The sequence below is a fragment of the Nycticebus coucang genome, chromosome 10, assembly GCF_027406575.1.
Source record: "Nycticebus coucang isolate mNycCou1 chromosome 10, mNycCou1.pri, whole genome shotgun sequence".
Classification (NCBI taxonomy): Eukaryota; Metazoa; Chordata; class Mammalia; order Primates; family Lorisidae; genus Nycticebus; species Nycticebus coucang.
In genome coordinates, this window is record NC_069789.1 from 110,099,921 (window position 1) to 110,169,646 (window position 69,726).

Sequence of the window (69,726 nt, forward strand, 5' to 3'; positions counted from 1 at the left end):
GGGGGTCACTGGACAGTGACAACAGGTATGGGGAGGGACTGTGTGAGCCATAGCACCTGTAAGTCCCCCTGTGGGCTGAGGTCATGGGACTCCTAGATCATTCAGCCTGGAACTGCCCAGCTCTGGACTTTGATCTGACATGTAGGGGGAGGTAGGCTGCCCACTCCTTGATCAGAAGGAAAGTGTCTATCTGGCTCTGTGACTACCATAGCAGGGTCACATTTTCTCCTGAGGCCACTCTAGAACCCATTTGTACTGATATGGAGGGTCTACTGGGGAGCTGTCCTAGAGAGAGGAAGGAGGGTGGGGGTGGCTCCCACTTTATTCTCAGCTGACACCTTCCCAGGGCACTTCTCTGATGACCCTCTGCTGGAGTTCCACCCTAGGGGCGAGGTTGTTTAGACCTGTGGCTCTCACTGTGGTCAACTGAAGAAATATAAGGTTAGAAATGATGAGAAGGAAAGAGACAAGATGCACAGAATAGAATTTTCAAAGGTGAGAGCACAGAGGACCACTGCCCATTTGTGGGGTTCTGACAGTGGTCCTGAGTGTCAGTTCCACTCAGCTTTTATTGAAGGCTATTTGCTCATTAGCCCAGAGGGTAAGTTGAGGAAGGGAACAAAGATATCAGCAGTTTCTCTGAGTAAGCATATCAGCTTCTATCATTTCTATAATCACTAACTTTAAGGGTCTGAGCAGTCTTGAGAAATTCCGAACCTGAGCCTTGTGTGGGGGCAGCCTCCTACTTGTGGGCACACACACAGATTCCTAGGGGAGTGGTAATACCCACTAGTTTACTGTGGAGTAAAATGCCACTGATGTCAATCTCCTCTGAAGAATTGGTGGGAAAGAGGAATTTTCCTCTCATCACCACCACAGAGGATCTTCCTCTGTGATAAGGGATGTAAGCCCTGCTACCCATATTTCAGGGCTCAAGGTGTCCCCATGATCTCTGCCTCAGCCAAATACAATTCTCCACAATGGGTATTCGATTTGACTATTAACTGGACAGGATGTGGCCTAGTTAATGTTTGTTGCTAGCCCTTGCATACACCTTCCTCTGTGGCCATTATTCCTTCAGAGTGCTTACAGACTCAGCAGGGGTGTTAGTAAGCTGTATCTCTATAGGTCAGGCTTCTAGGAAAAACAAGAAACTTACTCAGATAAGAAACTTAGCAATGGCTGGTTTAAAGGTAAACTAGGTGACTTTCCTTTATTCTGCCTTACTTAGCTTAGTCCCCCTTTTCTAGGGGTGTTTTCCTAAGCCAAGAATGGGTTCTTCAGTCCCCATTCTGCCTGCATCCTCAGTGTCCCTGTCTCTGAGTTTCTGAGTCTCCCCCTCTCCACGCATCCCTGTGTCTCCCTGTCCCTCTCCCTCCCTAAGATCCCCACCCCGCCTCCCAGCCATCACCCCCTGACCCCTTCTCCCTGTCAAGACCTATGCAGAATCTTGGTCCCTGACTAAACCCCTGGGCTCCTCACCTGAGATCAAGATGTCCAGAGAGTCACTGGGGGCTGACCACTTGGAGGAGTGGCTGTATCCACCATAGCATCGGTACTGTCCCTCATGGGAACCCCTCACAGGGCCCAGGGGCAAATCAGCCTAAGAGAGCCCAGCCTGAGGCTGCCAGCCAGGGAGCTGGGTGAGGATCTATCCCTCAATCTGGAATAGAGTGAATCTGTCATAGCCAACATCAAAGTGACACTGGAGCATCAGGCTCTGTTCAGGGGCTAGGATAGGGTCCTGTGTGGTGAGGAGGGAGGGCTTCTTAGACACACCTGGGGTGGGGGTGGGGGGTGGAGGACAGGTGGTGGACTGCAGGAGCTGGTTCCTGCCAACTCCTCAGTGTCATGTTCTGACTCTGCAGGTTTCACTGTCTCTCACTCTCAGGCTCCCAGAGCCCTTGTTCCCTCACCCCACCCTCCCAACTTGGGCTTCCTGGAAGCAAGGCTCACAATGTGACATTTTGGGGATCTCAAATAATGGTAAGATGAAACCTCCTCACCTGAGACCAGGAACTCCAGGGGATAACTGGGATCAGATCACACCTGGGAGCTGTTCCTGTGATAGTCATAGCATTTGAATGTCTACCTGTGGCCAGGGGTCACAAGGCCCACAGGGAAAAGGGCCTGGGACTGCAGATAAAAGGGAAGCTGTGAGTCCAGTGTCCAGAAGAGTTTTTTTCTCCTTCCCTTATCAGAGTGAACTTGTCAAATATCAGCCATGATTCCAGCCATGAGTTATATTAGAGGGTCACATTCCCTCCTGAGGCCACCACAGGGCGTGGCAGGGCTGAGAGGATGGGTTCTGTAGAATCCTAGGTAGAAGGAGGCAGCCATGTGAAATGGGGCTTACATCTCCCACATCACCCCCAGGGCTGAGCTGTGAGAGGAAGACACCCCTGAGAGCAGACCCCTTTCTTGAGGGAAGAGCCTTGGGCTAGGACTCCTAAGTGTCCTGTCACCTGTCACCATCAGCTTCAGGGGGTCATTGGGATCTGACCAGTCAGCAGCACTGTAATATTGACATTGATGTTGCCCTGCATAGTGCTTTGTCATAAATGGAATGTTGAACTTGGCCTTGTTCCCAGGTTCCAGTTGTTTTTGTCTGCCCAGAAGCTTTGCTTTATATACATATCATACTCCTGGGTATACAGGGTCCTCTGACATCAGACGGTCACAAGGCTTCCCCAGGTTATCACAGAGTCTGGTTCAGCCTGGAGGGTAGGTCTGGAGAGGGTTCCTGGAAAGAAATAAGAGGCTGGGTCCCAAGATACCTCCCTCTCCGATCCCCCCTCTCACCCTAAGACCCTCCAGATGTTCCCCTCAGTCAGCCCAGAGCTACTGTTTCCCATCCTCAGCTGTCCAGGGATCTCCCCTTGTCTTCAGTCAGGAGGAGGGGGCTGTGGGAATTGGGGACAGACTCACCTGCCTGTACATGGGTCCTGGGGGCCCAGACTCAGCCCTGGAAGAGAGATCCTTGTGAGAGATTTGTTGCCTGAAGACTGAACATGTCTCCACCTTCCTGGGATCCTCCAGAACCCTTAGGGTCTCCTGATAGAGCAGGGTCTGGCTGTGGAGTGAGTCCCTCTCAGACCAGGGTCTCCCCTGCCCCTCCTCACGTCTCAGTGAGGCAGAGCAGGGCTGTGAGGATGGGGGTCATGGTGCACAGATGGAGGAGACCACGATGCCTTCAGGACAGACAGATTCGGAGTTTGGGTTCTTCCCATCATGGGTTGTCCCATCAACAGCCCCATGGAAAGAGGAACTTTCTAAGAGCCTGTTTCTGGTTTTCCCAGGGCTAGGGTGTGCACCAGGTACCTGGAGACATTTCAGACAGAAATGGGCTTTCCTTTGATCTTTGGCCACTGTTACCCTAGTCTTAACTCCTTCACACCCAAACATCAACTCATTTATGGAGTTTTGCCATGTTCCTGGCCATGGAAATATATCCCTGACCAAATAAAGAGAAACCCTGAGTTTCAGAGCTCAGATTATCATAAAGGAGGTACCCTTTGAACATCCCCTCTTCTAGCTATTTGAAAAATACAATGAATTATTGTGAACTATAGTCACCCTACTTTGCTTTATAACACTAGGATTTATTCCTTCTGCCTGGCTGTAATTTTATACCCCGCACCAACCTTTAGCTGTCCTCCCATCACCCTCTTTCCTTCCTCAACTGTCATAACCACAAATCTGCCCTTGACTTCTAGGATATAAACCTTTTAGATTTTGCATGTGAGGGGGAGGTCATGTGAGTAGCTTATCTCATTTGCATAAGTCCTCCAGGCTCCTTCATGTTGCCATGAATGACAATATTTCATTCTTTTTATGACTGAATAGTATTCGACTGTGTATACTGCTTTCATTTACTTAGGTGGATTCCATAAAAAGGCTGTCATGAATAATTCTGCATTAAACACAAAAAGCAGTTAGTTATCCCTTCAACATACTGATTTCCTATCCTTTGGGTATATATACTCAGTAATGGGATCGCTGGATTATATGATACTTCTATGTTTACCTGTACAGGAAACTTTACATTGTTTTGTGCAAAGGCCATACTGACTTACATTCCCACCAACAGCACATGAGAGTTCTTTTTTTTTTTCCACTTTTTTTTTGTCTTTTCAGTAACAGTCATTCTAACTGCAGTTAGGTGATATTTCATTGTCTTTTTTTTTATTTCATTGTTGTCTTGATTTGCACTTCTGTGGTAATTAGTGATGTTGAGAATTTCTTTATAAACTTGTTGGCCACTTGCATGTTTTCATTTGAGAAATTTTTATTCTGATCATTTGCCAATTATTTACATTGGAGGGTTGCTGTTGAGTTATTTGAGTTCTTTGTATATTCTGGATATTAATCTCTTACATGAAAAGTTTGTGAATATTTTCTCTGCTTATGTATGTTGTCTTTTCACTCTGTTGCTTGTTTCCCTTGCTGTACAGAGCTTCTTAGTTTAATATACTTCCATGTGTCTGTTTTGCTTTTGTTGCTGTGCTTTTGAGGTCTTCTCCATAAAATCTTCTCCTTGACTTGTACCAAGAAAAGTTTCTGCTAGGCTTTCTTCAAGTGTTTTTACAGTTTTGGACCTCACATTTAATCCTTTAACCCATTTTGAGTTGACATTTTGTATATGGTGACAAATAGGGGTCTAGTTTTATTAATCAGCATATAAATGTCTACTTACCCTCCCCCCCTGCCATTTATTGAAGAAACTGTCCTCCCCCAATGTATGTTCTTCAAACCTTTGTAAAAAAAAAATCAGCGGGCTATGAATTTTTGGATTTATTTCTTAGTTCTCAATTTTTCTGAAGTCATTTATAAGTTCTTATATATTTTTGTGGATTCTTGAGTTTTTCTAAATACGAGCAGTTCTTGGATTATGGATATCCTCAGTTACTGCCTTCAGTACTCACAAATGAGCTCCCAAGATTCCTCATGAGGATAATTTATAATTATACAATTAAATTAATAATTCAGGAACTAGTTTCTTCCTTGCATGTAAACAAGTCTGCATGGCACAAGGAGCTCACTGGCACAGCATCTTTATGCTGGTGGCTAGTATTCTTGTTTATACAGTTGCTTGATCACTGCATTACATTCATCGTAAGAGAGAATACAACATTCTCTATGACCAAGCCAAGAGTTCTTCCATTTTATATTTCTCTCTGCCTACCCTGGTGCAGAGAAGAAAAAATATTACCCTACCAAGATGTCAATATTCCATCTTCTACTACATATCTGGACCCCATGTACATCTTGAGCTTTCCTGCCTCCTGCTAAATGATGGATTCAACTCTGGATGTTATCAACATGCCTGGACTTGTATCTAGACACTCTTCCTATTTCCCCTATTAGCACCCAGCCTCAGGAGAGAGGCTTTTGTAGATGCTGTCCACAGCACTGACCTACAGGTCGCCAGGCAGCTCTGGTTTCAGCGCCATGGCCAGAGCCAGAGAGGCAACCCCTATTTCTTCTCATCATTTTCTGGTCTCTTAGTTGATAGGTTTGCATAAGCTAAGCTCCCATTTTAGGACTCTTAAATAGAGTCTCCTTGAAGAAGTTTAATGAACATTATTATTTATTTCATACGGTTAGGATAAATTGGAAAAAGGAAAGAGGATGTTGGTGATTAATTCAAACTCCTCTCACACTCCATGGATTCTGAATAGGAATAGAATTCAGAAGCTCAGGATGTTTGCCTCAAAAAATAAACACACAGGACAAACATGGCCCATGGTGTCATCTAGAGCTGATTCTCCCCCATTTATCTTAGGAACTATCTTCTCAGTTCAAGTTCAAAATACCAGCTTTTTGTGTATTGGCCAAAAGAAAAAATATTACCCTATCAAGATGGCAACATTCCAGCAGGATTGGAATCACGCCAGACTGCTTTCAAAACCTGGATCTGGACCAGGTGCTGTGGCTCAGACCTGTAATCATAGCACTCTGTAAGGCTGAGTCAGGTGGATTACCTGAGCTCAGGAGTTCGAGATCAGCCTGAGGAAGAGTGAGATTCCATCCCTACTAAAAGTGGAAAAAAGGCTTGGCATCCATAGCTCAGTGGTTAGGGTGCTGGCCATGTACACCAGGGCTGTTAGGTGCAAATCCAGCCTGGGCCTGCTAAACAAAGAACAACAACAATAATAGCTGGGTGTTGTGGAGAGAGCCAATAGTCCCAGCTACTAGGGAGGCTTAGGGAAGATAATTGCTTGAGCCCAAAAGTCTGAGGTTGCTGTGAGCTATTGTTGTGCCCAAGTCACGGGATCCCCCACATAAATCACCCAGAGACCAAGTCAGATGCAAAAGCAAGAGGTTGTTTATTTAGAAGCTGGAGCCTGGGCTCCCTGGTCCTGGCACAGCAGGAGGACAGAGAAGCCCTGATCTCAAAAAGGAGGGAGGTTTTTAAGGGTACAGAAAGAAAAAAATGGGAGGGGGTGAGGTGAGCCACTGGAGTGAGTTGATAGTGGGGGTCTAGGGGACTGAGCACTTGTCCTTGGCTGTCTGGGAGAGTGTTGTTATCACTCGGAGCAGATGTTGTGCAAGGGCACAGATCATGGGGCAAGGATGGGGGGCAGGGGAGGCAGCAGGTTGCCTAATGCCTTTGGTATGCAGCTGCAAAATGAAGACTGAGGGACAAGATGAAGTTAGTTTTAACAAAATGGAGTTAACTTGGTCCTTACATTCCCCCCATTCTTGTGCCTAGAGGATCCAATCATGGGTCTTCAGTGCGTTTTACGAGCCTTAGCTCTATGCCATTGCTGGTGCATTCAGTGCTGAGGTGGGTATACTGTGCCGTAAGACCATTAATTGAACAGTATTAATTCTAGCTTGGATGAAAGCCAGTAATTTATTAATTATGCAGGGGCTGAAAGTTAATAGTAGTAATAGGATTGGGCCTGCTATGGTTGAAATTAAAGTTGTGAGCCAGGGTGACTTGCTGAACAAAGATTCATACCAGCTCTGAGACTGTTCCTGCTTGAGCTTTCTTTTGCAGAAACCTTCTCTCACTAACTCCATGGATTGTTTGATTACTTTTGAGTGGTCAGTATAAAAACAGCATTCTTCTCCTAGGGCTATGTATAATCCACCTTGTTGAAGGAACAGTAAGTCTAGTCCCTGCCTATTTTGGAGTGCTACTTTAGAGAGGGAAGTTAGGGACTCTTGAAGGTGGGAAATGGAGTTTTCTATTCTTTCTATGTCTAAGTCTATTGCAGCGTGCAGACCTCTGTAGTTCTTGTCTTGTAGGACTAAGGAGGAGATTCCTGTGCCTGCCCTTGCTATGAGCATGGCTAGAGTTATTGCTGTGACTGGTTCTCTCTTGGTTCTTGTAAGTGTGCCTGCAGCTGATTCATATTCCTGATATAAGTCTTTTTCTGAGTGATAGATCAGCTGGGGGATGAGCTGCACTAAGACACAAAAGCCCTGGCTTCCCCATGTAGACATGGGGTGAGCCCTGTTGAGCAAGCCCACCAGGAATTGTTAGTGGGAATTATATAACCAGTCCTATTCCAGGTGAGAATTTGATTACATAGATGTTGGTATTGGAGGGATGTCTGACCTATACAGGTTCCTTGTCCTATAGTGGACTGTAGGGAGACTCGGGGCTTAGACTGTTGCCAATGGCAGTCGCTAGCCTGGGAGCTGATCTTAGGTTTGCTTATTAGGGCAATTCCCTCATAGTATGGGGGTCTTGCTTCTATACATAACCAACAGGACTTAGTAAGATCTGGTCTGGAAGTATTTAAGACTTGGTATGTAGCAATGACCAATTTCCAAAGTGAATCGGGATCTGTGATAGGCACAGGTGTGGGGTTTAGAATCAAACTGGGTACTGAATGCTTGGTCCGGGGAGTCAGGGGAGTCACGGACCTTAGGGGTGACTACAGGGGGAGGCTTAAGCACTATATTAGGGCCCACTGCAGCAGGCTTATTATTATTTTTTTTTCTTTTTTATTGTTGGGGATTCATTGAGGGTACAATAAGCCAGGTTACACTGATTGCAATTGTTAGGTAAAGTCCCTCTTGCAATCATGTCTTGCCCCCATAAAGTGTAACACACACCAACGCCCCACCCACTTCCCTCCTTCCCTTCTTCCCTCCTTCTTCCCCCCCCATAACCATAATTGTCATTAATTGTCCTCATATCAAAATTGAGTACATAGGATTCATGCTTCTCCATTCTTGTGATGCTTTACTAAGAATAATGTCTTCCACGTCCATCCAGGTTAATACAAAGGATGTAAAGTCTCCATTTTTTTTAATGGCTGAATAGTATTACATGGTATACATATACCACAGCTTGTTAATCCATTCCTGGGTTGGTGGGCATTTAGGCTGTTTCCACATTTTGGCGATTGTAAATTGAGCTGCAATAAACAGTCTAGTACAAGTGTCCTTATGATAAAAGGATTTCTTTCCTTCTGGGTAGATGCCCAGTAATGGGATTGCAGGATCAAATGGGAGGTCTAGCTTGGGTGCTTTGAGGTTTCTCCATACTTCCTTCCAGAAAGGTTGTACTAGTTTGCAGTCCCACCAGCAGTGTAAAAGTGTTCCCTTCTCTCCACATCCACGCCAGCATCTGCAGTTTTGAGATTTTGTGATGTAAGCCATTCTCACTGGGGTTAGATGATATCTCAGGGTTGTTTTGATTTGCATTTCTCTAATATATAGAGATGATGAACATTTTTTCATGTGTTTGTTAGCCATTCGTCTGTCGTCTTTAGAGAAAGTTCTATTCATGTCTCTTGCCCATTGATATAAGGGATTGTTGCCTTTTTTCATGTGGATTAATTTGAGTTCTCCATAGATCCTAGTTATCAAGCTTTTGTCTGATTGAAAATATGCAAATATCCTTTCCCATTGTGTAGGTTGTGTCTTTGCTTTGGTTATTGTCTCCTTAGCTGTACAGAAGCATTTCAGTTTAGTGAAGTCCCATTTGTTTATTTTTGTTGTTGCTGCAATTGCCATGGCAGTCTTCTTCATGAAGTCTTTCCCCAGGCCAATATCTTCCAGTGTTTTGCCTATGTTTTCTTTGAGGATTTTTATTGTTTCATGCCTTAAGTTTAAGTCCTTTATCCATCTTGAATCAATTTTTGTGAGTGGGGAAAGGTGTGGGTCCAGTTTCAGTCTTTTACATGTAGACATCCAGTTCTCCCAACACCATTTATTGAATAGGGAGTCTTTCCCCGAAGGTATGTTCTTGTTTGGTTTATCAAAGATTAGGTGGTTGTAAAATGTTAGTTTCATTTCTTGGTTTTCAATTCGATTCCAAGTGTCTATGTCTCTGTTTTTGTGCCAGTATCATGCTGTCTTGAGCACTATGGCTTTGTAGTACAGACTAAAATCTGGTATGCTGATGCCCCCAGCTTTATTTTTGTTACAGAGAACTGCCTTGGCTATACGGGTTTTTTTCCGGTTCCATACAAAACGCAGAATCATTTTTTCCAAATCTTGAAAGTACGATGTAGGTACTTTGATAGGAATGGCATTGAATAGGTAGATTACTTTGGGAAGTATAGACATTTTAACAATGTTGATTCTTCCCATCCATGAGCATGGTATGTTCTTCCATTTGTTAATATCCTCTGCTATTTCCTTTCTGAGGATTTCATAGTTTTCTTTATAGAGATCCTTCACCTCCTTCGTTAGGTATATTCCTAGGTATTTCATTTTCTTTGAGACTATGGTGAAGGGAGTTGTGTCCTTAATTAGCTTCTCATCTTGACCGTTATTGGTGTACACAAAGGCTACTGACTTGTGGACATTGATTTTATATCCTGAAACATTACTGTATTTTTTGATGACTTCTAGGAGTCTTGTGGTTGAGTCTTTGGGGTTCTCTAAGTATAAGATCATGTCGTCAGCAAAGAGGGAGAGTTTGACCTCCTCTGCTCCCATTTGGATTCCCTTTATTTCCTTGTCTTGCCTCATTGTATTGGCTAGAACTTCCAGCACTACGTTGAATAGTAAAGGTGACAGAGGACAACCTTGTCTGGTTCCAGTTCTAAGAGGAAAAGCTTTCAGTTATACTCCATTCAGTAAAATATTGGCTGTAGGTTTGTCATAGATAGCTTCAATCAGTTTTAGAAATGTGCCACCTATGCCTATACTCTTCAGTGTTCTCATTAGAAAAGGATGCTGGATTTTATCAAATGCTTTTTCTGCATCTATTGAGAGGATCATGTGATCTTTATTTTTGCCTCTATTAATATGGTGGATAACGTTTATAGACATGCATATGTTAAACCAGCCTTGCATCCCTGGGATGAAGCCTACTTGATCATGATGAATGACTTTTTTGATGATAAGCTGTAATCTATTGGCTAGGATTTTGTTGAGAATTTTTCCATCTATATTCATGAGTGAGATTGGTCTGAAATTCTCCTTTTTGTTTGGGTCTTTTCCTGGTTTTGGTATCAGGGTGATGTTTGCTTCATAGAATGTGTTGGGGAAGATTCCTTCTTCCTCAGTTTTTTGGAATAATTTCTGCAGTACAGGAATAAGGTCTTCCTTGAAGGTTTGATAGAATTCTGGAGTGAAGCCATCTGGACCAGGGCATTTTTTGGTTGGAAGATTTTTTATTGTTTCTTTGATCTCAGTGCTTGAAATTGGTCTGTTCAGGAGCTCTATTTCTTCCTGGCTGAGTCTAGGGAGAGGGTGTGATATTGATCCATTTCTTTCACATTGTCAAATTTCTGGGCATAGAGTTTCTGGTAGTATTCAGAGATGATCTCTTGTATCTCTGTGGGATCAGTTGTTATTTCCCCTTTATCATTTCTGATTGAGGTTACTAGAGATTTTACTTTTCTATTCCTCGTTAGTCTGGCCAATGGTTTATCTATTTTATTTATTTTTTCAAAAAACCAACTCCTTGTTTCATTAATTTTCTGAATGATTCTTTTGTTTTCAATTTCATTGATCTCTGATTTGATTTTGGATATTTCTTTTCTTCTACTGAGTTTAGGCTTAGATTGTTCTTCTTTTTCCAATTCCATAAGATCTCTTGTGAGATTGTTGATGTGCTCTCTTTCTGTTTTTCGAATGTAGGCATCTAAAGCGATGAATTTTCCTCTCAAAACTGCTTTTGCAGTATCCCACAGGTTTTGGTAGCTTGTGTCTTCATTGTTGTTATGCTCAAGGAAGTTAATGATTTCTTGTTTTATTTCTTCCTTCACCCATCTGTTATTCAACAGAAGATTGTTTAGTTTCCATGCCTTTGGGTGGAGTCGAGCATTTTTGTTAGAGTTGAGTTCCACCTTTAGTGCCTTATGGTCTGAGAAGATACAAGGTAAAATTTCAATGCTTTTGACTCTGTTGATATTTGTTTTGTGTCCCAGGATATGATCAATTTTGGAGAATGTTCCATGGGGTGATGAGAAGAATGTATATTCTTTATGTTTGGGATGGAGTGTTCTATATGTCTCTATCAAGCACAGTTGTTCTAGGGTCTCATTTAAATCTCTTATATCCTTGTTTAATTTCTGTTTAGAGGATCTGTGCAGCTCTGTAAGAGGAGTGTTAAGGTCCCCTCTGATGGTATTATCAGATATCATATTGCTCAGACTGAGTAAGGTCTGTTTCAAGAATCTGGGAGCATTTAAATTGGGTGCATAAATATTTAGAATTGAAATGTCTTCTTGTTGTATTTTTCCCTTGACCAATATAAAGTGACCATCTTTGTCTTTTTTGACTTTAGTTTCTTTAAATCCACATGTATCTGAAAATAAGATTGCAACTCTTCTTTTCTTCTGAATTCCATTTGCCTGAAAAACTATCTTCCAACCCTTGACTCGGAGCTTTAATTTGTCTTTTGAAGCCAGGTGTGTTTCTTGCAGACAGCAAATGGATGGCTTGTGTTTTTTAATCCAGTCAGCCAATCTATGTCTCTTCAGTGGGGAATTCAAGCCATTAACATTTATTGAGATAATTGATAAGTGTGGTAGTATTCTATTCATCTTATTTTGTGAGAGTCCATTGCTTAGTTTTATCTTTTGCATCGGTATGGAGGTTTGGGTCTGTCCTTTAATTTCTGAGTTCTTACTTTGATGCTGATCCATTGTGGTGGTCAGTGTGCCGAACAGGTTGAAGTATTTCCTGTAGAGCTGGTCTTGTTGTGGCGAATTTCCTCAATGTTTGTATATCCGTAAATGTTTTGATTTCTCTGTCAATTTTGAAGCTTAGCTTAGCAGGTTACAGGATTCTAGGCTGAAAATTGTTCTGTTTAAGTAGATTAAAGGTAGATGACCATTGTCTTCTTGCTTGAAAAGTTTCATTAGAGAAGTCTGCGGTCAATCTGATGGATTTGCCCCTGTAGGTCAACTGGCGCTTACTCCTGGCAGCCTGCAGAATCTTTTCTTTTGTCTGGACTTTGGACTGGTTCATCACAATGTGTCTTGGAGAAGCTCGGTTAGAGTTGAGGCGACCTGGGTTCCGATATCCCTCTGAAAGCAGTGTGTCAGAATCTTTGGTGATATTTGGGAAATTTTCTTTTATAATATTCTCTAGTATGGCTTCCATTCCTCTGGGGCATTCTTCTTCCCCTTCTGGAATTCCTATAACTCGTATGTTAGAACGCTTCATAAAGTCCCATAATTCTGACAGTGAACGTTCTGCTTTCTCTCTCTTCTTTTCTGCCTCTTTTACTATCTGAGTTATCTCAAAAACTTTGTCTTCTACCTCTGAAATTCTTTCTTCTGCATGGTCTAACCTGTTCCTGATACTTTCCATTGCATCTTTAAGTTCCCTGATTGACTGTTTCATTTCCTTCAGCTCTGCTATATCCTTTTTATATTCTTCATATCGTTCATCTCTGATTTGATTCTGTTTTTGGATTTCCTTTTGGTTATTTTCCACTTTATTAGCAGTTTCCTTCATTGTTTCCATCATTTCTTTCATTGTTTTCAACATGTGTATTCTAAACACCCTTTCTGTCATTCCTAACATTTCTGTATAGGTGGAATCCTCTGCAGTAGCTACCTCATGGTCCCTTGGCGGGGTTGTTCTGGACTGGCTCTTCATGTTGCCTGGAGTTTTCTGCTGATTCTTCCTCATGAGTGATTTCTTTTATCTGTTTCGTTGCCCTAATTTTCCTTTGACTTCCTCTTGCTCTTTAAGTTCTTGTGCCTGTGGGCTAAGGGTTACAGGACCAGAAGGGTGAGAAGGTTGAATAACAAAAAAAGGATGAAAGAAAGGAGGACCGAGTGATAAGGAAAAAAAAAAAGAAAAATAGAGAAAGGAGAGTGGGTGGGTAAAAGGAATATTGACAAAAAGAAGAGAGGCACAGAAAGAGGGAGACAGAGCAATATAGGTGTACAGTAGGGTACTTTGATGCAACCTTAAAAAAATCCCACCTTCTGGGGGTGCCCAGTTGGGTGGTTCCCTTGAGGTCAGCAGCTCTTTGCTAACCTGATCAGACACAGTAACCCACCTCCACCAAGTAGAGAGGAAAGACAAAAATGCTATAAATCAAACCAATACAAGCATACAGAAAACTTTACGGGATAAAATTGGCTGGAAAAACCAAATAATAGCGGTAGAAACACTAACAAAAATGAAGTTCTAATTAGTGAAATAGGTAGCAATGGGAAATTATAATTAAACTAGAAAAATTGAGAAAGGAAAAGGATCTGTATGGAAAAGGTTGAACTTAAAAAACAAAACAACAATCCACAACATCAAAATAAACAAAAAAAACAGCCAAACCAAAAAAAAAAAAAAAACACAACCAAAAACAAAGCAGTATGTATATGTTATTGATATTGTCTGGGCAACACGTGGTCTTCTGGGGTATGAGATGTTAATCACAGTTCTGATACAACTGGAGGCTGCTAGTTTCTCAAACCCCAGCAGGTAGACACCCTAAATCTCTCTTCAGCCCACTTAAAAGGCACTTTGAACTTGTTCACTTACTGAGCAGAAGCTTTCTCAGGGAAGTGCTTGTCGCTGGAATCACTGCTGAAGTGGCTATCCACTTACCCTGTGTGTCAAAACTGGTCTCCCTCTGCCCCCGAGGGTTAGGGCTGCAAGGCGGCTCAGACCCCACCCTTGGGCTACTTGGTCGCTGGGTTACCAGCTCCCACCCAATTCCAGCTCTGCGACCCTGAGGGCGGAGCTTGCCGGGGCAGATCACTCACAATGTCTGCCTGTGACCCAGAGCCAAACACTATTAGCTCCGTCTGGCTCAGCGGCTCAGACTGGGGCCCTAGACAAAGGCCAAAGTTCTCCACACTCCCGCTCAGGCTCTCCCCAAGGCAGTTCAGCTGAGTGCCAAGTCCAAAGACACCAAAACAGTTCACAGGTAAGGCCTTTCTGGTTTGCAGTCTCGCTGCTACTGAACTTACAGTTGCAGGCGGGTTTAGACGGATTGAACACACGCGACCACTTGCCGGTTTTCCACTGTTTTAGTCCTCCTCTTGGGGTCCAGAAGTCTCTCGCTGACTCCCTGTATCTTCTCAGGGGTGATGATAGGCAGATCCCACCAGGTAGAGATGCCTGGAGTCCTATATCCCCAGACTCACGGTGCCCAGATGCAAGGAAGCTGTTACTCGGCTGCCATCCGCACTGGAATCTAGAACTCTCTGACTGGCCACTCCATGGCTGCGGTGACCGGCTCGGCTGAGCAGCAGGCTTATTATTAACAGGGGTGCATAAGATTTTGAGTTGGAAAACATTACCCAGGTCTGCGCCGTGCGCGTTGTACAGTCTTGCACCCCACCATTTGCTGAGTTCCCAATCTAGCATTCGCTTTCCTTTCTCTGTAAAGATGATACTGACAGTGTCAGGTTTGGGGCCTCCTGCACAGGAGTGCCCTCTCCAAACACCCTTCCTCTTTACTTGGATCAAGTCTCTTTGTCTCAGGGGGTTCCACCATAATTGCCCAGTGGAAACGCAGTTCCATGAGTACAGAAATATGAACTTGCTCCGCCACACTTATAAGGAAGGTGACTGGGGCAGACATAAGAGTACTTGATTAGAGTATTTCTGGACCAATATGACTGCCACCCTGAGAGGCAGGGTCTAATCCCTACCAGATTATGTAGGTTGACTAAGAGCTCCGGGAACCAAGTACCCTTAGGGTGAATCCAGAGGTCTGGTGGAGCACCGTCCCTGTGCTAGCATCAGTGACTAGCCATGTTATCTTAACGGGGTGATGAGGGTTAGTGGTAAGGGGTATAATCAGCAAGGCAGAGTAAGTCAGTAAGTGGTACACATACGGTGGCATCAGGGATCTTGGCATTTCTGCAGTTTGAGCTTCAGTGGGTTATCAGGATCCCATCAGAGTTTCCACTGGGGGGTGGAGTCTTCTTTGATGGCAAATGGGTTGGCTAGGCGAACGTGCATGTGATGTATCCAGGAGGTGATGCCATCAACCTTGAGTGTGGTGGGAGTAACAAGTATCACGGTGCATGGGCCCTTCCACCAGGGCTCCAGTGTTTCTTGTCGGTGACGTTTCACGTACACTCAGTCTCCAGGCAGGAAAGCGTGTGGTTCAGGGACAAGTCCTGAGCTGTAGAGGGCTATAAGTTTCTCCCGATCAGCTCGTTGTGCCTTTTGATAGAAATGTAAAGTTACTGCGTAATCTTTCCAAGCTTTAAGATCTGGGCCCTTTGAAGTGAGGGCATTGTAATGCAACTTAGGGACTATAGGGGGTTGCCTTTCAAAGAGAATTTCATAGGGAGTTTTTCCTATAAGGTAGGGTGAGTTTTGCACTCTGTACAGGGCAAAGGGGAGGAGAGACACCCAGTCACCACGTCTCCATGATTAATTTAGTCAGGGTTTGTTTTAGAGTGCAGTTCATCCGCTCTACCTGCCCTGAACTTTGGGGTTGATAGGCACAACGCAATTTCCAATTAGTCCCCAAGATTTCCGCTAGACTCTGCACTAACTAAGAAGTAAAGGCTGGGCCATTATCTGATCCTATCTGATTAGGAATTCCAAACCTAGGCGTTATATTTTCCAGTATTTTCTTTGCTACTACCTGCGCAGTTTCATTTCTGATCAGAAATGCTTCTACCCATCCTGAGAATGTATCTACAAAAACAAGGAGATATTTGTATCTATATTTACCTGGCTTAACTTCAGTAAAGTCCACTTCCCAGTATGTACCTGGCTCCATCCCATGCTCTCTGGACTCCGGATCGTGGGAGCTAGATACACTGTTAGTCACAATACATACTTTGCATGAAGCTACGACTTCGTTGATTTCAGTATTCTGGTTTTGTATTTTGATTTTGGCGTGGCTCAGTAAGTCTTTCATTTTGCGTGACCCTAGGTGAGTGGATGAATGGATTTTATGGAGGATTTCCTGTCCTAGTTTTGCTGGCACAAGTGCTTTGCCATCACAGGTGACGTACCACCCGTTGTACTTCTCAGGGGAATGGGCTTGTGGGATCTGTTTTATCCATTTTAGGTCCTCCAGAGTATACTCCGGGGATTGTGGAAGTGTTGGGGGTCCAGAGTCTGGCAATGTAGTAATAGGAAGCTCTTGGATAGCTGAAGTGGCTATAGTCCTGGCGACCTGGTCGGCCTGCCAGTTGCCTCTGGCTACAGGGGAGTCACTCCGCTGATGGCCAGGGCAATGAATGATGGCTAGTTTCTGGGGAAGCCATAAGGCTTTTAAGAGGTTGAGTACTTCATTTTTATTTCTGATAGTCTTTCCCTCTGCCGTAAGGAGTCCTCTCTCCTGGTAAATTGCCCCGTGTATGTGGGCAGTGGCAAAGGCATATTGGCTATCGGTATAGATGTTAAGTCTTAGTCCTTTCCCCAGGGTCATGGCTCGTGTTAGAGCTATGAGCTCAGACTTTTGAGCTGACGTCCCAGCTGGGAGGGGCTCTGCCCATACAGTCTCAGTTTCAGACACCACTGCCACTCCCATGTACCTGCATCCATCTTGTATGAAGCTGCTCCCATCTGCGTACCAGGTGGTCTCCAAGTCAGGGAGGGGCTGGTCTGTAAGGTGCTGGCGTACGCTGTGAACCTGGGCTAGGATGTCAACACAGTCATGGAGGGGGGCGTTTAGGTCCAGATTCAGTAGCAGGGTTGCCAGATTGAGAGAGGTCTTTGGTAGGAACTGGATTCATGGGGGGGTTAGCAGAAGACCCTGGTAGTGGGCGAGTCGGGCATTGCTAATCCACTGATCTGGTGGCTGTTGAGGACTCCCTCAATGGCATGAGGGGTCGTGATCAACAGTTCTTGTCCTAAAGTTAATTTATCTGCATCTTTAACTAGCAATGCAGTAGTTGCAATGATGCATAGGCATGGGAGCCAGCCTGCCGCTACAAGGTCTAGTTTCTTTGACAGGTAGGAGACCGGCTGGGTCCAGGGACCAAGCAATTGAGCAAGCACCCCTTTTGCTATGCCTTTGTTCTCATCTACATACAGATGAAAGGGCTTGGTAATATCTGGGAGTCCTAGGGCCTGGGCTAAGAGCAAGGCTCATTTCAGGGCCTGGAAGGCTCTTTCTTGTTCTGCGCTGCACTGGAAAGGCAGGCTGTCCCTGGTGGCTTTATAAAGGGGCTTTGCTATCTCCGCAAACCCCAGAATCCACAGATGGCAGAACCCGGCTGACCCAAGGAACTCCTGCACTCTTCTCTGTGTGGTCGGTGGGGGGTGGGGGGCGGATTTTCAGTACTGTTTCTTTTCTTGCCTGGGACAGCCAGCCACTGCTGCCCATCTTTAAGGATGTACCCCAGATAACTCACAGTTTATTGACAAATCTGAGCCTTCTTGGCAGAGGCCCGGTACCCCAGAACTCCTAGTGCAGTCAGCAAGTCCTGGGTGCCTTGGTGGCATTCTGCTTCTATCCTGGCTGTGATCAGAATGTCATCTACATACTGTAAAAGAGTCAGGTGAGGATGCTGCTGCCGGTACTCATTCAGGTCCTCATGTAGGGCTTCATTGAAGATGGTGGGGGAGTTCTTAAACCCTTGCAGCAGCCAGGTCCAGGTAAGTTGACCATGGATCCCTTGCTCTTCATTGTTCCATTCAAAGGCGAACATTGACTGGCTCTGGGGGATAGGGGAAGGCTGAAGAAGGCATCTTTTAAGTCGAGAACGGTGTACCATACTCAATCATGGGTAAGAGCACTTAATAGTGTATAAGGGTTTGGGATGGTGGGGTGGATGTCTAGTACCCACTTATTGACCTCTCTTAGGTCCTGGACTGGTCTATAGTCATTAGTCAGTGGCTTTTTTACAGGCAACAGGGGAGTGTTTCATGCAGATTGACAGGGCACTAGTATCCTGCTCTTAAAAAGTCTCTGGATGTGAGGCGTGATGCCCCGCCGGGCCTCTTGAGACATGGGATACTGCCGTACTTGTATGGGTTCAGCCATTGGCTTGAGCTCTACGATGACTGGTGGTCGGTGGGCAGCTAGCCCCACTCCTCCAGTCTCAGCTCAGGCAAGTGGGTAGGTTTTCAGCCATACAGTGACATCTGTCGGATCATGGCCCTCAGGCTGCTGCTGGTGTAGTCTGTACTCATCTTCAAGTTATAGGGTGAGTATTTGTATAGGACTCCCATATTAGTCTGTGATAAGGGGTTTTTTGCCTTTGAAAATGATATGAGCCCCTACCTTAGTTAGGAGGTCTCGCCCAAGAAGAGGGTAGGGGCAGTCTGGGATAACCATGAACACGTGGGATGCCCGGCCCATGCCTAAGTCCACGGTTCTTCGGGTAGTCCATGCATATTGTTTGATGCCCGTGGCCCCCTGGACCCATGATCTCCTGGCATCCATAGGGCCGTGGTCTTGTGTCAGAACTGAATGCTGCGCTCCGGTATTTACCAGGAAATTAATTGGGGTCCCCTCCACTCTGAGAGTTACCCGGAGCTCTGGGAGGGGAGGCAAGCTCTGACCCCCCTACCCTTTGAGCCCACTCAGTTCTAAGACTGGCACTGAGGGGGGACATGAAGGTCTGGGAGGTGGTTTCTGGGGGCACTCCCAGGCCCATGTTCCTTACAATAGGCACACTGGTCTTTCTGGAGGTGGAGCCTTTCCCTACCTGGGGAGCCCTTCTTACCTCCTGCCACCAGTTGGCACAGCCGCCTGTTTCTTTTGTCTCAGATTGCCACCATGGAGGTCAGGAGGATCCTGGCAAATTCCTGGGTCTGTCTTTTAGTCGCCTTTGTTTGCTTTTCTTCAGGGGTCTCACGGTTGTTGTAGACTCTTTTAGCAACTTCTAGGAGATCCTGCAAAGACTTCTCGCCCAGTCTATCTATTCTGTGCAGCTTGTGCTTAATGTCTGGAGCTGACTGATTAACAAAGAACATGACAACTGCTGCTCTATTCTCCTCAGCTTCAGGGTTTAGGGGTGTGTGCATGTGGAATGCCTCCATAATTCTTTCTAAGAAAGCTGCTGGGGATTCTGTCTTTTCCTGCTGTACATTACCTACCTTGGCCAAATTAGTTGGCTTTCTAGTCGCTTTACGGAGACCCCTCATTAGAGTCTGGCGGTAGACTTGGAGTCTTACCTGACCTGTTCCCATATTAAAGTCTCAATTGGGGCGAGTAAGAGAAAAAGTGGCATCCATGAGAGCCTGGTTGGTGGTGGGGCTTCCATCTGCATCCTCGACAGCCTTCCTGGCCTCAGCCAAGATGCGGTTCCATTCCTCAGTGGTGAAAAGAACCTGTAACAGTTGGTGACAATCGTCCGAGGTAGTCTGGTGGGTAAAAACAATTGAGTCTAAGAAGTCAATCAAGGCAGTAGGTTTTTCGGAGAACTTAGGGTTCTGCATTTTCCAGTTATAGAGATCACTTGTGGTGAAGGACCAATAGTGGTACAGCTGATTTGGGGAATTCGCTCCATCAGGGGAGCCCACCGCAGGGAGAGACAACACTGTGGAGTCTGCCATCAGATCGCGCAGAGCTGTATGGCGGGTGTGATGTGGGCTCTGGTGGCTACCCTCTGGACCTGGGACTGGAGTGGCCTCGCTGCCTGGCAGACTCTGAGGAACAGGTGCTTCCCAAGGTGAGGGTTGATAGGGAGGGGGGAAGAGCACTTTGGACCAGTTCCTCCTTGGAGGACTGGGGGAGCGGCAGTGGGTTCAGGGGACTTCTTTTTCTCCTTCAAGGCTAGGAGTTTAGCTACTTCCTTGCCTGACAGAGGAAGGAGGGGTTTTAAGCATGATGGCGGGTTCTCCATGAGGTCCTGCCAAGCAGTCATATATGGGATTTGGTCCAGGTGCCCGGTCCCAGATGGATAGACTGTATCTTTGACCTGAAAGATAATGGGGAGATGAAAAGTGCCCTCTGGTGGTCATCCGATGTGATACACCGGCAATTCATTCCTGCAAAAAACCACAAGTCTACCTCTGGACACATTAAAGCCGTACCCTTGGGCTTTGTCTTTGAAGTCCTTGAAATGAGTCAAAGTTAGGGAGAGGGGGGTCATCTGCGTCTGTCCCATGTCGTCCTCCAAATATAATAAAATACAGACAAAACAAATAACACCCAAGATTCCTCCAGAAGACAGAAGCCTGCCCTTGCGGGTTTTTAGGCAAAACTGAAAATGAGACGACGATGTAACCCCATCTGGTGGTTTCGACCCACCTTGTCTCTCAAGCAGAAAGATCACCTCTCCATGGTCTTCTTGACCAGGGACTGGGAAATCCATGTCCCAGCCCCCCATCCACGGAGTGTCCCCTCTTCTACTCTGTCAGGGATTCCACGTCCCAGCTACAGATTCAACAAACAGAACCAACACGGAACAGGACAAGACAAATGCGAGCACACAGACACTCACCTCCAGAGCAGGTACTCTGTGATTTTGGGGGATTCTCCTGGACGAGCCCCCAAATGTTGTGCCCAAATCATGGGATCCCCCACATAAATCACCGGGAGACCAAGTCCAATGCAAAAGCAAGAGGTTGTTTATTTAGAAGCTTGAGCCTGGGCTCCCTGGTTCTGGCACAGCAGGAGGGCAGAGAAGCCCTGATCTCAAAAAGGAGGGAGGTTTTTAAGAATACAGAAAGAAAAAAATGGGAGGGGGTGAGGTGAGCTGCTGGGGCGAATTGATGGGGCGGGGTTAGGGGACTAAGCACTTGTCCTTGGCTGTCTGATAGAGTGTTGCTATTGCTTGGAGCAGACGTTGTCCAAGGGCATGGATCATGGGGCAAGGACAGGGGGTGGGAGAGAGAGCAGGTTGCCTAATGCCTTTGGTATGCAGCTGCAAAATGAAGACTGGGGGAGAAGATGAAGTTAGTTTTAACAAAATGGAGTTAACTTGGTCCTTACACTATGACAACAGAGCACTCTACAGAGGGTGAAAAAGTGAGACTCTCTCTCAAAAAGAAAAAAAAATAAAAGATAAAAATAAAAATAGAAAAAACTACCCAGAATTGTGGTGGGCACCTATAGTTATAGCTATTTGGGAGGAGGCAAGAGAATCTCTTCAGCCCAGGAGTTTGAGTTTGCTGTGAGCTACAACATGGCATTATAGCCTGGAGCAACAGAGTGAGACTCTGTCACAAACAAACAAACAAACCTGAATCTGCCTCTTGCTATCTCCTATTCTTTTTTTTTTTTTTTTTTTATTGTTGGGGATTCATTGAGGGTACAATAAGCCAGTTACACTGATTACAATTGTTAGGTAAAGTCCCTCTTGCAATCATGTCTTGCCCCCATAAAGTGTGACACACACTAAGGCCCCACCCCCCTCCCTCCATCCCTCTTTCTGCTTCCCCCCCCCATAACCTTAATTGTCATTAATTGTCCTCATATCAAGATTGAGTACATAGGATTCATGCTTCTCCATTCTTGTGATGCTTTACTAAGAATAATGTCTTCCACTTCCATCCAGGTTAATACGAAGGATGTAAAGTCTCCATTTTTTTTAATGGCTGAATAGTATTCCATGGTATACATATACCACAGCTTGTTAATCCATTCCTGGGTTGGTGGGCATTTAGGCTGTTTCCACATTTTGGCGATTGTAAATTGAGCTGCAATAAACAGTCTAGTACAAGTATCCTTATGATAAAAGGATTTTTTTCCTTCTGGGTAGATGCCCAGTAATGGGATTGCAGGATCGAATGGGAGGTCTAGGTTGAGTGCTTTGAGGTTTCTCCATACTTCCTTCCAGAAGGGTTGTACTAGTTTGCAGTCCCACCAGCAGTGTAAAAGTGTTCCCTTCTCTCCACATCCACGCCAGCATCTGCAGTTTTGAGATTTTGTGATGTGGGCCATTCTCACTGGGGTTAGATGATATCTCAGGGATGTTTTGATTTGCATTTCTCTAATATATAGAGATGATGAACATTTTTTCATGTGTTTGTTAGCCATTCGTCTGTCATCTTTAGAGAAAGTTCTATTCCTGTCTCTTGCCCATTGATATATGGGATTGTTGGCTTTTTTCATGTGGATTAATTTGAGTTCTCTATAGATCCTAGTTATCAAGCTTTTGTCTGATTGAAAATATGCAAATATCCTTTCCCATTGTGTAGGTTGTCTCTTTGCTTTGGTTATTGTCTCCTTAGCTGTACAGAAGCTTTTCAGTTTAATGAAGTCCCATTTGTTTATTTTTGTTGTTGTTGCAATTGCCATGGCAGTCTTCTTCATGAAGTCTTCCCCCAGGCCAATATCTTCCAGTGTTTTTCCAATGCTTTCTTTGAGCATTTTTATTGTTTCATGCCTTAAATTTAAGTCCTTTATCCATCTTGAGTCAATTTTTGTGAGTGGGGAAAGGTGTGGGTCCAGTTTCAGTCTTTTACATGTAGACATCCAGTTCTCCCAACACCATTTATTGAATAGGGAGTCTTTCCCCCAAGGTAAGTTCTTGTTTGGTTTATCAAAGATTAGGTGGTTGTAAGATGTTAGTTTCATTTCTTGGTGTTCAATTCGATTCCAAGTGTCTATGTCTCTGTTTTTGTGCCAGTACCATGCTGTCTTGAGCACTATGGCTTTGTAGTACAGACTAAAATCTGGTATGCTGATGCTCCCAGCTTTATTTTTGTTACTAAGCACTGCCTTAGCTATGCGGGGTTTTTTCCGGTTCCATACAAAATGCAGAATCATTTTTTCCAAATCTTGAAAGTACAATGTAGGTACTTTGATAGGAATGGCATTGAATAGGTAGATTGCTTTGGGAAGTATAGACATTTTAACAATGTTGATTCTTCCCATCCATGAGCATGGTATGTTCTTCCATTTGTTAATATCCTCTGCTATTTCCTTTCTGAGGAGTTCATAGTTTTCTTCATAGAGGTCCTTCACCTCCTTCGTTAGGTATATTCCTAGGTATTTCATTTTCTTTGAGACTATGGTGAAGGGAGTTGTGTCCTTAATTAGCTTCTCATCTTGACTGTTATTGGTGTACACAAAGACTACTGACTTGTGGACATTGATTTTATATCCTGAAACATTACTGTATTTTTTGATGACTTCTAGGAGTCTTGTGGTTGAGTCTTTGGGGTTCTCTAAGTATAAGATCATGTCGTCAGCAAAGAGGGAGAGTTTGACCTCCTCTGCTCCCATTTGGATTCCCTTTATTTCCTTGTCTTGCCTAATTGTATTGGCTAGAATTTCCAGCACTATGTTGAATAGTAAAGGTGACAGAGGACAACCTTGTCTGGTTCCAGTACTAAGAGGAAAAGCTTTCAGTTTTACTCCATTCAGTAAAATATTGGCTGTGGGTTTGTCATAGATAGCTTCAATCAGTTTTAGAAATGTGCCACCTGTGCCTATACTCTTCAGTGTTCTCATTAGGAAAGGATGCTGGATTTTATCAAATGCTTTTTCTGCATCTATTGAGAGGATCATGTGATCTTTATTTTTGCCTCTGTTAATACGGTGGATAACGTTTATGGACTTGCGTATGTTAAACCAGCCTTGCATCCCTGGGATGAAGCCTACTTGATCATGATGAATGACTTTTTTGATGATAAGCTGTAATCTATTGGCTAGGATTTTGTTGAGAATTTTTCCATCTATATTCATGAGTGAGATTGGTCTGAAATTCTCCTTTTTGTTTGGGTCTTTTCCTGGTTTTGGTATCAGGGTGATGTTTGCTTCATAGAATGTGTTGGGGAAGATTCCTTCTTCCTCAGTTTTTTGGAATAATTTCTGCAGTACAGGAATAAGCTCTTCCTTGAAGGTTTGATAGAATTCTGGAGTGAAGCCATCTGGACCAGGGCATTTTTTGGTTGGAAGCTTTTTTATTGTTTCTTTGATCTCAGTGCTTGAAATTGGTCTGTTCGGGAGCTCTATTTCTTCCTGACTAAGTCTAGGAAGAGGGTGTGATTCTAAGTATTGATCCATTTCCTTCACATTGTCAAATTTCTGGGCATAGAGTTTCTGGTAGTATTCAGAGATGATCTCTTGTATCTCTGTGGGATCAGTTGTTATTTCCCCTTTATCGTTTCTAATTGAGGTTACTAGAGATTTTACTTTTCTATTTCTAGTTAGTCTGGCCAATGGTTTATCTATTTTATTTATTTTTTCAAAAAACCAACTCCTTGTTTCATTAATTTTTTGAATGATTCTTTTGTTTTCAATTTCATTGATCTCTTATTTGATTTTGTATATTTCTTTTCTTCTACTGAGTTTAGGCTTAGATTGTTCTTCTTTTTCCAATTCCATAAGAGCTCTTGTGAGATTGTTGATGTGTTCTCTTTCTGTTTTTCGAATGTAGGCATCTAAAGCAATGAATTTTCCTCTCAAAACTGCTTTTGCAGTATCCCACAGGTTTTGGTAGCTTGTGTCTTCATTGTTGTTATGCTCAAGGAAGTTAATGATTTCCTGTTTTATTTCTTCCTGCACCCATCTGTTATTCAACAGAAGATTGTTTAATTTCCATGCCTTTGGGTGGGGTCGAGCATTTTGTTAGAGTTGAGTTCCACCTTTAGTGCCTTATGGTCTGAAAAGATACGAGGTAAAATTTCAATTCTTTTGACTCTGTTGATATTTGTTTTGTGTCCCAGGATATGATCAATTTTGGAGAATGTTCCATGGGGTGATGAGAAGAATGTATATTCTTTGTCTTTGGGGTGGAGTGTTCTATATGCGTCTATCAAGCATAGTTGTTCTAGGGTCTCATTTAAATCTCTTATATCTTTGTTTAATTTCTATTTAGAGGATCTGTCCAGCTCTGTAAGAGGTGTGTTAAAGTCCCCTGTTATGATGGTATTATCAGATATCATATTGCTCAGACTTAGTAAGGTCTGCTTCAAGAATCTGGGAGCATTTAAATTGGGTGCATAAATATTTAGAATTGAAATGTCTTCTTGTTGTAGTTTTCCCTTGACCAATATAAAGTGACCATCTTTGTCTTTTTTGACTTTAGTTGCTTTAAATCCACATGTATCTGAAAATAAGATTGCAACTCCTCTTTTCTTCTGAATTCCATTTGCCTGAAAAATTGTCTTCCAACCCTTGACTCGGAGCTTTAATTTGTCTTTTGAAGCCAGGTGTGTTTCTTGCAGACAGCAAATGGATGGCTTGTGTTTTTTAATCCAGTCAGCCAATCTATGTCTCTTCAGTGGGGAATTCAAGCCATTAACATTTATTGAGATAATTGATAAGTGTGGTAGTATTCTATTCGTCTTATTTGGTGAGAGTCCATTGCTTAGTTTTATCTTTTGCATCAGTGTGGAGGTTAGGTTCTGTCCTTTGATTTCTGAGTTCTTACTTTGCTGCTGATCCATTGTGGTGGTCAGTGTGCAGAACAGGTTGAAGTATTTCCTGTAGAGCTGGTCTTGTTGTGGCGAATTTCCTCAATGTTTGTATATCCGTAAATGATTTGATTTCTCCGTCAATTTTAAGCTTAACTTAGCAGGGTACAGAATTCTGGGCTGAAAATTGTTCTGTTTAAGTAGATTAAAGGTAGATGACCATTGTCTTCTTGCTTGGAAAGTTTCATTAGAGAAGTCTGCGGTCACTCTGATGGATTTGCCCCTGTAGGTCAACTGGCGCTTACTCCTGGCAGCTTGCAGAATCTTTTCTTTTGTCTTGACTTTGGACAGCTTCATCACAATGTGTCTTGGAGAAGCTCGGTTAGAGTTGAGGCGACCTGGGGTCCGATATCCCTCTAAAAGCAGTGTGTCAGAATCTTTGGTGATGTTTGGGAAATTTTCTTTTATAATATTCTCTAGTATGGCTTCCATTCCTCTGGGGCATTCTTCTTCCCCTTCTGGAATTCCTATAACTCGTATGTTGGAACGCTTCATAAAGTCACATAATTCTGACAGTGAACGTTCTGCTTTCTCTCTCTTCTTTTCTGCCTCTTTTACTATCTGAGTTATCTCAAAAACTTTGTCTTCTACCTCTGAAATTCTTTCTTCTGCATGGTCTAACCTGTTGCTGATACTTTCCATTGCATCTTTAAGTTCCCTGATTGACTGTTTCATTTCCTTCAGCTCTGCTATATCCTTTTTATATTCTTCATATCGTTCATCTGATTTGATTCTGTTTTTGGATTTCCTTTTGGTTATTTTCCACTTTATTAGCAGTTTCCTTCATTGTTTCCATCATTTCTTTCATTGTTTTCAACATGTGTATTCTAAATTCCCTTTCTGTCATTCCTAACATTTCTGTACAGGTGGAATCCTCTGCAGTAGCTACCTCATGGTCCCTTTGCAGGGTTGTTCTGGACTGGTTCTTCATGTTGCCTGGAGTTTTCTGCTGATTCTTCCTCATGAGTGATTTCTTTCATCTGTTTCCTTGCCCTAATTTTCCTTTCACTTCCTCTTGCTCTTTAAGTTCTTGTGCCTGTGGACTAAGGGTTACAGGACCAGAAGGGTGAGAAGGTTGAGGAGCAAAAAGGGATGAAAGAAAGGAGGACCAAGTGATAAGAAAAAAAAGAAAGATAGAGAAAGGAGAGGGGGTGGGTATAAGGAATATTGACAAAAAGAAGAGAGGTACAGAAAGAGGGAGACAGGGCAATATAGGTGTACAGTAGGGTACTTTGACACAACCTTAAAAAACCCCACCTTCTGGGGGTGCCCAGTTGGGTGGTTCCCTTGAGTTCAGCAGCTCTTTGCTAACCTGATCAGACACAGTACCCCACCTCCACCAAGTAGAGAGGAAAGACAAAAATGCTATAAATCAAACCAAAACAAGCAAACAGAAAACTTTACGGGGATACAATTGGGTGAAAAACCAAATGATAGGGGTAGAAACACTAGCAAAAATGAAGTTGTAGTTATTAAAAAAGGCAGCAATGGGAAATTATAATTGAACTAGAAAAATTGAGAAAGAAAAAGGGATCTGTATGGAAAAGATTGAAATTAAAAAACAAAAGAACATCAACAACGTCAAAATAAGCAAACAAAAAAAAAAAACAACCAAACAAAAAAAGAGAAAAAAATACACAACCAAAAACAAAGCAGTTTGTATATGTTATTGAATATTGTCTGGGCAACACGTGGTCTTCTGGGGTATGAGATGTTAGTCACAGTTCTGATACGACTGGAGGCTGCTGATTTCTCAAACCCCAGCTGGTAGACTCCCTAAATCTCTCTTCAGCCCACTTAAAAGGCACTTTGAACTTGTAAACTTGCTAAGCAGAAGCTTTCCCAGCTTTCTCGCTGGAATCACTGCTGAAGTGGCTATCCACTTACCCAGTGTGCCAAAACTGGTCTCACTCTGCCCCTGAGGGTTAGGGCTGCAAGGCGGCTCAGACCCCACCCTTAGGCTACTTGGTTGCTGGGTTACAAGCTCCCACCCGTTTCTAGCTCTGCGACCCTGAGGGTGGAGCTTGCCGGGGCAGATCACTGGCAATGGTTCCGTGTGACCCACCACTATTAGCTCCGTCTGGCTCAGCGGCTCAGACTGGGGCCCTAGACAATGGCCAAAGTTCTCCGCACTCCCGCTCAGGCCTTCCCCAGGGCAGTTCAACTCAGTGCCAAGTCCAAGGACATCAAAACAGTTCACGGGTAAGGCCTTTCTGGTTTGCAGTCTCGCTGCTACTGAACTTACAGTTGTGGGCGGGTTTAGACGGATTGAACACTCATGACCACTTGCCAGTTTTCCACTGTTTTAGTCCTCCTCTTGGGATCCAGAAGTCTCTCACTGACTCCCTGTATCCTCATAGGAGTGACACTAGGCAGTTCCCACCAGCCAGAGATGCCTGGAGTCCTATCTCCCCAGATTCACGGTGCCCAGATGCAAGGAAGCTGTTACTCGGCTGCCATCTTGCTCCGCCTCCGCTATCTCCTATTCTTAAGGAAATCCCTGCACCTCTCTGAGGCTAGCTTGCCTTTTGTAGAAAATGGATATCATGATGTCTACTTCATAAGGGTGTTTGGAGAACTGATAATCTCCAAATACAAAGATGACTATATTCTTTTGCTCATAGAAAGCAAGAGATTTAGCTAAAAGAGAAGGTTTTACAATGAGGCAATCTAGTATTTTATTATAGTTCTGCTTCTACTAACTATTTGGCTTAGGGAGAGTTATTCACACAACCATCTCTTGTCATCTTTGATGTGATGACGCTATTATGTGCTTCACAGGATTATGTGAGGGACTGCATTGTTAATACATGTGATGCATAAAACGAAATTATAACATGTTTTAGGGTTAATTACATAATGCAGGATAATATTACTATTATTATTATTGTCACTGTGTGTGCAGACAGTGTTAAACATTTTTCAGTAATAATAGGATTGCATTTGAAAATCCTTAGACATCTGACATATTCTTTTATTTACTTTTCAAAGTTCTAGCCTCCTGATTTCAGGGTTAGGGAATCTATATCAGCATTGAATAATAAATGCATTTATTCATATATTTATTCAAAAAACATCTCCTGGGACTCGGTATGTGACATCCTATACAACAAAACCCCTTGATGTAGAAACAAGCTGGACTCAAGTTCACTACCCTTGACAGGTTTTGACACAGAAAATCACAGCATAATGGTAGGACTATGCTACAAGAAGTTTAGGTGCTACAGAAACAAAAACAAGGCACCAATTTTCCCCTAAGGAGTGAGGGAAAGATTCTTCTTTGAAAAAATGCAGAATGCTACAGGTGTGCACCTGTTTGGGTTACATAATATTCTTTTGAGCATTTTAAGTCAAAGTTATAAGTGTGCCCTTCTCCCCCAAAGTGTGCATTATACCAGTTAGGTGTAAATTCACCCAACCCCTCATCCACCCTCCCACTTACTTGATTTCCACTGAGTTTTACTTCTGAATGTACACATGAGTGTTGATTAACTTGTTCTAATTTAGTATTGAGTACATGTGGTGTTTGATTTTCCATTTTTGTAATACTTCACTTAGAAGAATGGTCTCTGGTTCTATCTAGATTGTTACAAAAAATACTAGATTATCATTTTTTTATGGCTGAATAGTACACCATGTTATACACATAGCACATTTCATTCATCCACTCATGTATTGATGAGCACTAGGTTTGTTTCCATGTCTCTGTGATTGTAAATTGTGTGGCTATAAACATTGGAGTGCAAGTGTCTTTTTTATAAAATATGTTTTTTTCCATTCAATAAATACCTGGCAATGGGACTGCTGGATCAAGTATTAGGTCTACTTATAGTTCTTTGTGATATCTCCCTAATACTTTCCATTGAGGTTGTACTAGTTTGCAGTCCTACCAACAGTGTACCAGGCTTCCTTTTTCTCCATTTTCAAGCCAGTACTTGTTTTGAGACTTGTTAATAAGTGTCATTCTCACTGGAGTGAGGTGATATCTCATTGTGAGTTTGATTTGCATTTCTATAATGATTAGAGATGTTGAAGATTTTTTAAATGTGTTTGTTTAGCCATGAGACTATCTTCATTTGAAAAGTTTCTACCCATGTCTTTTGCACTTTTTAAGGGGATTGTTTGATCCTTTCCTGCTGAGTTGCATGAGTTCTTTGTACATTCTGGTTATTAACCCATTATGGGATGTATAACATGCATATATTTTCATCCATTCTGTAGGTTGCCCATTTACTTTATTGATTGTGGTCTTAGCTGTGAGTTTTGCAGAAACTTTTTAATTTGGTTAGGTCCCTTTTGTTTATTTTTGGTTTTGCTGTGATCGTTTTTGGAATCTTCTTCATAAATTCTTTGCCTAGCCCCATATCCATAAGAGTTTTTTCTCAATTTACAACTGCCAAAATGTGGAAACAAGCTAAATGCCCACTAAACCAAGAATGGATTAACAAGCTGTGGTATATGTATATCATGGAACACTTGGTAAACATGTAAAGATGGAGACTTTACATCTTTTGTATTAACCTGGATGGAGTTGAAACACATTCTTCTTAGTAAAGCGTCACAAGAATGGAGAAGCAAGAATCCAATGTACTCTATTCTAATATGAAGGCACTAAATGAGCTAATACCAGGGGGAGTAGGTGAAAGAGCAAGGGGGGAGAGGGGAGGAGGCAGGGGGATAGGGGTCACGGTGTGTGGCACACCTCTTGGGGGGTGGGACACAATTATAAGAGGGACTTTATCTAACAAATGCAATCAGTGTAACCTAATTCTTTGTACCCTCAATGAATCCCAAACAACAACAACAAAAAGAATGGAGAAGCAAGAATCCACTGTACTCAATTCTAATATGAAGGCAGTAGATGATCTAATACAAGGAGGAGGGAGCAGATAGAGGGGAGATGGGAGGAGGATGGGGTCGCAGTGTATGTCACACCTGTTGGGGTCAGAACAGATTCTGATAACTCATGTCCCCATTATCATTTAGTTTGTAGAATCTTTTGATTCCCATTATTGTCTCCTCATTGACCTAAATCATTCAGCAATAGGTTGTTTCATTTTCATGACTTTATGGAGGGCTGAGTGTTTTTGTTGGAATTGATTTCTAATTTTATTCCACTGTGGTCCTAGGAGATACATGGTATAATTTCTACGTTATTAAATTTGTTGAGAGATGTCTTGTGGCCTAGAATGTGATGTATCTTAGAGATTGTTCCATGAGCTGATGAGAAGAATGCATATTCAGTAGTTTGGGGGCAGAATGTTCTGCAAATATCCATTAGACCCATTTGTTCTAGTTCTGTTTAAGTCCCTTGCTTATTTGCTTATTTTCTGTTCAGAAGCTCTGTCCTATTATTGAAGTCTCCAGAGATCACAGTGCTATGTTGGTGTTTATCATTTTGTTTACAATGAGTAAAACTTGTTTCATGAATATGGGTGTTCCTGTGTGAGGTAAACACATTTAGGATCATTGTCTTGTGAATGGTTTCCTTCACCCTTATATAGTAACTATCTTTGTCTTTTTTTACTTCCATTGATTTGAAGTCTATGTTATCTGATATGAGAATGGCTACATGAGTTTACTTTTGGTTTCCATTTGCATGGAATATTGTTTTCCATCCTTTCATGTTGAGTCTAAATAAGTCCTTGTGGGTTAGATGTTTCCTGGAGACAGCAGATACTCTGCTTGTATTTTTTTTTTTTTTATCCATTCAGTCACCATATGTCCCTTCAATGGGCAGTTCAAGGCATTCACATTTGTTGAAAGTAACATGATGTCTAGTGGATTTCTGTTTATCTTGTTGGATAGACAGACCTATAGGCAGAAAGCCTATAAATAAGGCTTTAAATGGTTCCATTTTGTGAAGGCAAGTTTGAAGTCTTTTGTGAGTTAGAAAGGAAAAAAGCCTGGATAGAACTCTATAAGTGGCTAAAAGCCTGGTCATGTAGAAGTGATTAAAGGCCTGACTTCATGGGGGCAGACCTACAGACAGGTACCTGTATACCTTAGGAATTTCCAGACTACTCCCTAAAGATGAATGACTGCCTCCAGATGGTCTGTTAAAGGTCAAGCATTCAAGCAGCTTATTCTCCCAGAACCTTGTTTTGTGGTTTTGTTTTTGATTACTTAGCATAAGAATAACTTTAGATAATGCTAGTGAAGTGGTTATTGGTTAATCCATAGACCCATTGGCGCCAGGTAGTGAGAAGCCTGGGGCTAAGGTTTGAGTTATATGTTTATTGATTGTGTGTTCATGTAGTATTACCTATATAAACTTGGGTGGAAGAAATAAAGTTGCTGCATGCCATGAGAGAGCTACAGCCTTCCTTATTTGCCATACAATTTCATTGCAGGTCTTAATCTCTGCGGCACTACACCATGCAACTTTCGCACAACATACACCCTTATTGCTTTGTTTACCTCTTGAGCCATGGTGGTTTCTCAGGTATGAATTTTAGCTTTTAGATGGTTTTACACTGGTAGGTGGGTGTCAATTATGCTGGTCAGTGTATAATGGAGGCCTGAGTGCTTCCTGCACAGCAGGTGTGGTCTTCCCAAATTCTGTTAGCAACTGCTTGGCTGAGAAAGTCTTTGTTTCTCCCTTATGTAAGGAGCTTAGTTTTGCAGGGTACAAAATTCTAGGCTTGCCATTATTCTCCTTTAGAAGACTAAGGATTGGTCCCCAATCCCTTCTGGCTTGTAAGGTTTCAGTTAAGAAGTCTGCAGTTAGTCTGATAAGTTTCTCATTGTAAGTTAGGTGCTATTTTTGCCTTACTGTATAAGAGTTTCTGTTTTATGTTTACTTTGGCTAGTCTAGTGATTATGTGTCATGCTGACTGCCTCTGTGATGAGTCTTCCAGGAGTCCTGTGAGCTTCTTGTACCTGGATATCTAGATTTCTAGAAGGCCAAGGAAATTTTCTTCACTTATTCCTCAAATAAATTATCCAACCCTTGTGGTATATCTTCTTCTTTGGCCTCAGGGATGCCTATGATGCTTATGTTTTACTTCTTTATATAGACCCACATTTCTTGTAGATTTTGTTAATTTAAATTATTTCTTTGTTCTTTGTCTTTGACTGACTTTCTTAGCACTGAGACCTTATCCTCAAGTTCTGAGATTCTTTCCTCTGCCTAATCAAGACTATTCTTAAAACTTTTGTAATTTCTTGAGTGAATTATCATTACCAGAAGTTCTATTTGTTTTTTCTTTAATATTTTGAGTTCACTGGAGAGTTTAAAAAAAAAAATTTCCTGTACTGTCTTTGTGTCTTCTTTGTGTTGGGTTTCTATTTTCTCTTGCATTTCATTGAGCTTTCTTACAATCCATGTTCAAAATTCTTCCTCTATAATTTTAGTTGTTTCATTTTAGGCTGGTATCCACTAATAAGGAGTTACTCTCTTTCGAGGGTGACCTCTGACTTTGATTTTTCATATTTTCAGAGTTTTTATTTTAAATGGTTCCTTCTCCTCTGCCCTCTCAATCAACAGCTGAGAGTGTTGGGCTGGCTTATGTATCTGTCTCAAAGACCCTGAAGATTAGGGCCTGCCCTTTTCAGGGAGAAGTGTGCTGGTTCTGAGTTGCTCTTGGGATGCTCTAGCAGGTTTGATGAACCTCTCAAGTTACCTCTGACCTATTGTCTTTTCCTCCTTTCACCAGTGGGTGGTGAGTTAATGTCTGAGATGGTGGGTGGAATCTGTGAATTTGAATCCTCTTCTCCCTGTTTTCTTGAGTTGGAAGACACTATATTTAGCAATGGGGTTGTTTCCCCTGTCTTTGAATGCAGTTTGTGTGGAAGAGCCAGCTACCAAGGAGTTGTTTCCTGCCCATGGCAAGCTCTGGTCTCCTCCCTGCCATGGGGCATGTGATGCCACAAGTTTTAGTGGAATCTTGTACCCTCAAGGGAGTTGCTTGATTTCTAATCACCCTGAGGAGGGGTGGTGTAGGGCAGATCAAAACTGAGTTGCTAGAACCTGGGAGGATTTTATTGAGCCTCAGCAGTACTCAAAATTTACTTGTCCATCCACAAGGGGGAGCCACTGATACAGAGTTCAGGACAATCTCTCCAGACCCTGAACCTGGAGAGCCCCTCTGGAGTGGCACCTGCTGTATGCCCTGCCCTGTTCTGAATAGCTCTCATGTATTCTGTCTTTCAGTCCTCACTTCCATCTGTGAGGTAGGTGCTGTTGTCATCTCCATTGAGCAGATGAGGAAACTGAGTCATCAAGGCAGTCCCTGTATCAAAGTCCACAGAGGGTGTAAGTACAGTGACTAATGCTCTGAGCTGTGTGTGAGTTTTTCCCCAGGAGCTCAAGGATACCTGAGGAGGAGTCCCACAGTGGGTGTAAACCCCTGGTTGAGGGTAGGATTTCCAATAACCAAAAGGATTTTGTGAGAGTCCCAAAAATATTTGGAGGAAGAAGAGAGAAATCCAGAAAGGAGGGAGAGATGTGGAGAGAGGCAGAAGAGAAGGAGATAGGCCATCTTTGTGGGAGGAGCCCAGAAACACATGGCAGCCAGTCTGCACACTTACAGGACAGCTGAGCTCTGCATGTGTGTGCAGTTCTCTCTGTGAAGAGTCCAGGTTCCTTCCTCCTTTCAACCCAGTTGTCTCCCAACTTAAGCTTGGACCATCTGTAGTCCCACCCCCACTCCACATCCCAGTTCCATTAGGAAAAGTTCATGGGAGTCTAATTTAGATTTTGTGAAGAAAAGCAGTATCTTGGTGGCAACTGGAAAAGCAGAGGGAGTAGGCAAGAGTAATTGCTTCCAACTCTGGTCAGAGTGCAATGGGCTGTGGCTTTCTCCCTGTGGATGGCAGAGGAGATTCCTAAGGTCCTGCTGGGGGATTGTGGCAAGAACCCAGGTGTTAATGTTAAGCTGACTTGGCTTTGAGTCCCAGCTTCACCAACTCTTGTCTGTGATCCCAGGGAAGTCACTTTTCTTCTCTCGGCTTTAGGTTCCTCATCTGTAAAATGGAGATATAATAATACCAACTTCTTATAAATTTCTTGTAAGGTTTAAATGAGATAAAGTACTGTAGGCACCTAGCTATCACAATTAAAGGATGTGATAGCTTCTCCAAAGGATGTGCTGACTTCCCCTCTCTCCTCCTCCCCTCTTCTCCCTTCTTGTCTCTCTCTCTCCCCCTACTCCCTGGATTTCTCTTCTCTTCCTCCAGACTTACGTAGGGCTCTCACAAAGTCCTTTTGGTTATTGGAAATTCTATTCCCCCAGCCCCTCTTCATGTACCCTGAAGGACTCCTCCTCATGTACCCTGAAGGACATCCCATAGCCTCATGCATTAGTCACTGCACAGTTACAGCCTCTGACTCTCTGTGGACATTGATATAGGACCTGCCTTGATGATTCAGTTACCTCATCTACTCAATGGAGATAATACTACATAATATAACCTACCTCATAGATAGCTATGAGGAATAAAAGAGATAGTGAGAATTGTTCTAAACAGGGTGTGGCATATAGCAGGTGCTCTATAGATGTTGCCTTCCTCCACTGCGATCTGGCTGCCTTCTGCCCAGAGAGCCCCCTTGGATAGGTTCTCACTCAGTGGTCTCCAGGCTGTTACTAAATCTAGTGGACTCCTTTAAAAAAAAAATTTTTTTTTTTTTAAATCATACTTGGCCTGCTTTTGGGGCATCCTCCCCAGGCTCTGACACAAACCTCTCTCTTCCTCCTTCTCTTTCCCTGGTTGCTGCCAGAACCTTGTCCAGAGTTCTTTCTCTCTTATCTCTCCATTGTTGCTATTCTCACATGATTTATCCCAGACCTCTGACCTTCCTGCACTTCATTCCAGAACTGGCTACGTAATTGATGGGGTCCAGTGCAAATGACAATGTTGTACCCCATGTTCAAAATGATGAAGAATTTCAATGGTGACAGCTGAGCATTGCAAAGCATGTGGGGTTCTTCTGAACATGAAGCCATCAGCAACCCACAATGCTTATCTCGCTTTGACCCTCATCATCCCCCCCAGGGCCTGAACATAGGTCACTGCAGATGCAATTCAGGTGATGCATTTACATTACAGAGATTATCCAGTGTGCTGGTCAGTTTTATGTGTCCATTTGACTCACCTTTAGTCCCCACTGCTTTCATTAAACACCAGTCTTTGTGCTGCTGTGGAGGCATTTTTGCTGATGTGGTTAATACCTGTAATCTGTTGGCTCTAAGTGAAAATGATGACCCCTGACAACTTGTGTGGTTTCCACTGAGAACCCTTAAGAGAAAAGGGAAGGTTCCCCCAAGGAAGAAGAAATTCTGCCTCCAGAAGCGTAGGCCCCTGCTTCAGTTTCCAACTGGCCCCACAGATTCTAGGCTTGACAGCCTCTTTATTTTGTAACATGTATTAACAATCTATATGTGTATACAGCATGGACATATACTGAATTGAAAGAGGCCAAATATTCCAGGCTGCCCTATGTATGATTGCATGTATATGAAATGCCCCAAACAGGTAAAGCTGTAGAATAAAAAAACTCAGAGTAATGGTTTCCAGGGGCTGGAGAGTGGGGAAAATGGAAGGACTACATTATAAGCTTTTCTTCTGGAGTGATGAAAAAATTTTGGAAACAGAATTGATAACTGCACAATGATATGAATGCACCAGATGTTACCAAACTGTACATTTGAGATGTTCAATTTTATGTAATGTGAATTTTACGTAATGTGAATTGTACGTAATGTGAATTTTACATCAGTAAAAATACTTAATAAAAATCAGTAATTTAGATAGATTATTTTTCTAGATTACTGAGTTTTTGGTGACTGCTTGCCACCCCTTTAAATTGTGCTGTGGAAGATGAGTCCAAGCCTGCTCCAGTCCCTCCCCCACATGGATCCCAGGGAACTTTCTCATACCTGGATCTGACTTTGTTGTTTCCCTGTAGGTGCCCCATGCCTCCAGAACAATGTCTTAAGTTCCCAGTGACTTTCAAGCTGGCCTCTCCAGGTAAACCCAGCGCCACCGGGTGTCTGAGTGCCCTCTGGCCCTCCCAGCTTCCCCACCTAGCTCCAATGTCCTTCCTCCTCTCCTGGGCTCAATAAACTCCCATTCTTCCCTCAATACCCAATACAAGGACACTTCCTTGTTATCACTTAAATTGACTCTGTTCTCTCTCCCCACAATCCAGCCCTAGCTAGAGGTAGAACCTCCACCTCCCTTTCCCAGACCCAGCCCCCACCTTGACCCCCAACTCCCTTTCCCTAGCCTAGCACCCACCTGGGCCTCCACCTCCCTCCCATTGAGCCTACCCATCAGGCCCTGCCTTGCAATGGCCCAGGAAGAACCTTCCTGTCACCCAAATCTAACTCTCTTTTGTCTCCAACAAACACAGGTCCTGAGAGTAAATATGACCTTTCTACGGAGTACTATGAAGAGTGGCTTCAGGTAGGGACATCCGTCCAGGAAACTTCTCAAAGCAGGGCCCAGTTGCCTCTTTCAGACCACCTCTATCCAATGGCTGGGCTCACTCTCCGACCTTGTCTCTCTCTCTCTCTCTCTCTCTCCCCCTCTCTCTCCTTTCCTCCCACTACCCCAACAGCTGCAATCTGGAAGAAATTACTCTTCCAAACAACCGGACTTCCCCATTTTCAGGAAATTCCAAGCTGGGCAAGGGGAGGGGCCTGGCTGGGGGCGGCCCTGTCCATCCCCCACCCCTCTGTCGGCTCCAGTCCGGCCTCCTCCACCCACACTCAGCCCAGTGGGGCCTGGGGTGTTTCCACCGCAGCTTTCTAGGGCTTTAAATCCCAGCGGCAAACTTCTGGGGAATAAGGAGGGTTGGAAGGGGCCTGTGCCTTCTCTACTTGGGGACTGAGCTGGACCTGGTGGTGATTCGGAAGCTGCTTGGGCTCTTACCATGGCCCCCGAGAGGGGCTGATACTGTAGTTCCCGGTGCAGGTAAAGAAGGGACCCTAAGTCAAGGCCTACCGGGACTGAAGCTTAAGGGTCTCAGGACTGAGGGAGGGGGCTGGGGACTTGGGACTCCTGAGTCTGGAGGAGGGGGCTGGGGACCCGACTAGTGGAACTGAAGGAGGGGTTGGGAGTCTGGACCCCTTGGTCTGAAGGAGTAGGGGCTAGTGGGCCCCCTCGGTCTGAGGGAGGAGAGGCTAGGGGGACCCTTGGGTTTGAGGGAGGGGGGCTGCGGGGACCCCTGGGTCTGACAGGGCCTAAGAGAGCTAGGAGCTCAGACTCCAGGGACCTGAGAGGCAAAGAGGCGGCCTGAGGAGGTGGCACTGCAGGCCCAGATGCCTGGGTCCTAATCCCCTCCGGGTTCCGCATGGCATTTCTTTGCCAGGTGAGGTCCCGCCCCAAGGAAGAAGGAAGAAGGCACGGGCAGGGGACCAGGAGGCGGAGGAGGCCTCTAAGCTGGGGACGGAGGGGGTCCCAGTGGAAGCCCGAGTCGAGGCAGTGGACCTGGCCGGCTCAGGAAGGACCGCGAGGTAAGGGGCAGTGGAGGGAAGGTCCTGTCGTAGGGGGATCAACTGAAGGGCAAGAAGTCGGCGGCCGCCTGATTCCCGGCCGCAGCCACGTGGCCTCAGGAAGCGCGCGATGCAGCCCGAACTGGTCGTGGGGAGACTGGGAGAGGGGTGGGAGGGTACGGTGGTCGCCCAGTCCTGGGTCCCTGGGCCCCGCCTCGGCCCCACCCACCCCCCTGCCTGTCGCTTGGGTCTGAGAACCAGTCGGGCGGGATCCGGAGCGGGTTGTTATTTCCGTCCTGGCGGGGCTGGCTCTGAGAGAGGACAGAGGCAAACCAGCTGTACCCCTACATCCCTGCAGCTGGAGCGGTGGCCCTGCGGGGGCAGGAAAAAGAGGGTGGGTGGAGGCGGACAGGGCGTCCCGGGGTCCCATCCTTGTGCCGGGATTTCTGGCTGCTTCGCGTTGATCACAAACAACAGCCCCTCTGTACCGTGAGCCTGGGCCCGTGAGGAACTTTTTCCAGGCATGACACCACTACATCAAGCTCCACAACCCGACTAGAGGGACAGCCTTCTATTTAAGAGGACACTCAGCCCCAGAGAAGTGAACAGACTTACCCAAGGTCACAAAGTTATTCAGGAGAAGAGGTGGCATTTGAAAATGAGCTCTACCTCTTTGTTCTTGTGTAGAATGAAAAAGAGAAAAGGGGTGGAGGGAGAGCCACCGTGTAGGGAAGCCCCTGGCCTTTATATCAAATCAAATACTATTTTTCCCCCATGGGGCTGCACACCCACCCTCTCCTACGGAGGGCTCTGAGCAATATAATATCATTCTTAGACTCCGGAGTTTGTTTGGATTCCAAATCCAGCCCCCAGCCTTTGCTGTTCTGTGACCCAGAGCAAGTTACTTAGCCCTCTCTGTGTCTCGGTCATCACATATCTGTAAAACGACATTATAATCATAATTTCCCCCCTCATTGGGTTGTTCTGAAGATTAAATGGATTCGTTCATCCTTGTGAAGCACTTATGCCAGTGCCTGACCCAGAATAAGTGTTTCAGAAATAAAATGTCAGCATCATGAGTATACTATTTGGTGTGTTGTAACAGACAAGAATTCTGACTCCTGTTTTTCAGAGGAATAAACTGAGGCTTAGGTTGAGAAAGATAGCTTGGGCTGGGCATGGTGGCTCATGTCTGTAATCCTAGCACCCTGGGAGGTGGAGGTGGGAGGATCCCTTGAGATGGGGAGTTCAAGACCAGCCTGAGCAAGAGTAAGACCCTGTCTCTATTAAAAATAGAAAAATTAACTGGGCATGGTGATGCACCCCTGTAGTTCCAGCTACTCAGGAGGCTGAGGCAAGAGGATCACTACAGCCCAAAAGTTTGAGGTTGCTTTGAGCTGTGACACCATGGCACTCTAGCCTGGCAACAGAGATTGATTCCGTCTCAAAAGAGAGAGAGAGAGAAGGATAGCTTGAGGTCCCACAAAAAGGAAATGGCAAAATTGTCAGGAACTGGGACCCTAATATGTTGCCAAGTGCTGGCAAAGGATGGTGACTTTTAGGGCGGTGGAAGGGTGGAACAAGGGACCCAGCTGGGAGCTGGGCTTTGAGAAATAGTAGCTGACAGCTGTCAGGGAGGGGTGTGATCAAGAGGTAGCAGACAGTACTAGGCTCTAGAGTCCCATGAAAATGGCTTTGTGATCTTGGGCAAGTCCCATACTCTCCCTGAGCATTTGCTTCCTTCTCTAGGCCATGGTTTGAACGCTCCCAGGTGAGACTCCACCGAGCATTTATTTATTGAATATTGACTATGTGTCAGTTACATGGGCCTTATTTCGCCAATCCTTGCAGAAGGGCTATGAAGCATGATATTAGTATGATTTCATTTCCAGATGAGGATACAAGGTCATAAAGGTTAAGTAACTTACCCAAAGCCACACACCAATCAGGTACCACCCAGATCCAAATGTGAGCAGTTGGGTTTCTGGATTCAACTCCTTTTACCTCTCACTCACTGCAGAACAAATGCTGAGACAATAGGCTCTGCCAGCACCTAGAAAGAATTTTTATTTTAAACTGTGGATTCAGATTCTTTAAGGAGCTGAGTTCAACATTTTAAAATAAAACAGATCAGAATAGAAAACGTCATAGTGTCTATTCTAAGAAGTCTTGTTTCATAACATTTTTGTTGCCATTAAGGGAAAAGAGGGAGGGAGTGAGTAGTGATCATGTGCTAGGTTACGATAAAATAGATATTTATTTATCTAAGTTGAGGTCAGAGATATTTGATATGCACTGTAGAGGTGGTAAACCAAGACTGGTTTCCTCAGAGAAATAAATATAAAGAGAGTGGGGAGGGGGCAGGTGGAGGGAAATCTTCAGAATACAGCCATCAACAATTATTTTAAATCCTTTTGGCTTTAATTTTTCAACAACATTGTTATCAGTACTTCCCAGGGTGCCTGTTACTATAAAACCAATGCTGGCTGATTTTTCTTCCTCATAGTGTTTTATCAAATCTAATTTTTGTTTCACATTATTGTTTAGGGACACATTTCTTCCCCCGGTATAAGCACTACCAATTGGTTTGGACTACACATATTACAAATATAGTTTTCTTTGCTTGAGTTTTATTATGTGCCCTGCAAGGAAGTTAGTGTTATTTTATCTATTTTACAGAGAGATAGACAGGGAGATAAAGTAATTTATCCTAATTCATATGGCTGCCAAAGGGTGGGGCTCTGATTGAAATAGAAAGAATTTTTTATTATAATAACAGTGACTGTTAAAACAAAAGTACAAGGTCATCGAAGTCCCTCCCAGAAGTTCCTCAGAAAACAGCCAAGTTCCAGGATATGGACAGTGGGTGGCTCCATTTCTGTTTACCGTTGGATTGGGGTTAGCCATGAGCACAAGAGCTCTTCGTTTACAGTTCACAAGCTGCCAGCTTTAAGTTTATGCCAATCTTGTGATTTTTTTTTTTTTAACTCAGGGGAATTTGTTTTATTATTATGTTACAAAATATGAGACATCATATTATTAGGCCATGGTCTTTCAAAATCAGGTACAGTTGCTCCTTAGTAGTTATGGGGGCTGGGGTGGTGTGGGGATGAGAGTGATTGGTTTCAGCAATCCCATGGATACCAAAATCCAAGGATGTTTAAGTCTCATATATAAAATGGACTAGTATTTGCATATAACCTATGCACAGCCTCCTATATACTTTGAATAACCTCTAGAATACTTATATTAGCAAATACAATTATGTAAGTAGAAGTTATAATGCTTTGATTTGTTTTTCTAAATTTTTCCCCCAACACTTTCTTTTTTTTTTTTTACAGAGTCTCATTTTGTTGCCCTCAGTAGAGTGCTTTGGTGTCATAGCTCACAGCAACCTCAAACTCTTGGGTTCAAGCAACCCCCCTGACTCAGTCTCTTGAGTAGCTGGGACTACACGTCGTGCCCACCACAATAACTGGCTATATATTTTTTTTATAACTAAGGTTTTACTTTGCTCAGGCTGGTCTCAAATTCCTAAGCTCTAGCAGTCTACCCACCTTGGCCTCATAGAGTGCTAGGATTTCCCCCCCATTTTTTTTTTCAAACAGTTTCACTCGTTGCCCTCTGTAGAGTGCCGTAGCGTCACAGCACATAGCAACCTCCAGCTCTTGGGTTTAGGCGATTCTCTTGCCTCAGCCTCCCAGTAGCTGGGACTACAGGCGCCCGCCACAACGTCGGCTATTTTTTGTTGCAGTTTGGCCGGGGTTGGGTTTGAACCCGCCACCCTTAGTATATGGGGCCGGCGCCCTACTCACTGAGCCACAGGTGCTGCCCTTCCCCTTTTGATTCCGGTTGTTTGAATCTGCTTATTCAGATTGTAACTTGTAATTCAAGTTATAGAATGCGGTTGCCAATAACAGATCCCTAGGGCCACCGTAAGAATTAGTATCTTCAGGCAGGTTTGCATTATGACTTTTGTGCACTCTGGGCAGAGCCTTCGTGGGCCTCTTCTGCCATGAATGGTGGTCCTGAGCTCTAGGCATTGTGCCTGCTTTGCCTAATGTCAGCCTTGTGTTCAGGAGAGGGGCCTGGGGTTTCCCTTTTTGACAAGCCGAAGTTTTCTATCAGTCAGTTTGGGAAGTGCTTGCAAGGGTTTGTGAAGTAGTTTTGTTGTTATTTGATCTATAGGAAGGCTCTAATACTAGGTTTTAAGAGGATCGGCATAGCGCGGTGACCATGTGCCTTTTGGAGTTAGGCAAACCTAGATCTGAATCTGAGATTTTAGTCCAGCAGCTGTGTGCATTGGACCTCTCAGAGCTTCATTTTCTCCACCTGTAAAATGGGGACAATACCACCATCATCTTGTTCTTATCAACAGCATCCTTTGAGATAACCGCATGGCTGGCTGGGCCCTGGGCTGGGGACGCAGAATCGGGAACTCCCGGGGTGGAGGAAGCGCTGACTCCCCTATGCCCCTCACAGATGCCGGTGCTGAAGCAGCTGGGCCCCACGCAGCCCAAGAAGCGGCCAGATCGAGGCGCCCTGTCCATCTCGGCGCCACTAGGCGACTTTCGACACACGTTGCACGTGGGGCGCGGGGGCGACGCCTTCGGGGATACCTCCTTCCTGAGCCTCCATGGCGGCGGGCCGCCCCCCGAGCCCCGGGCGTCACCTGCAGGCGCCCCTCGCACAGCAGCGCCGCCCGCCGTCCCGCAGCCCACAGCGCCCGTCCTCAGCGCACCGGCGCCCGCTGACCCTCTGTTGTCCTTCCATCTGGATTTGGGCCCCTCCATGCTAGATGCGGTACTAGGCGTCATGGACGCAGCGCGTCCAGTGGCTGCAGCCGCCAAGCCCGATGTGGCCCCCCACTCCGGGACGCGGCACCCCAGGGCCCGCTGCTGCCCCAACGCGGACCTCGAGTTGGACGACGTCATCGGCCTTTAAGCGCCCCGAATCCTTGCACCCTCCTCTCCCCGCATCCCAGTTCTGTATACATAAATGGCTAAGATTTGTACCCGGGGCACTGACTGCACACTTCGCACTGGGGGGCTGGGTAACGGGGAGGGTAATATTAAGTCCCGACTCCTTAGAGACGCAGATGTGTCACCTGAAGTTAGGTCCAGGTTGGATGATTGCCTTAGAGTGGGTTGCGTCTCCTTTAAGAGAGTCTACAGGCGTGGCCATCTGTTGCTCCACCCAGAGAGCGAGCTCAAGACTTGGCCGCTGCCTTGGGCTCTTTCACTCTTACTGAGCACCGTAGGCCTGCTGCTAGGCGTGGTACTCCCTGCCGCATCACCTCCAACGGGGCGAGGCAGAGCCGGCTGAGGGCTGTGGCCCGGCGAGCTTCAGCCTCCTGGTCCTTCGCATCTTAGGAGGACATCGCCTTTTACTACTGGAAGAACGGCAGAAGGAAGTGGCTGGGAACACTTTCAGATCCTCAAGGGTGGTGACCCCCTTGGGGTATTCGCGTCTTGTACCCCAAAAGTGTGTCGGCCGGAGGGAGGGAGGGAAGAGACCCCATCCCAAGTCTGGACTACTAAATTCAGTCTGCGCGCCTAAGTGTCCAGGCTCTTTAAGGCTTCCGGAGGGTCAGGGCCACAGATGTAAATTACTTGGCCTGGAGGCGGGGTCCTATTAAGATCCCCCACAGGGGAGGAAGCACCCTAGGACATCTTTTGGTATAGGGGAGGGGCCAGACTTCCTCGCAGTTCGGGCGACAAGGACGGCCGCACAGGGGATGGAGATGCGGCGTTGATTCCTGGCACCGTAGGAGGGCGCTGCCGGGAGGTCCGGGGCGGAGGTGTCAGGCCCTCCACCTGAGTCAGGCAGGACAGTCCTCTCGAGTACCGGAGGGTGGGGGCTCAGGAGCGCGGGTCGCTGACCACAACGTCGGGTTAAGACGTTGTCCCGGCAAGGCTGCCCTCGACGCAGGTGGCCTCATCTGCGCAGCCACGGCGGCGACTATAGAGCCAGAGCTGCCACTGGAAGCCTCAGCCCTGGAGCCCACGTCCCCTCCGACCTGCTGTTGCTTCCGCGAGGGCCACAGCCACTTTTGCACCCACTGCCGCCAACCCTCCGGGCGCAAGCGCCGTTTAGCCGCGGGTAGCAGGCTCAGGCCAGGGTCAAACAGCCGCAGCAGGCACCCGCGCCTCGACCCCGCCTTCTCGATGGGCCAATAAGGCCGCTTCTTGGACGTCTACGAGTCGCCTTTCAATGCCTTCAGCTACAAGCTGCCCACCCAGCCACAGCACCACGCGCAGCCGCACCTCACTCCCACCTGCCTTCAGCTCAGGTTTGGCAACCGAGCACCAGCCTGCATGCGTTGAATGGAGGAGCACGGAGTCAAAGGCATGAGAGGGCCTGGGCTGCTCCTGAGAATGGAGCAGAAAAAGCTGGTCTGGCTAAGCCGCAAGGGGGCCGGGCTAGCTGCCAGTTTGGTAACACCAGCCCCTAAGAGGGCACTTCACAAGAGAAAGGACGAGACACTAAAGCCAACAGTGGCTGTCAACACCACGAAGCTGCTGGGCAGGCAGCAGCGGGGTGGGGTTCTGGACCTGAGCAGAGCACGAAGGGCCATTCGGGCCAGTGCTGTGTACTCTGCCCACACCTGCCTCCTACACTGCGTGGTCCCCGTGGCGGTCAACTCTGGGCTATAGGCTTAAGTTGCCAAAGTGCAGGAACACCTGGTGCTCACAGTCCCTGCACTTGATGCTGGGCCCGCTGTGGCTGTTAAGCCCTAGAAAGACCACAGTGCACTTGGGCCTGAGACCAGCCCTCTTGGTCCCAAGGCTTCAAGGATCCCCCAGCTGAGGTTCCAGGATCTGGTACTCCTGGGCCACCAAGTGCTTTGTCCCTAGCACCAGGAAACATGGCAAAAGTGCTCTTCTTGGAGGGTCAGAGGCTGAAGGCCAAGGGGTTGCGTGTGCTACAGCTACCACCCCCTGCCAACCCCAACCCCGGCAGTGCCTCCTGGAGTCCTCCTCCCTAAGGCTGGGTACAGCCTGAGTCTGGAAGTGGGGAACCAGCCCTTGGGGGGAGAGTAGAGGGTGCTCCTACTAGCCCCTGCCTGAGACATCCTGCAGTAACATTCCCAGAGTTCCAATGAGACAAACTGGATCCAAACACCCTCAGGACCAACCACAGTCCAAGCAGGAGCAAGCTCATGCTCTCTCTCTCTCTCTTTAATTTTGGTTTCTCTCAAGCTTCCAAATGGTGCTCAGTGCTCCAAAGAAAGAATGAAGGAAGGGGGGGAGGAGAAGAGGGCGGAGGGAGGCAGAGGAAAAACATCTGGAAAAAAAGCAGCCCGACAGTCCAGCTGTTTGCAAACTCAGCACATCCTCCAGTTACATGGCAGAAGAGGGAGGGAGGGCCAAAAAGAAAAGGGGGAGGAAAAAGAAAAATAACTGAAATAAACACACACAAAAAGAAAAGAGAAGAACATGAAGTGAGCTGGTGATCCATGAAGGTGGAGAGGGAGGGTGACCGTTTTACCTGTGTTGAACCGAGGGAGGAACAGGAAGCAGGAAGAGGAGGGACGGAAAGGGTAAAAAAAAAAATCAGAAGAAACATTGGGGGTGCAGGGAAGAGGGGACACGGAGACAACTTAATACAACTTGAGACGAGGCGGCCCGGCCGGCGAGGTCCCGCGCTGACCTCCGGAGTCCTCAGTGCGCTGTGGCGGTGGTGGTGGATCTGGTGGTGGTGGTGCTTGCTGGCATTGGCATTTCTGGGGTGGAGGGCGGAGGGTGAGGCACAGTCTCTAGGCAGCTCCCCTCACCCCAACACACTGAGGCCCCAGAGGGCTGGACAAGAGTCTGTGATGAGGCAGATGAGGCAGCAGGCGGTGGGCTGGTTGCTGGGTGCCCCCGCTGCAGGCGGGCACGGCTGGACGGCCTGTCTTCTTTCCACTGGCCCCCCTGGCATGGGATGGGCCAGGGCGCCGGGTTGGGTACCGGAGTACAAGCTCGAAAGAGAGAGAGAAAAAACACTGAGACAGCATTAGTGGAGGTGAAAGGTGACAGACAGGCCTACAGACCATGCCCCCAGCACCCCCCACTGTCCCACCCCCTCCTTCCCCAATCCCATCCCTTTGAGGCAAAAAATAAAAATGTAGAAAAAAATCTCTGTACAGACTCCCCGGTCGGAAAACAGGGGCAGGGATAGTGGCCCTTCCTGGAGCCTGATCCCACAAAATAATTTACAACCCAAGTCCACGGCTCAAAAAATCCGCAAAGGCGGTGTTGGGGGGCTACAGCCCCTACCCCCCACCCCCATCCTCGCTGGGTGCTCAGAAGGCTGACAGCTGCGCCAGGCTGAGGCGGCAGTCGATGCTGGAGTTGTCCGGGCCCATGTAGGCCAGGCCCAGGGGCTCTAGGAAGGCCCGGCAGGCGGCCTCGCCCTCGAAGGCCAGCTCGGCCTGCAGGTAGGAGACAGGCAGCGCAGGGCGGAAGCTACGGAGACAAGAGGAGAACATGATGAGGTGGGCAGTGGGCAAGGGAGGGCCCCACGAACATGGGGTGAGGCCCCCCCATTCGGGTACCCACAGGTTTCCTCAGCATGGTATCTGCTGGCTCCTCCACCCCCTCCCATCCTTCCAACCTCACAGGCTTGGGGGGGCCCGGGGTGGGGTTGGTGGCCCCAGACCCCAGCTGTGCCCCCCCTCACCCTCACTTACCTGTGCAGGGGGCCAGGAAGGACAGGGGACAGGAGGGGAAGGGCCCAGCAGGCTTCTCTGCTGGCTGAGGGGTAGGGGCCAGATGGAGGGAGCACCACATGGTATAGGACAGGACAACAGGGCTGCCAGTGCCACCCAGGAACCCCACCCCTTGCCGCTTCCCCTGCCCTTGGTCAGAGGCCCTCTGGGAGCCTAGGCGAGGTGGAGCTTAGGCAAGGTGTACTGGTCAGCACTCATCACTATACTCTGAAAGCAGCAATGTCTGGCTGCTATCAAAAAGAGACACTACTGGTTAAACACTTGACACGTGCCAAGGACACAGTTGTCGCCAGGGCCTCCTCCATTAACTCACTGGATGAACCCCTCTCTACAGGTCGAGCTGCCTGGCCCTTTACACACACTAGGGAAAATGTGTGGAACCAGCAAGTAGAACTAAGCACTAGAAGCCAGCACTGCTCCAAAGTCATAGCCCTGGGATTGTCTGCTTTCTCCATGTCCCAGACCTCCTAGCCTGCAGCCTCTGCAAGGACACAGCTTTAGGCCCTGAGAAAGGATGCCTGCCGTGGACTGGTAGTGCCAGCCTCTTAGGTGGGAAGGCACTGAGAGACCAAGGCCAGTGACAAACCAGGACTCTACCCATGAGGGACATTCATGGCCATGTCACCAGCCAAAGGCTGATTCACCCAACCATATACCACGTGCAGCACTGAAGTCCCAACATCTGCCCACTGCAGGGCCCATGAAGCCACAGGGGGACTGGGTAGCCTGGCTGCCTCCTTCTACCAGGCCCTGAACATGTACTGCCCCCTGTCCTCTTCTGCTCCTGGGGGCCTACCCTGCCTCATCCTCTGCCTAAAGTTGGCTTGACCACAACTAGATCCCAGAGTTCCTTAATCTGCAGGCTGATGGCCCAGCTCCAGTTCCACATCATCCTGTGATTACTACTGCCACAGGAAGGTCAGCTGGCCTGGCACTTGAAGTCCCTCAGACCTGCCAACTGACCTCTTTGAGGTCTCTTAACCTCAGCAAAACTGATGCTTAAGGCCAGATGGCCTGTGGGGGCTGTGTGCTGCAAGATGTTCAGTGGCAGCTCAGGCTCCTATCCACTCAACTCTAGTAGCATCCCCTTGCCCTGACAACCAAAACACCTCCAGACATTCCCTGGGTCAACTCAATCCCTGAACTGGGCACCACGTGTCTAACCGAGTCGAGCAACCCCCTGGTGCCCCTGGTGAGCTACACACAATGTCTGGCAAACAATGTCACTGAGCAGGCCAGGCTGCCAGAGAGCCTTTCAGCACTACCCTCAGGGTAGCCACCCACCTCTGTGTCCCCTAAACATTCCTGGGCACTCTCAAAGGAGCTGCATGGGAATGACCTGAGTAAAAGCTGTCTGGTCTACCTCTATAGAGCTGAGCATAATGAGACCTGTGAAAGGTGGACAAAGACCTCAGAGCGGGAGCTCAGAGCCCAGAGACAGACTAGGATCTGGGCAGGTGTGAGCAAGAGGTAGAGAAGTGCAGAACGGGGTGGAGATGGGAACCCAGGAAGAGAGATAAGAATGGAGGGAGGAGGAACGATGGGAACCTGGGAGCAGAGATAAGAATGGAGAGAGGAGGAGGAGGAAAACATAGAGGGACCCAGAATGCAGAGAGAGAGAGAGAGGCTGTGAGAAGCAAAGAGGGGCCAAGTTGGGGAGGGCTGAGTGGAGAAAGATGTGTGAGAGAAGGTCAGGACTAGGGAGAGAGGACTTGAGGATGGTGAGTGTGTCCAAGGGGCACTGTGAGGCAGAAGGGCCAAAAGTGCAGAGGTCAGAGGGGAGCTCAGCGCCACATACGTTTTGATCATTGCCTTGAGGGCAGCCTTGCGCTCCCGGTCTGCAAACTTGTCCACGAGGTAGCCGGACATGCAGGGTGCATGACAGTAGAGCCGGAAGAAGCGGTGGTAGTTGCCCAGTGCCCAGGCCGCCCTTAGTGCCAAGGCATGGGCCACACAGGGGTCTGCCTTCAGTTCCCGAGTGAGGTACGCCAGTTCTGTGGTGATGTCTAGGGCCCAAGACAAAGGAGGTTAGGTCAACAGGGCTCAAACCCGAACATCAAGGCCGCCACCTGGGGAATGGACCTCACCTCCCGAGTTCTTAGTGAAGATGAAGTAAAGGATCCGGTAGGCAGTGAACTCGCCCACATTGCCAGGCAAATTTTCAGCATACAGCGATTTGAGCTGCGTCTGGCACTGGTTAAACTCTTCATGGTCTCCCTAGAAGGTAGGGCAGGGGCAGGAAGGCAAAGTGAGGTCACAGAAAGCAGAACGGCCACAGGGGAGGAAGATGGGGAGGCCTACAGCGGTCTACCTACCTTCTCCAAGGCAATGCGGGCATGGGTCTCATACACCTCCACTGTGAACTCTGTGCGGACACCTTGCACCTGGGGCAGCAGGGAGAGAATACGAGTCACAGGGAGCTGGGGCAGGACTGGCTAGACCAAGGTCCTCCTGGAGTACACCTCACCGTCAGGTCCTGCCGGATGGACTTCATCTGCTCACACGCGAAGGCATAGTCCTGCTTCTCTTTCCAGTGGGACTTGACCATGCACAGTGACTTTTTCAAAACCTGGGAAGTGAATTGAAGTAAGGGTCAGAGTACAACAAAGGAGGGGAGAGCGAGATCACGGTAAAACCCATGACATTTCCACTAATTTGTTGTTTTAAAAATAAGTTTCCCCAAAGCTATGTATATGGTGACTACCAAATCAACAAACACAACCTGAAGGCCCAGTGCCCGTAGCTCAGTGAGTAGGGCACCTATCACATACACTGAGGCTGATGAGTTCCAACCTAGCCCAAGGCCTGCTAAACAATAATGACAACTGCAATCAAAAAATAGCGGGGTACTGTGGTGGGCGCCTGTAGTCCCAACTACTCGGGAGGCTGAGGCAAAAGAATCACTTCAGCCCAGGAGTTTGAGATTGCTGTGAGCTGTAACGCCATAGCACTCTACTGAGGGAGACATAGTGAGACTCTTGTCTCAAAACAAACAAACAAAACAACCTGAAGCACACATGAGCATAAATACCCAACACCTGTCCCCTGTGTAAGTACACGGCTATCACTAGAGTGACACAGTCACTACAGTTACTTCAGAACTCAGCTGAAATGCTGAGGTACATCCACCCCGCTGCTCCTCACAGCCTAGTAGGAAAAGGTAGCATTACTCTCCCCATCTCCTAAGCAGGGAACGATGGTTCAGAGGCCAAGTGACTCTCACAAGGTCATACACCCTCAACTGCAGGGCACCAGACACAAACAAAGCCACCTTGGTTCACCTCTTGGAATGTCAACCAACCTTGCTATCTCTGGCCAGGCACGTGAAGGGCCTTTGTGGTGGCATCTTCCCAGAGTCAGAACCATACCTCCAAACCATACCTCTATGCCAAACCATACCTCCCTCTGTGGCCTCTGTCACCCTCCCTGGCTTAGCTCCACAGGCCTCACAGAGCAGACCTGCATGTCCAAGCACTTACTGCCACAGGGCGCACAGTGGATGGGTCAGGGGCGCAGGTGAGACGTAGGTAGTGCTTGGTGATATCTGGGCAGGTGCCCACAATCTGCAGCTCCTGCCAGTCAGGGTCAGCCCCGCTGCTCTCCAGACTGCCCATCTGCAGCACCAGGGGCTCGAGGCGCAGGCGGCGGGAGTGTCCATGCTGGAAACGGGCTGCCCGCTTTTGCTTCTTCAGTTCACGCTCGGGGTCCTCACACTCCAAGGCTGCCATCTTCTTGCGGCTGCGTTTGGTGGGAGCTAGATCATGCCTAGGAAGGGAGCAGGGGCAGTGAAGGGAGCATCTCAGCAACGAACTGTCTTCCAGTCCAGACCTCCTCACCCCACAGGCCCACAACCCTCTGCCCTGGCCTATGTCTCAATCCACCCCCCCACCCTCCCAAGTCTCACCTCTTCCCACGCTGCGCCCTGCCTCGGCCCCGATCCATGTGGGCTCCTCGACCACCCCGGCCCTTGGGGGGCGGGTTCCTGCGGCCCACAGGGTGACACTCATTCCCTGAGTAGGAACTGTCAGAGTCCGAGTGGGAGTCACTGTGTGAAGCAGCAGCAAAGGTCAGCCCTGAAGTAAGCCCCAGCCCCGACCACCCTCCGCCCAGAGCCCTGGCACCTTCTGCGGAAGTGGCGAGTCGGGGACCTGGAGGAGGAGCGGGAACGGGAATCTGTGCTGGAAGAAGAGCTGTTGTCCTTCATGAAGACATTGCGGTTGCCAAACTTGGTGAAGCTGCTGCCCCGGGCTCGGCCAGCACCCCCAGCCCCTGGTGTCCCTCGCTGTGACTGGGCACCCCCACCCCTTGTCGCTGAGCCTGCCGCCCTAGGAGGATGAAGGCTGCTAGGGGCCTCCCACCGCTTCTTCTTTGGGCTTTCAGCCACAGGCTCCCGGGTTAGCCTGAAGATACAGCAGGATAGGGCATCACCAACCCAGCCTGACACTGGCAGGATGCATACCCCGCTCCCTCCACCTCACCTACCAACCCACCCCAGGGACATACCACCTCAGGAAAGAAAGGCACTTACCCCAGGTAACTCAGCTAATATGGCGCAGAAATGGGATGCAAACCCCAGGTTTTCTGTGTCCAGAGGGTGCTCTTAACCACAAGCAATGCACACCTCCCCTGCATCCAAGGTTCTCGCCTCCCCCTACAGCCCTCCCCACAGCCAGGACTTCACCCCCCTCCAAATACAGCTTTCTGGTTCATTTCTCTTGGGAGTGCCTGGCACCTAGCAGCCTGGTCCCTCCTCAGCACCAGGCCTAGGCTTACCCTGGTAGAGGCTCCCGGCTCCAGTCGATGGTATAGGCAGAGCCGTCCTGTAGCCGGGCTTGCAGCACCTCCTTGAGCAACTTCTCTGTCCGGTCCTTGTCCTCCTCCGACTCACAGGCAGTGAAGCAGCGCTCCACATACTCCTTCATGTCCTGGGGCCAGTCGTCAGGCTTCCCAGACAGGTTTCCCCGGGCAGAAGGGCCGCTGTAGGGAGAGTAGATGCTGGGGACTCAGCTGGGAAGGGCCCCAAGCCCTTGCAAACACCATGACCACTATCACGCTTTGCACTGATCCACAGCCCAGATATAGCAAGGTGTTCCCTTTCTGTCTCATGAACTCCTGGGAAAAGATCCTTTCCCCCTTTCCAGAGCAGCACACTGAGACTCAGGAAGGGCAGCATGCAGTGAGATCAGACCACAGACCCTGAGTGCAGAACGTGGGGACCAGCACAGGTGGAGGGGCACTGTCACCTGTGGTTCTGGGCTTTCTCAGGGTTGGGCTGGGGGCCAAAGCCACTATGCTGGCCTTCTGCATTGGAGCTGAAGCTCTGGTTGGTGACAGCAAACGGTCGCTTCTGGATATTGAACTTGAGACCTCCAGTCCCAGGGGCTGCTGTGAGGACAGCAAAAGCTGGAGTTAAGCCCTTCCCTGGGCACATCTAGGGGTTCCCCAGAAACAGAATGAACGATTTAGAGGCAACAGGGATTCTGGCATGGAAGTCCTTCTAAAAAAGGACTCCAAGGCAAGGCACAATGGCTCACACCTGTAATTCCAGCACTCTTGGAGGCCAAGGTGGAAGGATCATTTGAACTCAGGAGTTCAAGACCAGCCTAAGAGTGCCCCCCCCCTACTAAAAATAGAAAAATTAGTTGGGTGTGGTGGCAGATGCCTGTAGTCCCAGCCACTCAAGGAGGAGGAGGATCACTTGAGCCCAGAAGTTTGAGGCTGTTACGAGCTAGGCTGATGCCATGGTACTCTACTCAAGGTGACAAAGTAAGACTGTCTTAAAATAAGTAACTAAATAAAGGACTCTAGCATGCAAGTGCCAGTTCCAGAGTGGACCCATCCCCAACCTTATGACCATCATAATACTCAGACACAAGACAAACGCACCCTGAGCCTCCCACCTCACAGCTCTGTGAGGACCTGACCCCTCAGGCCTCCACATAGCTTTGTCAACTTACGCTTCATGCGGTTCCACAGCTGTTGGCCCTTCTTGGGCTTGACAGGCTCAGTGTAGGTGTGCGGCCCATAGGCCTGGCCTGTGGTGGGCCCCGCCTGGCTGTGCTGTGTGGCTGGGGCTGTGCCGGGCTGAGGGCCGCTGCTCAAAGCATGAGCCCCATGCTGGGGGTTTGCAGGCTGAGGGGGCTGGGCTGCTGGCAGCTGCTGGGGGGGTGCCTGGTAGGACATGTTTTCATCCAGGCCAGGAACTGGGGGCTATAGAAGGAAGCAGGCACTGGGTGTCGGTGGCCAGAGTCCTGAACTGGCTGTCATGGCAGTCAGCACACCATCACCACCTTTTTGTGACAACAACAGTCAGTGCTCAATTCTGTAAGCCTCCCATGTGTTCCACTGTCGATACTCAGTGACTCTGAGGTGTGTCCTTTAAACATGGACCCTTTTCACACCCAGGCTCCGAGGGGCGAAAAAACTTTTCTGGGGCCCCAGTTGTGAATAGCAGCTGGCAGCACTTCCACACTAGCGTAGCCAACACAGAACAGCACCCCACCCCAGCAGCTACTGACCAAGACTATCAGGACACATGTGATTATGCTCTCTCTGGTCCTTTGCAAAGCAGTCACGTGACTCACAGGTCATGTAGGGGTAGGCTGGGATTCAAACCAGATCTGTCTAGCCCCTGGCCACTAACCCCACCAGTTCTCCAAGCTGCATTTTAGCTGCAAAGCCAGCCTGTGTGTGTGCATGCTGGGAGCACAAAAACGCCCCACCCTCTCCTGGTACCCGCCTTCTCACTTTCAGACATGCAGTTAGTCAGAGCTGCTTCAGAAATGCAGACAGGTCCTGACTGCACTTGGAGGGCTCACTCCCAGGTCTAGGCTCCTACCTGGTTCAGAGTCCCTTGGTGCTGGGGTGCTGATGGCTGCTGGGGCGTGGTGGTGCTGTAGGAGCCGGCCATCCCGTACTGGGAAGGGGAGCCATAGCTCTGGTACATGCTCTGCAGAGGCCAGGAGGGAGCATCAGCACCAGGCCCACTCCTTCTCTCCTCCCATCCACACATGCCTCTACACTTACCCTCACACCTTACCTTTGCTGCACAAATGCGCCAAATCCTCTCATGTATTCAGAAAAGGAAAACTTCCATCCACCCACATCCCACTGAACACTAGCTCTCACAAGAATCTACTCCACAAATACTTTTGAAAGTCAACTCTGCTAAGCACTATGATGCAACAAGAAACAAAAGGCGCAAGCCCCTACTCTGATATAGTCTGCACTCAAAGTACAGGCCTAGTTGCAGACATGTACAGATAACGTGTCCAGCAGTTAAGTGCAATGAAACAAAAAAAGGCAAACCAAGGAACAGAGGAACATGCTGAGGGGCAAGAATGCTACTTTAAATAGCAATCTACCAGGGAGAGGCTATGAGAAGGCATTATCTGAGCACAGACCTCTACCAAGTGGGGACAGGAAAAAGTCACACAAGGCAAAGCAAGAGAGTACTAGACAACCACCAACGTGGGCTCTAAAGCAATGGTGGGTTGAGCACGAGGAGAGGAGCCAAAACCAGGTACGTAGGTCCTGGTGGGCTACAGGAGGGACCTTGGAATTTATCTCATGGGCAAAGAGCTACAGAGGGTTTTTGATCAGCTCTCAGTGACATCCCCAATCCATCAACTACCCTGAGGCCCATCCTGTCCTCCACAGCCCTGTCCCACCACCAAACCCCTCCCCTGGCACCCACCATGGGGTAGTAGTAACTGTAGGGATAGGCGTAGTTGTACTGCTGGTACCACTGGTAGTACTGCTGCTGCTGTAAGGCTGAGGCTTCCGCCTGGGACACGTACTGTGGAAACAGAGGCCCAGCCACTGTCAGTGTGGACATTAGGCGTCCACAAGTCCCCCAGCCCCCAACGGGCAGGCCTCTATACAGGTTAACTGCGAGGGACGGAACTGGGTCCACGTCTCTGCAAAGAGAGCCACTAATCTCTACCATTAGACCCAGGTACGTTAGGGACAAAACGGAGTTTTCCCTTTTCAGGACCACATCATGCCATGGGTTTCTCTTGCTTTCTTTATCAGATTTAGGTCCCCTAAAACATCTCTTTGTTACCCCACCCTAGTGATACGAGGGCACATGGAGTTGTGCCTCTCCCACAGCACTCCCAGATGCAGGGGACCCAGGCTTTGTGGCCCTCTCACTTGTGCACTGGTCACAGGCCCATTATTGCTGGCCTTGGCAGAACTACTGGCAGCTCCTGCTTTGCTGATGCTGGCCAGGGCTTGGCGGGCCTTCTCCCATTCTGGGTTCTCGTGCATTGGGGTCTCCATGCCATTCTCTCTGCCTGCCCCAGCCACCATGCTGTACTGAGAGGACCTGCAAAGAGGAGACATCAAGTCAAGTTTGTTCTTCCCACTGCATACAGGTGGGCAAGATGGCTAGAGACAAATAACAGACCTTAAATCTCAGCTCTCACTTCTACTACCCATCTGAGCCTAAGTTTTCTAACCTGTGCTCTACTTATAACCAAGCTCTGCTTCAGAGGCTTCTGTGAGTGAGAAATGTGATTACCTACTTAAAATATTTATCCCAATGCCTGGCAAACAGTTTTTTAAATCACACAAATAAACCAACACCCACAGGACCTAACAGAGGACTTGGCATAAGTCCTACTAGGCATAAATCTTTTATGAATCAAAGAATTCTGACACCACCCCAGTCAGTAGGTTATTACACTGTTTTGGAAAAAATATGGAATTAGCGGAAAGACAAATGACTGGGTACTGAGTGTTGGCGGGTGCCTCTTAGTTACAGCTGCCTGAATGGGTCACCATAATTCTGCAAAGCAAGCGCCATACTGAGAATGAAAACTCAAGAGAGCCTAAGACTTGCTCCTTTCCACATTACCAAATGTGTCCCTCCTTCTTGGCCACACCCCCAGCCATAGGGACTGTTGCATTACTAAAACTGTGTGAGGTCCCACCCCAGAGGACAACACTAAGTCTCGCTTTTTCTTTCCCTCCCTGGCTGTCCTGTCCCTCTAGCCCCACTAACCAATCCGTGGCACGCTGATCACCCACGTTGGCCGCCATCTGGACCTTGGGGTGTAAGGGGTGGACCTCGGGAGCCAGACTGCTTTTTCACTGTCTAGAGAAAAAGAACGAGTTAGGAAGGCTCAAGAAGGAGCTAAACACACGTCATGAGAGCAGTGGAGAGCAGTGGCACATGGACTCATGAGAAGCCAGGTAGAAAAGGGAAGTTGGAAACACAAGGAGCCACTGAGGTAAAGAATCTGAAGAGAATTCTGAGTATGCACTAAAAAGGCTAGAGTATGAGGGAAAGCCCTTGGTCACTCTATAGTGCTGCAATTAGAAAAGGAAGGATTTGAAAACAGAAGTCTGAAGGGACTTTCCAAAGAGAAAGAGAAGGATCTGAAATCCACATGAGTAAAGGGAGGGTGTGTGGAGAATCCTAAGAAAGGCATGGAGAAGATGGGGAAGATGCCCCAAGGAGAAGGGTCTGAAAGCCACATGAGTAAAGGGAAGGTGGGGTGGGGAAGCCTCAATCAAGAGGAAAAGGATCTAAAAACAATTCCAGAAAGAATATGGGCTGTGAAAGGAGAAGAGGGTGCTTTAATTGGCAAAGTTGGGGAGACCACTTAAAGCTGAGATGCATGGAAAAATTTCTGAGAATTCTGTAAGGAGAGAAGCCTTTTAAGGGAGCACTGAGAAGATAAAGGAGAGGCTGAGCCTGGGAGAACAATAAAGAATGGAGAAAAGTTTCTGAGAGGAAAAGGAGATTTCTGGATGTAACCCCTAGAAGCCAGGGGAAGTTGAACATGCCCAAGGGAACCCTGATGAGAACAAATGGGTTCTTAGAAAGCATTTAAAGACTGATTTCAAAAAGATTTCCAGAGGGGCCAGGAGCATGGGCTTACGCTAGTAGTCCCAGCACTCTGAGAGGCTGAGGCAAGTGAATTCCTTGAGCTCAGGAGTTCCAGACCAGCCTGAGCAAGAGCCAGACCCCAACTTTACTAAATATAGAAAAACAAGCCGAGCACTGTGGTAGGTGTCTATAGTCTCAGCTACCGTGGAGGCTGGCTTGAACTAGGAGTTGAGGCTTCTGTGAACTATGATAACACCACTATATTCTACCCACGGTAAAAGCAAAAGAGTGCGACTATCTCAAAGAAAAAAAAAAACTAATAACAATAAAAAAGGTCCCCAAAGGACAGAGAACAGACCTATTTTGCAAAGCACTGAGAAGAGAAAGGAGAGGCTGAGCCTGGGAGAACACTGAGTTGTTAGTGTTCTAGGATCACTAGAAGCAAGAGTTGCCTGGAAGAGAGCAGAGATGATTCACTTGGTTGAAGGTCTGGAGATAAAGTTTTGTGGATGCTTAAGTAGACCCAAAACATCTACAGAAAAGTAGTAATGGGGTGGAGATGACTGGAAGAAAAGTGCAGGGGTGTCTTGGGGTCAAGGACTGACAGGCCTCAACTCCGGAGGGGACAACTGAAAAGCAGGGGTGGGCTTACAAGTGAATCCCGCTGAGAGAACTCAAAAGCCTTCCAAAAAGTTGCCAGAAGCAGCAAAGGCCTTAATGAAAACACAGAATGTGGGTGGAAACAGAATCGCCAGGGGGGACAGGGTGAGGGAATCCTGGGGCAGGAAAATAAAGCGAGGGTGTTGGAGAGAGGCTCCCGAGAGGATCTGAATAGCAGAGACAGGAACTAGAAGCAAGGCGTAGGATCCGGGCAGCACCTGGCCGTCCCGCGGGCTGAGGAAAAGGGAAAGGAGGACGCCGCCGGGATCCCCACGACTGCCCCTGGAGCCACCGTCCAGGACGCTTGTCACCGGGGCAACACCGTCAGCCCCGTAGAACTGGTCAGTCAATGGGGAGGTCGGGGTGGTGCGAAGCACTCGGGACGCTGGGAATTCGGAAAGACGGAAGCAGGAAACTGAAGACGACGGCGCACGCGCACTAGTGTCCGATAGCGAGCCCCCACCCTACCCCAACCCCCAACTGGCGCGCAGGCGCAGTGACGGAAGGCCCCGGCCCCGCCACACCCTGCCGACGCTCGCGCGCGGAGCCCGTTGGTACGACGGCCGAGAAGACCTTGGGGCTCGCGGGACGCAAGTCGAAAAGAAGATGCTACCTCCGCCCGCCGCTCCCGTACCAACCACAGCCCTTAGCTACCAGGACACGTTAAGCAGCGACGCAAAGCGAAAACCACACGGCCACAACACTGCTCGGCCACCCGGCTGGTTCCTGTCTTCCTTTGGTTTCGACGTCCTGATCTCGGCGTTCTGACGTCACGCTGAGGCCTCACCCCGCCTCCCTCGGGCTCTGCCCAGCCAATGGAGGCCTCCAGTTTGACTTGAGGCCCGCCCTTCAGCCTACGTGTTACGCATAACGTTTTACGGCAAGCCGGAAGTCTAAGTGGGGACGGTGGCCCCGAGGGGACAAGCACGGCAGGGTGGATTCGCCTGCTTCCTTTCGACGCTGACTTGTTTTGACTGAGTCAGTGGTAGTCATTATTAATCTTAAATTGTAAACTAGGGAAATGAGAATTGTGAATCTATCTGTAGCACAGTGATATGGAAGCCCAGGGGAGAGAGGATGATGAACTCAAAGAAAGAGGGTGGCGAACACCCTCCACCCGGAAGTGGGAGCATCCCTAGTAAACAAACCCGGGAGAAGGCCGCACCCGGCGAACGGCAAGGGGAGTTCTGCGGAGAGACCCGGAGCGAGCGTGGGGTGCGGAGGGCAGAGGAGGGGGCAGCGTCTAGCGAGGTGGTGGAGTGGAAGCGGGCGCTGTGTCTTGGAGGGAAGAGGTGGGTGTCTGTAAAAGTGGGCACCCATTGGGTCCTGAAAGGCTATTGACATCAGGCTGAGGTATCGGACTACGGCTGTCAACCGGCATTTCTTTGAACTTGTCGCTAGTAACTTTTTGTTTTCATCTAGGACTCTGGTAAAATCATCCAGTCCAGTTAAGGGACTGGTCACTGTAGTTACTGTAGGTGACAGAACAGTGTTGAAGAGATAATTTTCTTCCCATTTTCTACTAGTATGATGAACTCGCGTGGAAACTACATGTCATTTTGGTAAATGCGCATCATTTTCTTAGTGCTATCATAGTAGATCTTTTTCCATCCTTTTATTTGTTTAAAAATATTAAATTTTTTGTTCTGGAACATTTTAGATTTGCCAAGAAAAGTGGCAAAAACAATACACAGTACACAGTTACACCTGCAATCCCAGCACCCTGGGAGGCCGAGGTGGGAGGATCTGGAGCTCAGGAGTAGATCAGTCTGAGCAAGAGCGAGACCCGTCTCTACTGAAAATGGAAAAATTATCCAGGCATCGTAGCGGGCGTCTCCCAACTACTGGGGAGGCTGAGGCAGGAGGATGGCCTGAGCCCAAGAGTTTGAGGTTGCTGTGAGCTGTGACGCCTCGGCACTTTACCAAGGGCAACAAAGTGAGACTCTGTCTCAAAATAAAATTAAAAACAAAAAAGAGGCTTTTTTTTTTTATTTTTAGAGTTTTAAGTTCACAGCAAAAATTAGGGAAGTACAGAGTTCCTATATAGCCTGTCCCCACAGCCTTCCCACTATCAACCAGGGTGGTGCATTTGATGAGAACTGATGGACTTATATGGACACATCATTATTGCCGGAGCCTCTTGAGTTAACATTAGGGCTCACTCTTAGTGTTGTAGGTTCCATAGGTTTTGACAAATGCATAATGACATGCATTCAGCACAATAATTTTATACATAGTAGTTCCATTGCCCTAAAAATCCTTAGTGCTCTACCTGTTCTTTTTTCCCTGTCCCTAACACCTGGCAGCCACTGATCTTTTTACTGTCTCCATAGTCTTGCTTTTTAGAACATCATGTAGTTGGAATCATACAATAAGTAGGCTTTTCAGATTGGCTTCTGTTACTTGGTGTTAATAATATGCATTTAAGTTTCCTTTATGTATTTTCATGGCTTGATAGCTCATTTATTTACTTTTAGCACTGAAAAATATTCTATTGTCTGGATGTCCCACAGCTTATTTATCTGTTCACTGATCGCCATGGACTAAATGTTTGTATCCTCCTCAAAATTCATGAAACCTGATTTCCTATGCAATGGTATTAGGAAGGGGAGACCTTGGGGATGGGGGTTAGGTTATGAGAATGAGATAAGTGCTCTTATAGAAGATACCTCAGAGAGGGTTAGGGTTAGTGTTTTTATAGAAGCAGAAATGAGATTAGTGCTCTTATAGAAGACACCTCAGAGAGCTGCCTTGCATTTTCTGCCTTATGAGGACACTGCTGGAAGAAACTGTTCATGAACCAGGAAGTGAGCCCTCAACAGACACCCTCTATCCATGTGCTTACATGGTGGGAAGGGATAAATGAGCTTCCTGGGCCTTTTTTTTTTTTTTTTTTTTGGAGGCAGTTTCACTCTGTTGCCCTAAGGTTAAGTGCTGTAGCATCATAGCTCACAGCAACATCAAAATCTTGGGTTCAAGCAATCCTCTTGCCTCAGCCTCCTGAGTACCTGGGACTACTGGTGCCCCACCCCAACACCCAACTAGTTTTTCTGTTTTTAATAGAGATGGGGTCTCTTGCTCAGGCTGGTCTCAAGCGATCCACCCATCTCAGCTTCCCAGGGTGCTTAGGATGATAGGCGTAAGCCACCACACCTGGCCCTGGGCCTCTTTTATGAGGGCACTGGTCCCCTTCAAGAGGGCTCTACCCTCATGACCTCATCACTTTTCAAAGGCTTCACTTCTAAATACCATCACATTAGGGGTTAGGATTTCTGCATATAAATTTTGAGGGCATCATATGCATATAGTCTATGACACCTTGCTTTGGGGTCATGTCCTCACCCATTTGAACTGATAAACTTTGCCAAACATTCAAGGGAGGGACCTCTGTGGATTGCCAGAGTTCTGTCTGCGACAGCTCTCTTCCTCTCCACTACTCTGTCCTTTGGTCTTAGCTTATTTGGCATCCCCAGAGTCTCCCTTTGTCTCCTGAGCTCAGAGGGTCCTTCTTCCCTGTCCCCATACCTTGAAAACTCAACCATTGGAAACTGGCAATGTTAGAGCTCACTTCAGTGTTTTCCATCTCTCAGGGAGCACTTAGTCGAGTCTTGAATACCATTGTTTTATGTATTTGGTCTGTTTTTTATTTGTGTGTGTGTGTGTGTGTTTGGGATTTTTTGAATGTTTTAGCAAGGAGAACAAATTTAGTTCCTGGTCAGAAGTTTAAGTCCCTATAGAAACATTTTTAAAGTAAAAAACAGATTTTCCTTTTACAAAGGTTAACCAAAATGTCTTCATCCTTTTTCTTTCTTCTGCTGCTTCTCTTTTTGGTTAAAGCTTCCTGATCTTTAAAGCACCACCAGTCTGGTGGGTGTGGGCAGTTAAGCAACATGGATCTCCTGGTTCTTTGCAGATGCCTCTGCCTCTGTACATGGACTCACTAGAGGGCAGTGTGTGGAAGTGAGGAAGCCAGAACAGCAGCAAGCCCAGCCCCAGGCACAGACAGCTCATGGGGCTGTAAGAAAGTGAGTCAATGCTTGTGGCCTTGCAGCCCTCCCTGGAAATTGTAGTCAATGTCTTTTCCACAGGCCCAGGCCCAGACATCATAGCCTCTGAGCATGTGTTGCAGTGTACAAGACAGAAATGATTGATGAGCATGGAGCAAGGTCAGGCCTGTGACTCAACAAACCTTGAGCCAAGCCCCTTTGGGCCAAATGCATTTTGGGACTCCAGGTTTTTCAGAATTTCAAAAGGCAATATGATCTCTACTCCACATGACATATAACACCCTCAATGCTCAGCACAGCACTTTGAAGTAACCCCGTTAATATTTCTGCAGGAAAATACATGAACATTCACACCAAGCTGGGAAAATAAAGGCCATAAGTAATCTCAGACTAAGCCAGGTCAGGTTTTCCTGCCCAATAAGTTAGGGGAAGGCTTAGTGTGTTCTTCAGAGCTCTTTGAAGTTTGGAATTTGGGGTTTATAATATCCATTTGATAAATGGGGCAACTGAGGTCTAACAGATCAAGTGACTTTACCACACCCATTGTGGCATGAGAAACAGGACCAGGATGGGGGCCCAGGGCTGTCCAAGTGCAAAGGTGTTTTCTTAACTGTGTGTGTTTGCAAACACCTCTGTGTTTGCTGCCATGCCTTGTCTTACCCAGCTGCAGTATCTCCTCTGCCAGTTCTTCCCTAAATTCCCAGATTCAGCCAAAAGCTGGTATCTTCTAGAGAGCCCAGCTGTGTGATTTATATGGCTTCTCTTCTCTTGGACTTTTCTTTTTGGGGTTGTTTGTTTGTTGTGAGACAGAGTCTCACTATATCGCCCTATGTAGAGTGCTGTAGTATCACAGCTCACAGCAACCTCAGACTCTTGGGCTTAAGTGATTCTCTTGCCTTAGCCTCCCGAGTAGCTGGGAACAGGAGCCCACCACAACATCCAGCTATTTTTTTATTGTAATTGTCATTGTTTGGCAGGCCCAGGCTGACTCCAAACCCACCAGCCCCAGTGTATGTGGCTGGTGCCCTACCCACTGAGCTACAGGCGCTGAGCCATCTTGTACTTTTATTTTGATGGGGTGTAGCTGACCAAAGTAATACTGTCGCAATAAACAGCTGTAAATTTAAGTCATTAGATGCCTGTGGTTCTCCTTCTATAAATTGATTCCCCAAAGCAGGATGGTCAGGTTGATGATGATGCATACAGTTGTGATTTGATCATAGATTATTTTTTTCAAGGGCTGATTGGTGGCACTTCCCAGTCTCAGGAAAACTGTGCTTGTGTGCTTATTCCTCCACATCCTTGCCAGCATGGAATATCATAGCTCTTTAATTTTATGATAGGCAGGGGGAAAAAAAGTTTCTGGTTGTCACAAATTGCATTTCCTAATTTTTAGAATTACACTGTCTTTTGCATCTGTGTTGGGAATTCCATATCATTGAATGTCCCTCTCTGTTGCTTGTTTATTTATTTATTTATTGAAACAGAGTCTCGGGTGGTGCCTGTGGCTCAAAGGAGTAGGGGGCCGGCCCCATATACTAGAGGTAGCAGGTTCAAACCCGGCCCCAGCCAAAAACTGCAAAGAAAAGAAAAGAAACAGAATCTCACTCTCTTGTCCTGGGTAGAGTGCTATGGTGTCATAGCTCACAGGAACCTAAACTCTTGGGCTCAAGTGATCCTCCTGCCATAGCCTCTCAAGTAGCTAGAACTGTAGGCACCTGTCTGGCTATTTTTTTTTTTCTATTTTTAGTAGAGATGGGGGTCTCACTTTTGCCCAGGCTGGTCTTAAACTCCTAAGCTCAGGCAATCCGTCCACCTCGGCCTCTCAGTGTGCTAGGATTATAGACATGAGCCACTGTGCCTGGCCTGTTGCTTATTTTTGAATTGAGTTGTCTTTTTCTTAGTTTATGGAAGCTTTTGTAGATTGTATTTAGGTGTTAAGATAAATGTATTTATTTGCCATATTTGTTAACACAGAAACACATACACATTGTTGCCCAGACAATGAATTTGCCATTGGACTTCATTTTTTCATTTCACAATGTGTCAAGTTACTTTTCCTTTCTGGCTTGATGATCTCTTCTTAAAGTCATCCCTTACCTTCTCTTCTACCCTAATGTATAACACACAAGTGTTCTAATTTCTCTTGAAATACTTCTGAACCTGTAATTGTACAGATTTAAAATTTTCACCCATCTTGTCTGTGGAAGATTTTGGCCAGATGGTGAACCAATATGCCAGCACTGCTGCTAAGCCAATAGTCCTTTTCACATTGACTTGAAATCTGTCTTCTGTCATATATATACACATACAGTATTTTTTCTCTCTCTCTCAGATCTATTTCTGGGCCATCTATTCTGTGCCAGAGATGTCTGTGTCTTCCTGTGTTAGAACACATATATTACTTTTAGAATCAGGGAAAAAAAAATTTTTTTTTAAGAATTTCTTTGGAACCCCCACTGAGTCTGGACAGGAGCAGAATTGCTAGAAGGCCAGAGGCCTAGTGAGAGAGGCCCAAGGTGAAGGGACCTCCCAGCCCCAACCAGGAGGTGGTTTGGGGGAGGAGAGGAATAAGGAGGATGCAGCTGCTTGTAAAATAAAGTCTTCCCTTTTATTGTAAATCAACCCTTTTCCAAGTTAGTGCCACAAGTTGAGATCAGGGGCCTGGAGCCCACTGGGGCATGGCAGGAGCAACAGGGGCGACTCATGTCCCTTGCCCCAAGCTCAGACCCTCCACGGATGGGACTGGCAGCCAGAGATAAGGGCTGTGGGGCTATCTGTCTGCCCCCTACCCTGCCAGCCCTGGTCCCTGGTCTGCCTGCTTAGCTACTCCCATGGCTATGGATAGACGGGGCCAGGGCAGAGAGGCAGTCTTGCACAAGGTGTCCATGGCCAGTGTTAGTGATCAGAGCCCAGTCAGGCTGAGTTAGTGGGGTCTCCTCCGGCAGCCAGAGAAGGAACTGCAGAGAGATGCAGAGACAGGGCACTGATGCAGGCTGGAGGGCCACCAGGGTGTGGCACGCCTAGCAGGCAGCTCACAACTGACGCTCTGATGCCTGGAGCACCTTGGGGTGTGGTGAGGAGGACAGAAGCTGGGCTGTGGGTGCTGGGGTGTTTCTCTGGAGCTCACCGGAGAGGGGAGGCAGGCTCCAGGGTGGGCGGGAGGAGAGGCTCAGATAGACGACTGCCACTGCACAAAGCGCTTGGATTCCTGCCAGGAGGAATCCAGTGAGAGGAGGGGATATAATGGGGTTCTGGCATTGTCCCCAGCTCTTCCTCCCTCAGACCCGGGAGTCCAGGCTCCCAGCTCTTCCTCCCTCAGACATAGGGACCCAGGCCTCCTAGTCCCTCCTCCCTCAGACACAGGTCAGGGCGCCTAGCCCTTCCTTCCTCGGACCCAGGGATCCTGACCCCCAAACCCTCCTCCCTCAGACTCAGGGGTCCTGACCCCATCCCCTCCTCCCTCAGACCCAGGGCTCCTGGTCCCCAGCCACTCTCCCTCAGACCCAGGGGTCCAGTACCTGAGGGTTGAAAGGGTCATCATCATCTGTGTCGTCATAGTCGTCACTGGGGTGCGATGAGGGGTGTGGCAGAGGGGCAGGATGGGGGACCCATCAGGAGGCTGCACCCCCCAACAGTGGTCCCCAGTTGCTGCCCTCCTCTCCCCTCCCTCCGGGCCCTGCCATTTCTCCCCTCCTGACCTGGGCGGGAAGAGGGCCCAGGCACGGGGCAGGCTGCAGAGGGCTGTGGCCAGGGCCCCTGCAGACAGCAAGGAAAAGAGCAGCAGGAAGAGCAGGCCCTCCAGGGCATCTTCGCACAGGCCACGCAGGGCTGTGCCATAGTCCTGGGGATGGAGGGTGTTGTTGGGCAGTGTCCCCACCCAGCACACACACTCTGACTCTGCACAACAGGAGTTAGACTGTTCACCTGGCTGTGCAGTATTGAGCAAGCCACCCAATCTTTCTGTGCCTCTGTTGCCTCCCTATTCTGAGCATGGGATGAGGTTATTGGTGTGACACTCCTAGTCACCATGTCAGCTATGCTCTGGTCTAGTGCAGGGTTTCCTACCTTGGGCGTTATTGACGTTTTGAGCCTGATCATTCCCTGCAGTGAGGGGCAGTCCTGGGTGCTGCAGGGTGTATTGAGTGGCATCCCTGTGCTCTATCTGCCAGGTGCCAGGAGCCAGGAGCACCACTTCCCACAGTCCTGACAACCAACGATGTATTCGCCCATTGCTAATGTCCCTGAGGATAGGTTGCTGACTCAGAAGGATGCACTGAGAAGACCCCCCTGGCTGAGAGTGATACTGGGCACACAGTACTCTGCCCCTGATACAAGGCGAGTGCTGAGTATATCAGCATAGCTGCCCTGCTGAATGCGGGGGTAACTGAGAGCCTGCTGTGCACTAGTCCCCAAAATGGAAGACTTCAGTAACTAGGACTGAAAATGGTCATTTCAGAGGACGATGCACTGATGAGACGGAAGGACCTGGGGGCAGTGAAGGGCAGAGGTGTGGGGCAGGTGGCCCTGCTGCGGGGATGTGGCCAGCAAGGAGCAGCCAGGCCCTGGGCTGGTGCGGGGGTGTGAGGAGGAGTCTGGGAGGGGCTGAAGCCAGGGACAGGCACATACAGGGCTGACCACGCAGGCCTTGTAGGTCAGGGCAAGGAGCTGGGATTTTAATCCGTGTGCTGGGGGAATCACTGGAGGGTTTTAAGCAAAAGAACTTGACCGGATTATGTCCTAAAAGGCTCACCTGGTTGTTGGCTGGTGCATGGAGGACAGATGGGGAGGGCATGAGGGGACAGGGAAGAGGTTCCTGGGGTCATCGGGTGGACAGTGAGGACCACAGGCACCAGGGCAGCAGTGTTAGCTATCTGGACAGTGGTTGGAGTCCAGATAGATTTCAGAAGAAGGGCCATATACAACTTGCAGTTGAGATGGCTGTGGGAGGGCAGGCCTGGGAGCAGAAGGGTGTCCCTGAGTTTCTGTATGGAGCACCCCGGAGAGATGTGGGTACCTGTTACTGAGGGATGTCTGAGGGAGGGGCCACCAGCTCCATGGGGAATTCTGTTTGGAAAGTATCAGGCACATACAAAATTCCCTTCATCCCACCACAGCTCTGCAAGGCAGAAGAAACTAAGCTCCGTGACACTGTTGCTTTTTGCAGTAGGGGAAGAAGTCCAGAGAGGGACAGCCAATTGCCCAGAGTTACACAGCCTGGGAGGGGTAGAGGTGAAATGGGAGTTGACTCTCAGAGGTTCCAGTGCCTGCCCTTCTTCCTCTACATTCCTGAAGTCCATTGTCCCTGACTTTATTGTGGGGACTCTTAGATCTAGATAGGGGAAATGGAAGCCCAGGGTTACATGGAGCATTACCCAGTGGAAGGTAGAGACTGAGCTGCCCCCCCCAGCCACACACACACACACACAAAAGAGTCTGGGGGCCTGTATTGCAGCCCCATCTCTGCCCAGGGCCCCTGGTGACCCTCTTACAAAACAGCAGAGTGACCCTGGAGCCCTGACCTTCCTCAGCTGGCATACTCAGCAGCTCTGAATGTGGATTCCAGCCTGCCCCTACCCACTTTGGTTTCAGAAGCCTGGAGGGCAACAGAGCCATAGTAGAGATCTGAGCAGGAGCAGGAAATGTTCAGACCCAAGCTCTGGTGCAGATGGATCTGTCTGGGTTAGGGATGCCAGATAAAATGCAAGACTCCTCCGAGTCTAGGTAAACTGGGACATAAGACAGCCAAAGCATAACTGTTTAGTATAAGTATCTCGACATTGCACAGAATATACTTATAGTTAAGGGTTATTTGCTGTTTGCTGAGTATGACAACCCTGTCTTAGGGTGCCTGGGTGGCAAACTGGAAGATGGGACGGCACCCTCCTCCAGTGGATGGGGAGGCCTGGGCCACAGCAGGGGGTAAATGGATGAGGACATTTCAGAGGCAGAAGGGACACAACTGGCAACTGCCTGGCTGTGGGCAGAAGGCCCCGTCCCCTTGGTGTGCATGGGCTGGGCTGGGTGTGTGATCTTGGGAGAGGGTTGCTTGACTCTCTGCACCTCATCTCAAGTCTGTTAAATGGGATAATAATGGTAGTTCCTTCTTCATAGCGTTCTTATGAGGAGTCAGTGAATTACCACCTGTAAAACACAACAGAGCTGGACGTGGTAAAGCCTGTATGTCCCTCATGCCAAGTGTTATGATAGGAAGACTGACCAGGGGAAGGCACGATCAGGTCTGTGTTTTAAAACAAGTCTCACTGTTTCGAAGGGGAATTTTCTTTTCAACCCTCACAACCAACCTTTCTTCCTTATAGTACAGGTAGGAAAAGCAAGACTCAGTGACGCCCACCTGCTAGTGGCCACCTGGCCTGCAGTGTAGCCCAAAGTGGAGTGAGTCTGCAGGACACCAGACATTTGCTCTTGGTGCCCTGCCTGTTTGTTGTGTGGATAGCACACGCAAGGACTGCACAGGCACTGTCCTTGTAATCCCAGTTTTATAAAGTTCAGAGAAGTTATGCGACTTGGACTAGAGGTAGGGCTGGGAGCCAGGCAGTCTTGCTTCAGAACTCTTAAGTTTCCCAGCCTCTAGGAGGAAGGGAGGGAGGAGGAGAGGGGACCACGACTCACAGGGTGGGAGGAGCAGATGGGGAAGTAGGAGTGGAGGGGTGATGCAGTGGGGGCAGAGGAAGGGAGGAAAGAAGGAATATAGATAATACCTACATGACAGAGGCGTAGATAGATGATAGGTAGATCGATATTCTCAGAGGTAATGGAAAGGGTCCAAGGGCAAGACGGAGGTTGCTCTTTGGGTCGAGGCAGAGACTCCTTTGAGGGGTAGGAATTGGGGAGAGGGACAGGGTTTACCTTGTGCAGGCTGCGACAGTGAAGCAGCGCCACCAACTGGTGGAGATTTCCTTCTGTCACATTCAGCGTCTCCTCCAAGGACAACAGAGACTTCTGTGGTGGGTGGGAAGGTAGTTATCCCACCAACTCTTCAGGCCCCGCCAAGGCCTGGGCTCCGCCTCTGCAGTCCCCGCCTGCCCACTCTGGCAGACCTGCCCAGCTCTCAAGTCTCCGCCCACACCACGGGCCCCGCCCACTCTGTCAGACCCGACCAGTGCTTCAGTTCCCGCCCACATTCCCACCAACCTTTTATATTTTGTTAGGTCCCATACCGCACCGGTCTCGTCCCCGCCCCACCCTCCTCTCCCACAGACCTGAAACTGCCCTCCTATCCCTTTCGGGGAGCTTATCCCACCGACCTGCGCTGAAGGGAACTGTGGAACAGCTTCTCGCTCTAGGCCCTGCAGCTGGGAGTGGATGTTGGCCAGAGCTCTCTGGGACAGAGTCAGCCTCTGCAGAAGACAGAGGGAGGGAGGGGGACCCAGTAGCCGACGCCCCCAGCCCGCTCTCCTCTTCTCTCCCCGGACTCAGAACTCTGGGCCCCTGGCACCTTCATCCTCCCCAGAACCCAGAAGTCGAGGCCCCAGCCCCGCCCCCCTCCCCTGAGAGTCCGGGTTCCTGGTCCCCTCAACACCCATTACCCTTGCCCACAGCCCTAACCTGTTGAAAGGGGTTGGACACGGCCTGGTTGCAGAGAAAATAATAGCTCAGGATGTCTGAAGTGGGAGGGAGAGCGGGGAGGGGGCCGTGAGCCTGGGATCCCAGGGCCCTCCCCAGCTCAGGAGCTCTCCCTTGAGCCCCCAAGACCTGCCATTTGGGGACCATTACCCCACCAGCCCCTCATCCCTGCCACTCCAGCCGCAGCCTGAGCACGCGCAGGTCTCCACACTCTCCCTGGGAATCCCTAACTTACAGTGCTCCTCCATTTTCTCTCATCCCTGAAGCCCAGCCCACCACCTATCCTGCCCCTCCCTCCTGCTGGCTCCAGCAGCTTTATCTGGCCATCTGTCCCACCTTTCAGGAGACGTGCTGAGAGATCCCTTCTAGAGGGCTGTGTACCCCCATCCCCTACAGCACTGGACACAGAGGGAGCCCCAGGAAACTAGGGCCTGCATCCACCAGCCAGGTCCGCCCACCAAAATCACCTGAGCTGAGTCCTGTCTCCTCCTGGGTCAGGTTCAGAACATAGGTGTCCGGATTGGAGCAGAAGTCACTGAGGCCCTGAGTCAGGCAGCAGGAAAGGGGCTCAGACCTGAAACTGCCCCAATTCCACATGCCCACAGCACCCAGAGCCTGGCTCCCCAGCCCACCTTCTATGCTAGACCCATGGGTCCAGATCACCAGCCCTCCTCCCTCCTCAGGCCCAGGAGTCCCAGATCCTCTTTCCTGCTCAGACTCAGGAGTCCAGGTCTCCCCCAGACTAATAATGTCCCCAAATTCCTTCCTCTCAGGACTTGAACACTGGAGTCCACCCCACCCCAGGAT

At 47.8% G+C, this 69,726-nt stretch overlaps 3 protein-coding genes across 6 annotated transcripts in view; 1 reads left to right on the forward strand and 2 right to left on the reverse strand.

Annotated features, from left to right (window-relative positions):
* The first annotated feature begins 37,353 nt into the window (after positions 1-37,353).
* On the forward strand, positions 37,354-45,658 carry CDC42EP5 (CDC42 effector protein 5). The gene is made up of 3 exons (XM_053608063.1): positions 37,354-37,593; positions 37,991-38,135; positions 42,597-45,658. The coding sequence occupies exon 3, from the start codon at positions 42,597-42,599 to the stop codon at positions 43,056-43,058; it is 462 nt and encodes a 153-aa protein (XP_053464038.1). The 5' UTR covers positions 37,354-37,593; positions 37,991-38,135; the 3' UTR covers positions 43,059-45,658.
* LENG8 (leukocyte receptor cluster member 8) lies at positions 45,280-58,108 on the reverse strand. 2 transcript variants are annotated; one of them, XM_053608052.1, is made up of 16 exons: positions 57,980-58,107; positions 55,835-55,927; positions 54,982-55,156; positions 54,524-54,625; positions 53,666-53,776; positions 52,785-53,037; positions 52,071-52,212; positions 51,601-51,804; positions 50,949-51,227; positions 50,732-50,872; positions 50,307-50,592; positions 49,295-49,396; positions 49,143-49,211; positions 48,915-49,044; positions 48,626-48,833; positions 45,280-46,564 (listed from the first exon to the last, which is right to left on the reverse strand). In XM_053608052.1, the coding sequence occupies exons 2-16, from the start codon at positions 55,870-55,872 to the stop codon at positions 46,402-46,404; spliced, it is 2,403 nt and encodes an 800-aa protein (XP_053464027.1). In that variant the 5' UTR covers positions 55,873-55,927; positions 57,980-58,107; the 3' UTR covers positions 45,280-46,401. The 2 variants fall into 2 exon arrangements, with proteins under 2 accessions (XP_053464027.1, XP_053464026.1); XM_053608051.1 differs by having other exon boundaries at positions 45,280-48,833; positions 57,980-58,108.
* A 5,810-nt stretch (positions 58,109-63,918) lies between these two features.
* Positions 63,919-69,726, reverse strand: part of TTYH1 (tweety family member 1) — a 15,931-nt gene continuing 10,123 nt past the window's right edge. Inside the window, exons 7-14 of one of the 3 annotated variants that reach the window (XM_053608057.1) lie at positions 69,387-69,462; positions 68,902-68,957; positions 68,601-68,693; positions 68,203-68,295; positions 65,034-65,176; positions 64,854-64,899; positions 64,463-64,543; positions 63,919-64,292 (exon numbers count right to left, since the gene is read on the reverse strand). In XM_053608057.1, the coding sequence (XP_053464032.1) occupies positions 64,505-64,543; positions 64,854-64,899; positions 65,034-65,176; positions 68,203-68,295; positions 68,601-68,693; positions 68,902-68,957; positions 69,387-69,462 (546 nt within the window). In that variant the 3' untranslated portion in view covers positions 63,919-64,292; positions 64,463-64,504. Of the gene's footprint in view, positions 64,544-64,853; positions 64,900-65,033; positions 65,177-68,202; positions 68,296-68,600; positions 68,694-68,901; positions 68,958-69,386; positions 69,463-69,726 lie in introns of all 3 variants that reach the window. The other 2 variants (XM_053608055.1, XM_053608056.1) reach the window with 2 other exon arrangements.

What these genes read in the sequence shown, in the direction of transcription:
- CDC42EP5 (XM_053608063.1), top strand. Translation starts at nt 42,597, where the DNA reads ATGCCGGTGCTGAAGCAGCTGGGCCCCACGCAGCCCAAGAAGCGGCCA.
- LENG8 (XM_053608051.1), bottom strand. Translation starts at nt 55,872, where the DNA reads ATGGCGGCCAACGTGGGTGATCAGCGTGCCACGGATTG. An exon ending in GAGAAAGCCCAGAACCACAG is followed by an intron (nt 51,805 to 52,070) that starts GTGACAGTGCCC and finishes CTCTCCCTACAG; the next exon opens with CGGCCCTTCTGCCCGGGGAA. An exon ending in CCCGCATTGCCTTGGAGAAG is followed by an intron (nt 49,045 to 49,142) that starts GTAGGTAGACCG and finishes CCTACCTTCTAG; the next exon opens with GGAGACCATGAAGAGTTTAA.